This window comes from Vanessa cardui, chromosome 5, assembly GCF_905220365.1.
Source record: "Vanessa cardui chromosome 5, ilVanCard2.1, whole genome shotgun sequence".
NCBI classification, from domain to species: Eukaryota; Metazoa; Arthropoda; class Insecta; order Lepidoptera; family Nymphalidae; genus Vanessa; species Vanessa cardui.
In genome coordinates, this window is record NC_061127.1 from 3,674,974 (window position 1) to 3,747,062 (window position 72,089).

The 72,089-nt window shown below is 35.4% G+C and overlaps 4 protein-coding genes across 7 annotated transcripts; 2 read left to right on the forward strand and 2 right to left on the reverse strand.

Annotated features, from left to right (window-relative positions):
• The first annotated feature begins 1,183 nt into the window (after positions 1 to 1,183).
• LOC124544551 (nuclear protein localization protein 4 homolog) lies at positions 1,184 to 17,089 on the forward strand. The gene is made up of 10 exons (XM_047123143.1): positions 1,184 to 1,323; positions 1,634 to 1,903; positions 2,013 to 2,167; positions 2,289 to 2,461; positions 3,811 to 4,026; positions 4,970 to 5,162; positions 5,384 to 5,517; positions 5,606 to 5,766; positions 14,570 to 15,099; positions 15,567 to 17,089. Exons 1-10 carry the CDS (start codon positions 1,303 to 1,305, stop codon positions 15,577 to 15,579), a joined length of 1,866 nt encoding a protein of 621 aa, XP_046979099.1. The 5' UTR covers positions 1,184 to 1,302; the 3' UTR covers positions 15,580 to 17,089.
• On the reverse strand, positions 9,061 to 12,175 carry LOC124544552 (peptidyl-prolyl cis-trans isomerase E). Its single transcript, XM_047123144.1, has one exon. It carries the CDS (start codon positions 11,974 to 11,976, stop codon positions 10,480 to 10,482), a length of 1,497 nt encoding a protein of 498 aa, XP_046979100.1. The 5' UTR covers positions 11,977 to 12,175; the 3' UTR covers positions 9,061 to 10,479.
• A 1,198-nt stretch (positions 17,090 to 18,287) lies between the features above and the next one.
• LOC124529593 (WD repeat domain phosphoinositide-interacting protein 2) lies at positions 18,288 to 31,341 on the reverse strand. 4 transcript variants are annotated; one of them, XM_047103374.1, is made up of 8 exons: positions 31,020 to 31,341; positions 29,422 to 29,583; positions 24,560 to 24,650; positions 24,282 to 24,476; positions 23,703 to 24,199; positions 23,487 to 23,638; positions 22,752 to 22,811; positions 18,288 to 19,414 (listed from the first exon to the last, which is right to left on the reverse strand). In XM_047103374.1, exons 1-8 carry the CDS (start codon positions 31,094 to 31,096, stop codon positions 19,254 to 19,256), a joined length of 1,395 nt encoding a protein of 464 aa, XP_046959330.1. In that variant the 5' UTR covers positions 31,097 to 31,341; the 3' UTR covers positions 18,288 to 19,253. The 4 variants fall into 4 exon arrangements, 3 of the variants coding, with proteins under 3 accessions (XP_046959330.1, XP_046959331.1, XP_046959332.1); XR_006966433.1 differs by lacking the exon at positions 22,752 to 22,811 and adding an exon at positions 21,856 to 21,936 and having other exon boundaries at positions 19,280 to 19,414; positions 31,020 to 31,338; XM_047103375.1 differs by lacking the exon at positions 22,752 to 22,811 and having other exon boundaries at positions 31,020 to 31,340.
• Positions 31,342 to 31,954: 613 nt separating this feature from the next.
• Positions 31,955 to 36,224, forward strand: LOC124529737 (coiled-coil domain-containing protein 137). The gene is made up of 6 exons (XM_047103634.1): positions 31,955 to 32,154; positions 32,293 to 32,426; positions 32,795 to 32,937; positions 33,555 to 33,731; positions 34,678 to 34,782; positions 35,712 to 36,224. Exons 1-6 carry the CDS (start codon positions 32,078 to 32,080, stop codon positions 35,922 to 35,924), a joined length of 849 nt encoding a protein of 282 aa, XP_046959590.1. The 5' UTR covers positions 31,955 to 32,077; the 3' UTR covers positions 35,925 to 36,224.
• Positions 36,225 to 72,089: the final 35,865 nt, after the last annotated feature.

Consider the following 72,089-nt stretch of genomic DNA (forward strand, 5'->3'; position numbering starts at 1 on the left):
CTTTTACATTTTCTTCAACTACAAGGGTATGTTTTGAATTTAAGTATTAATGTAAAAACAGCAATACAACAGTTATGAGACAGAAACAACAAGAAACAGAAATACAAATAAAAATATTCGTTAATCTTTCATTCGTGTGTCTTATTTTTAAAGCCTTTTTGGGGAAAAAATTCAGAGAACATTGATTATTATATTTCTCGAATTTTTAAATTTGGACGACTAATTATTGTTTTTATAACGTTGACTAATCGTAAATAACCAGTGTTAAGTTGTTTTAATTAGAAGCATAAATTTATTTTTAATTTGTTCCCTTTTAGGCCCAGCACACACGGCGCAACGCATTTGCAACGAAACTGCGACTTCTAGTTACTTTTGAGTTTCAGCCATAGACTCCTTTGAGAGACCGCACCCGACGCAACCTGTATGAAACTGGTTGGAAACGCGTTTCAAACCAGTTGCATTGAAACCGGCGTGCAGGAAACTCGTGTTTGCGTTTCTTCAGATTTCGCGCCTTTTTCATCAACAAAATGGCATACGATAACAATCCATGAATTTTCTATCAGTGCAATAGCAATAAAAAAAATAGCAATGCTTTGGCAGTCACAAACATACGACCGCTGATATAAATATCAATGGAGGGATGTATCCACATAGTTCTTCTTTTACGCCTTCTCCTTTGTCGAAGATATAAATACATAACCACAACTTCTTCATCACTTGAACTAGACATTTTGCAGACTTCTATTTTCTCAGAAAACCGAACTGATTGTGAGCCGTGAGGTTGCTGCGTGTGTGGAAATCGATTGAAACGAGTTTCAAACTAATAATTTCAGAAGGGTTTCGTTGCAGTTACGTTGCAGTTGCGTTGCGCCGCGTGTGCTGGGCCTTAAAGCTAAAAAAAACGAGAGGACACAAATAATATAATATAATAGAACACTTAGTAAAATTTACTTAAATTGTCACCTCCTTATGGGAATACGTTGAATCAATCCAGCTTAAAAATAAAGATTATTGGATTAAAAAACAACTTTTTTTATTTTAAACAGGCCAGTAACAACCTTAAAGTTTTTCTTTAAAATTTTTACTTTAAAGGCTATTTTTTCCAACCAGCCATAGATTATTTTGCTAATGTCAAATGGGAAGATTATTTTTTGTTTAAGCTGTAGATATAATGTCACTAGCTTCGGTGTTGATTCATAAAGTTTTAGAACGAAAGTTGTTATTATGTCATGTCATTGTCAGTCTTTAAAATTGTCATGTCAGTGTAGTGCTGTGTAGTTACTTTATTATTTTATTAAAAAAATGTCAGGATCTAAGAAAATGGTAAATATAAAGTATCCTTAAAGATTAATTGACTAAAAACTCAATAAACATATAGCAGTATAATTCGATTAGGACCTATATAGGTCTTTGAAACCTTCAAATAATTTGGTGTTACATGTCAACTTTTTGAATTTTTCTCTACGTACCTACGAGAACTCAATGTTTTTTTTTGTTTCTTATAAAAATATAAACATACCGTGAAGCCTGAATTGTCTGAATGTTAAATGTTTAATAATTACGATGACTCTGCATATTTGTAAGCAAGGTTTATTGACACTTAAGTCACATCTGTGTTCGTTGTCTTGTTTAGACGCTGCGGGTGCAGTCGTCCGAGGGAACGACGCGTGTAGAGGCCCTGGATACCGACGTTACGTCGCGACTGTTTGAACGTGTTTATGAAACCTTACGCCTCAATACTTTCGGATTTGCGTTGTATAAAGATCGCGCGAAGAAAGAAGAAATTACGTCGAGCAAGTCACGTCAGTTACGAGACTATGGCTTACAACACGGAGACATGCTTTACTTGAGTTCTGTTAATGGCACAGTACTCTTTGATCAACCTTCTACAAGCAGTGCAGAAGTAAGTGTCTATGACCTGACAAGTAACCATTATCATTATCTATGTATATTTATGTATACTTCAAATAAACTTTAGTAATTGACAATTAATTTTTTATTTATTTTATTAGGTAAAAATTAAGCCACAAGAACAATCCGAGGCTGGTCCATCATCAGTAGAACCTTCAAGTTCGGCCACAAAGTCTAATCTCCCCGTGGAGGATGAAGTAGACTTGGAGCTGTATCGACTTCCAGGAACTATTCAGCGACAAAGAGATGAAAAATTGTAAGAGACATTCATGAATAATTTTTTGTTTAAAGAATAGTGTTTTGTTTTTTGCAAATATTTTATTTTACTATGTCAAGTTCAATAGTAATGTTAATGATGTTTTTTTTCTCATTTGCAGATGCCGTCACAATTCAAAGGGTTGCTGTGTTCACTGTTCTCCTCTGGAACCGTGGGATGAGGGCTACCTCAAAGAACATAACATAAAGCACATGTCATTCCACTCGTACCTTCGTAAGATGACGTCTGGCAAGTTCATAACGCTAGATGAACTCTCATGCAAAATAAAACCAGGTACCATATTATTTTAAGTCTTACTTATTTCCCTTTGTTATAACTAGACATTTGATTATATGCACTATCAAAATGCCAACATATGCATGCAAATATGCCCTAAAAATGGCGAAATATGCACAATCAAAAATCATTTCTAATTAGATTTTGACATTTATTTACAGTATAATTTATAAGACCTATCAAACCCAGAAAAATATAACTTATTAAATATATTTTTTGTAAAAAAAAACAATAATATATTTTTCCAGATTTTCTATAGCAAACTTGTGACGTTTTCCACTTAATATTCAATTCATACGCTGAAACCTTTTGACGTAAACTGACGTTATCGGAAAAAACTGGCGCTTGAAATTTGGAGCTATCCCTGCTGATACCTCTTAAAGAATAGTTTGTCCGGTGACGTTGATAAAGGCGTCAATTTTCTTTATCCCGTCAAAACCGACAAGTTTATTATTTTACATGCCTAACATGTCTAACTACTGAAATACGCACTGTTTATGAAAAATTACCCAAATATGCAATAACGCTATAAAAATAGTATTATGCATTTGCATATGCAAATAAGCAAATGCATATAATCGATGTCTAGTTATAACATAATCTAATTATTATTAATTCCTAATCGTCACTTATGGCTACTACTACACTTTTGGGATTGGTCTTCAGCTCCTACACATAAAATGTAACACTAAAGTATGTCCTCCTTCAAGTTGGCTTCACATCAAATTCCAACCAATTTAGTTCAGTGGTTTGGTTATAAAAGAACAGAGAGTCTGTATAAACCTAGCACGTAACAGCAAAAAAAATTTAACCAACTTTTATGTATATATTTACTTGGTGGTAGGGCTTTGTACAAGCCCGTCTGGGTAGGTACCACCCACTCACCAGTTATTCTACCGCCAAATAACAGTACTCAGTATTGTTGTGTTCCGGTTTGAAGGGTGAGTGAGCCAGTGTAACTATAGGCACAAGGGACATAATATTTTAGTTTCCAAGGTTGGTGGCACATTGACGATGTAAGGGATAGTTAATATTTTTTACAGCATCATTGTCTATGGGTGATGGTGACCCTTATGCTCGTCCGCCAACCAATACCATAAAAAAAAATATAGTGTTGTCTTAAATTTTCGCGATTATTACACATTTAAATAAAACTAGTTATACCGGATTTGAATCGCGTTCGTGGTCAGGGTCTACCCGTGACCACGAACGCTGTAAAGTGCTCGAAACGTCGGGATGCCAAAAATAATTAATATACGCGATTCAAATCCGGTATAACTAGTTTTATTTAAAAAAAATATATTTTTGACTCTGTACGCCTGTATATGTAATTTGTATGTGTGCAGGCTGCAAGGAGCATCCTCCGTGGCCGCGCGGTATTTGCTCGTCGTGTCAGCCGGGCGCCGTGACGCTCAACCGCCAGCCCTACCGACACGTCGACAATGTGCTCCTCGAGCACGCCGCACCCGTGGACCGTTTCCTGGCCTACTGGCGCGCCACGGGCCACCAGCGCATCGGTCTGCTCTACGGACAGTATGAGCGACATCCGGATGTGCCACTCGGTGAGACATAATTTTATAAACCATTTTTGTCCAACTAAACAAATCATCAAAATATATTTCTTACCACATTTAAATGTCTGCAATTAAATGCACAAATTTAATAGTACAAGCAAAATGTAATTTTATTTTTGATCAATGCCCCACATAGTGCCCATTAGAAATGTTATTATTTTGCTTTAATTTTATAATTATTTGTCCCTCCCTTTTCATATTATTTTTTTTAAATATATTTCTTAATCAATTTTAGTGATAGGTTGATTGCTGATACTAATTCTGTCTGACAAATGATTATTGTTTATATAATGAGAAGGATTTTTAAAGAATTACTTTACCTATTTTCAATGTATCAGGGATCGTTCCTTCATCCAAATATTTGTTGACACAGTTAGTATGTTTATCTAATATTAAAAACTTTACGCTTTATAAATATTTCGAGTAACTGACATAATAATTCCTTTTTTCAAATAATCGAAAATAGTACTTTCGTGTGAGTTAACATAACAGCAGATGGATAGAAAATATTCTTTGTTTACAAAACCTATGTATGCCCGTGGTCATGACTTTTGGTTGAACAGTATAGAAATTGATATGCTTCATCAATAACTAGTGACGAATACCTACAATGTAAACAGTAATAGGTACACATGCACGTTTCCTCACGATGTTTTCCTTCACCGCTGAGTACGAGATGAATTATAAAGACAAATTAAGCACATGAATCAGCGGTGCTTGCCTGGGTTTGAACCCGCAATCATCGGTTAAGATGCACGCGTTCTAACCATTGGGCCATCTCGATATTACTCGATTTCATTTTACATTACAATAATTTGCATAATTCTGTACGTGTTACGATTAATTTTATTAAAACCAGAAGAAGCAGAGCACAAAAATTATGCGAAAAGAAAATATGAGTCGTAATACTAATACGATTTGAGTCCCGCAGGCATCCGCGCGCGCGTGGCGGCCGTGTACGAGCCGGCGCAGGAGTGCTCGCGCGACGCCGTGCGGCTGTGCGCGGACGAGCGCGGCGCGCTGGCGGCGGCGCTGGCGGCGCGCCTGCGCCTGCGCCCCGTCGGCTGGCTCTTCACCGACCTGCTGCCGCTCGACCTCGCCGCCGCCACCGTCAAGTCGCTACGGTTAGTTTTACATCACTCACTCATCACTGCACTGAACGCACTTCGTAAAATTTCACACCATAATTGACTCTGTGCTGAACGCACTTCGTAAGATTTCACACCATAATTGACTCTGTACTGAACGCACTTCGTAAGATTTTACTCAATAATTGACTCTGTACTGAACGCACTTCGTAAGATTTCACACCATAATTGATTTCGGCGTACCTTTGTCTTTGCAGCGGCGTGGATACACACTTTCTCTCGGCGCAGGAGTGCATCATGGCGGGTCACTTCCAGAACGAGCACCCTAACGCGTGCCGTCACGCCTCGTCGGGATACTTCGGTTCCAAGTTCGTCACCGTCTGCGTTACCGGTGAGCATTTAATTTTACCTTCGTACAGTTAATTAAAAATGATTATGGCCAAGACGTTTCGATATAAAATGATTCCCATTCTTTACAGGTGATAGCAACAACCAGATCCACCTGGAAGGCTACCAGGTGTCCGGGCAGTGCCAGGCGTTGGTGCGAGACGGGATCCTGCTGCCCACGCGTGACGCGCCCGACCTCGGCTACATCCGGGACTGTTCGCCGCAGCAGTACGTGCCCGACGTGTACTACAAGGTGAGTACCCTCGACAGCTGGGCTGGTGTAAGGCGGTGCTGTGGCGGTGGGAATGCGGCGCTAATGTCCCTCAAGGGTAATAGGGAACTAATGCTGACACAATGTATGTACTGTGCGGTCAAATAGTTACATTATATGGATTAATGTAGTGATTCAGTTGGAAGATTTAATCTAAATTATTTACAGAAAATCTCGCGTAAAAAATATATTTTTATACCATTCTTATTTTTCATACTTTTCCATATGATTTATATAACGATAATTTTACAATAATAAAAAAATAAAATTAAGAGAACTCTGTAGATGAATAGCTGAAGCTTAAAATCAACTTTTGCATTGCGTAATTGATATTTCCTCAATAATGAAAAAAAAAGGATGAAACTATTAGACTCAGAATAATAATCTAAATTCCAAAATTTCTGGAAAAGGGATAATATCTTTGACCACATATGCAGAACTCCTATAAGATCAGCTCTACTTGACTTACTGAAATAAACACTATCACTGTTGAAAAACTATTCTAAATTATTCAAAAGAATATGCTCTTTAAATTAGTAGATATAGAAAAGTTGACACATGTCTATAAAATAAGGAATCATAAATATTTTCGTGTCTATGATATGGCTATGGTAGCGTTCCCTTGAACAACTCTGTATATTGTATTGAATGGAATTTCCGGAAAAACTAACAAGTTAGATTGTTGTTTTCAATTGTCAGAGGAAGGCAGAACAAAGATAACTGATCGCCGTTATTCATAGACATTGTCACACATAGCCTGTTCCAAAAACAACAGAAGTAGATCTTCAAAGATCTTCAACGATCTTCAACTGATACAACACCATTAGACAAGAACTAACCTATTGAGAATAATCAGATTGAGCGTTATCTATTCATACATATTATTGTTATAAAAATAATTCTGACAATATTACACTAGAAAGTATGTACGAAATGAGATCGTTTGAAATTAAAAAGTCATTTTAGAGATTTTTGCAATTGTGACGATGTCGTTCTGGATGATCGATATGTATAATAAAATTAGAGTGTCTGTTTGTAATATTAAAATGGCCTTTTTTTACTCAATGCATATGTATTTATATACGGTACATATGCCAAAATAACATTTTTTATAATTTTTGTCGGTCTGTCTGTCTGTTTGTTCCGGCTAATCTCTGGAACGGCTGGACCGATTTTAAAGGGACTTTCACTGGCAGATAACTTATATAATAAGGAGTAACTTAGGCTATAATAATATTATTTTCTTTTTAAATTCAAACGTGTACAAGGTCTCGGGCACAGCTGATTAAAATATATGATTTAATTAGTTTTAACAATATGCCGTTAATATGTAGAATCTCAATCGACCACGACATCTAAAATGTGAAGTGTTTTGTAATTATGAGTCGTTTACCATTCAATACCTCATGTTGCTGTATATTTTTCCTTTAGTCGGTAAAATAACGAGTATGATGGACCTTTCCATAATAACTTGCACAAGAACAAAACTACTACTGAAAGAATAATCTATATTAATGTTATAAAAGTGAAAGTAATTTGTTTGTCTGCCTGTCGCTCAGTTACATTTAAACCAATCAACCGAATTTGATGAAATTTGGTTTGAAGTAAACTCCAAGGAAGGACATAGACTGTTTTTTTGCATAACACATAACAACCAACATCCTAAACGCAGGCGATGCTGTGGGCGACTACTAGTTTTTATAAAAGCCACAAAAGACAGTATAGTACAATACAACTTACATGTAGCATCGGCAAATTCAATAAAACCGATTACTGCCGATTTATACAACCAATAAGATCCTATCGCGCCATTCGACGCTATTCGTCGCTAATCTATAGAGATTCTCGTGAAATCGACGTGTTAAATTGACGAATATATTAGGTCATATAATTATTACGTTTGTGTAAAGATCATATTCACATAGAAATAAATATTGATAATATTTGGGATAGCGTACTTAATTCGGATGTGATCGGTTTTACGAATATTGCCGATGCTACATCTCAGTTGTGTCGTACTATAATTTAAACTATATGGTATGTTATATATTGCCATATTAGTAAACTCCTTTTGGAAGTGTACTAGTTTAAGTAAGACGTCACCTGCCTTACAACCGAAGATAACATATGTTTCCCTTACTTTTCTCTCTAAGTTATCGGGATACTTGAAAGTATATCATAAACTTCCATTTGCCATCACAGGTTATAAGAGTATGATTGTAGAGTGCGCTAGTGTACATTTTATGTAATATTTGCGAAAAGCACATTAAAGTATACTTTGCACTAGTCCAAGAACATTTTATGGTAAAATATGACGGTATTAAGTATTTAAAAATATGTTAGCAGCAAGAGTTAATTGATCGAACAGTTACTACAAAATCCGTGGAAATTAACTTCGTCTGACACTTCGTTATTTTATTAAATAGAAACTGAGGGTTGAATATAATATGTTAATTTATGGTGACTAATTAATATGAACAGGTCAACAGACATAGGCTATTCGAGCTCCCTTTTTCTACATTGCTATAATAGAAATATTACATTGTTGTTGTCCTGCATTTTAGGAAAGTTGATGCTTGAGGAGTGATTTTTAAAAATAACACTCTAGTCGAAATGTAAAAGTGTTCATTAATGTGTGTGGGTTTACAATTTCAAGCTAATTGGTGGTGGTAGGTTTTGTACAAGAACATCTGGCTAGATCTAGTCGTTAGATATTTTACCGCTTTTTTTATTAAACTGACATTCAGTATTGTTGTTTTTCCCTGTGTTAAGGATCAGTGAGCTCGTGTAATTACAGACGCAAGGGACATAACGTATTAGTTTCTAAGATTGGTGGCTCATTGGTGATTTAAGGAACGGTTAGTGTTACATACTTACAGCATCTTATTTGTTTACATTTGATCAGATCGAATGATCTAAACGCTATAGTTTTATCATATCCTATTGAGCGACTTCACCAGTTTGGGAAGCCTGTTTTATCAACAGATTAGGCAATAGTCGTTAGGAATATGTCCGAGAAAACTTTGCCCATTCGATATTATTTGTCTGTAATATGCTATTTCCTAATATTTTAATATGTGATTATAATTAAATGTTATCAGTGAGTTAAATAATTATGTCTTTATTGAAGTAATGTAGGCACAATAATCAAAAATTCAAGGATTATTTCAAATATTCGTTATACATGAAAGTTGTCAAAGTGTGTGTGTGTCGATGTGTGTAATGTGGAAATATTGAAAGGATTTAAAAATGGAATGGTCAGTAAAACACTCGCAATGCTGCTCCATATATTTATTTATATATATATGTATATATTATATATCACGACTTCGCAATGGACAGTTCACATGCCACTCTCAATTTTTAACAAACTAGACGACACTTTCGTCACCTTCATTCACATCATAAACTATATCGAGAAATAAAACGTCTTCTACTATTTATTTAAACATATAATCTTAATATAGTCAACACGAATTACAATTTACAACACGTCAATAGAATACGAAGAGATGTCCAACGACCTACGAATGTCGCCGGTTCTCGTATAAACATCGATAATATAGAAAAATAAACTTAACAAATAGGCGAGTCTTTACGACGAACAGGCTATGGATCACAAAGATCAATCAGTATACCCATGATCACCCCCCCCCACTTACCCCCTACCCCCGTAATTTCCCGACCTGCTGCCGCTACGCGAAAGAACGACACGACGACGATAAACAGTAAATACGATTTACCCAATAATAAGCAGGCACTCACCGGCAGGAGGCTCCGCGCCTCCTCATTCTGCCTCACTTACGGTATCATCACAGTCTTTATGCTTCCGGAGATTTAATTCGTGCTAGATCTATCATTAAATAGTAACGCTCCGAAGAATATCGCATTTCGAGAGGTAACGATAGCTTGTAAATATATTTATCTATATGCTTACACTAACGTCGATACAAGAACGAACAATCTGCGCTCAATATACGTTACGCACAGACGACCGCGAGCGATGGCGCGACTCGCTCAAAATAATTCTCTATCAATAATATTCATCTATAACATTTAACATTTATATTGACACACATATACGATCGAAAATTTATATTTAAACTCTTAAAGATTACAACGTGATGAGGTGCGACCAGAGGTAATTGAACTCTGATTGACGCCAGACGAACGCGTCTTGCGCCCCACACGCACCCTTATACTTATAACAAAAATATATTTATTTAAATCGGATATATATCTAGACTAGGCCAACTAGCCGCTAACGAGATGAGTCGTTGAAGCCCTGGCGCTCGGTGCGCTGCGCTTTGAAACTCTAGGACGAAACGAAACGAGCGGCCGACGTCGGACGCCGGCCGCCGGACCCCTGTTGCCGGCATTACTTGCCTTCGCGATACGAGACGCGAAAGCCAAAATACAGCTCGACGCGATCACGACAACGCCACTCATTACCCCAACACCGACTTCACGCAAAATACGCAAATAAAACTAGTATAGAAGCTCAAGCCGACGAACTTCACGTAAATACTTCAAAACGTTCTATACTTACAAAAATAGCTCACAGTTTGAGTAAAATTTAAAGACAAAACTATAAGGGTTGGTCCAACGATTAGAAAATGTAAATAAGGTACAAGGTGGTGAGAGATCGGAGTTATAATAAGACGCGACTGATATGCTCGAAAACAAACGCGCAATTTAATTGAGCTTGCCGCAACTAGCGATGATGATAGAGCTGTGCGGCTTGCCGGCACTGTCGCCCGTGCGGCTCAAACGGTCGACCACATCTAGGCCCTCCACTACGAATGCGAAAATGGCTGTGAAGCCTCGTATCTCACGCAGCATGATGCGGAACTGTGACCCGACCATTCCTAAGTTGTCATGGCGTTTCTGTGAACGGCGCATGCCTACAGCGCCCCGCACCGCTACCATCTTAGTATCATCCGGCATGAAGAAACTTTCCTCGAATACGGAGCGACCGCCGCGGCCGTTGTTCAGCTCGAAATCACCCGTTATTATGCTCTCGTTTTCCCAGCACTGAAAAACGGAGCAACCGCGGTATCCTAAGCCCAGCTCACCCGTCGTGAGAATTGAGAAATTACGAGACATCCGCGGCGCAACGTCTTCGCGCACTTCTACCACAACGCGACCGAAAGGCGAACCGTTTACTTCTATATTGAAATAAAATAGGGGGAATACGATAGGATTGCGTAGTATAGGAGATCCCACGGCGGCATTCGACACTGTCGTTCCACTCGTCGCCCCCGGAGAGGCGTCCACTGCATCCGATAAGACGTCCGGAGCGGCGTCTAGTTCGAGCGTCGCCGCCACGCTGTCTGTCGCGCCGTCCAAGAGCCGAGCCCGTCGCGCTAGACAGTGTCGAGTGTACAGCTGCGCTGTGCAGTAGTTGGCCAGAAACAGAATGGGATCACGACACTCTACCATTGTTGAAGCAGTGAATTCGCCTGCTCCTAGTCCGGCGAGCGCGCGACGCATCAGCTCGAAGTCGAGCGGAACACTCGCGTTGCGGATGAGATCGTCAAGCCGGCATTGCAGAAGCGCCTCGGCGTGGCGGGCGCGTAGGCGATCTCGTTCTGTAGACGCTGTAGCGAGCGAACCGAAAGCGTAGTCTATCTCGATGAGAGCACGCTCGGTTGCTGACAGAAGGCCGCCCGGCGCGGCGAGCTCTGCTTCAAGGCGCACTTTGAGCGCCGTCGCAGCATCAAGGGCGCGTAACAGGAACTCACGTTGGCGCACGGCGAGACGCTGTAGATCGGCTAACAGAAGTCGAGCGTCGCGTTGCAACTGAATGCGTGCTTCCCGCGGAGGGCGCAGCGAATGCGCGTGGTGTGTGTGGTCACAGGCTCGGCAAGCGCGCACGCCGCACGCCGCGCACCAGAGAGCAGGCAGCGCGTGAGTAGCGCAAGGCGGCTCCGGTGCCAGCTTCCGTGCCAGAGCGAGCACCGCCGCGTATGTCGGTAAGGCTTCAGCGCGTCCTTCGGGGAGCTCGGTGCGCTTCCAGCAGTGTACGCAGCGCACCTCGCGGCTGCCGCCTAGCACGCCGCGGGTGCATGCCAAACAGAAGTGATGTTTGCACGCGAGGATCTTTGGCGCTCTCTCGGCGTCGTCGAAGGCGCACTTGCAGCAGGAGCACAGCGCCAGCTCTTCGATGTCTTCGAGCGCGAGGCACGCCATCGTCCAGTTCGATGCGGCGTTGTTTTAAATATTTGGATCACATTTTATGAAATTCGCTTGCCAAAACCCCGGGTTCGTTTTAAAACTATGAATAATTATAACTAAAATAATACTATTAATGTGGAGTGCCACATCATTTTACGTTTTGTGTACAAACGCCATGTTGTTTTTCGCTTCTGCGCCGAGCTTCACGTCGCTCGATCAACAGATTACGGTGAGTCGCAATGACGTTGTAAGGACGTTATTTATTTTCAGTATTTTATTAAATTTTCCAAAAGGTTTACATGTATAAGACAAATAGAACATTCTTCCATTATATATATTTTTTATACTACATTACATTTCTTATTTTATCGTATTCATTGAAATAGTAATAAAATGTAGCTAAATGAAACAACTGTTTCTGTTCGTTTATAGATTTGAGGCAAATTAAAAATTAGGTATAATAGTTGAAGTATATCAATATTGTTCAATATTTTTCGTTAATTTAAAGTCATATTAAGTTTTTATAACACCCATAAACGACGTCGCTACAATGTTGTAGCGTACGACAACGTCAATTCGCGAATACTTCACACAGCTGAGCGTGACATTCTTTGATAAAGGCGGGCGGGTCACAGAGCGCCGCCGCGCGCTGGCCGCCCGCGTTATCACAGCCGGCTTATCGGCAACGCGCAACGCACAATATGACACGGTGAGACACAGTGTCGCACACGGTGTCCGGCCCCGGGTATCGATCGCGCAGGTCGAGCGAGCCCTCTGCCCACCGATGCACAGCTACGTAACGCCACTTACGTAACGAGCCGCCTGGGATAGGTACCGGCCGACATATGATTACTACGCTTGCGTGCTATTGAATCTAGATGAATTTATAATACAGATTGTTCGTCACGACCTTGTCACTTGCGACCGTAACTCAGGATTGAATTTTGTACACATCCTTCGTAATTAAAAAGCTTATTACGGCGTCATGCGAATTTATATTTTTTTGATTAAAAGTTTATTATGAAAAATCAATGTTTTGTAAAGCTACAGTTTTATTTTGAAACATTAAACAAATGACTGATAAATAAGTACATATCATTTAGATCAATGTTTATCGCGTGAAATGTAAATATTTTAAAACTGCTATCACGCTAGCTGTTATCATAGATGTCTGATGTGTATTATCACGATATCAGAAAATTTACATACTAAATTGTATTATAGATGCAAACTTACATACTAACCACTTGATCCGACTTCGTAAAGAATAAATAGAGTTTAACTGGATTATATTTTTTAAGTCACCATATCCGGTTTGATTGGTGATTGCGCCACAGGCAGAAGGGCATAACATCTTAGTTGCCAAAGTTGATGGGACATTCGCAATGTAGGGATTGGTTAATATTTCTTACACCGTCATTGTCTATCCTGTCGTGGTATCCAATTAACATGAGACAAACTATTTGTCCGCTTCCTTGTATAATAAAAAAAAAAGAAATGAAACAAAAATAAGATACAACAACAACAACAGCCTGTAAATTCCCACTGCTGGGCTAAAGGCCTCCTCTCCCTTTGAGGAGAAGGTTTGGAACATATTCCACCACGCTGTTCCAATGCGGGTTGGTGGAAAACACATGTGGCAGAATTTCTATGAAATTTGTCACATGCAGGTTTCCTCACGATGTTTTCTTTCACCACTGAGCACGAGATGAATTATAAAGAAAAATTAAGTACATGAATCAGCGGTGCTTGCCTGGGTTTGAACCCGCAATCATCGGTTAAGATGCACGCGTTCTGACCCCTGGGCCATCTCGACTCCATACGATAAAATACGATAAGTATGTACTAATATTTCATTTCACCGATTGGCTTTGTGTTTATTGAATAAATGGTAATACCTAAGAAACTACCGGTTTAAATTGCGAAATGCTAACGACAATTTTTAATGACGAAAAATACTTGAAGTTCTTGAAGTATTTGTAATGATTAAGATTAATACCGTATGCCTCATTGGTCTAGTAGCTAGCCTATGTGACTGTTAATTCGGAGATCGTGAGTTCACACGCCGCCTCGGGCTATAAGTAAATCAGTAGGGTTTTTTGTGGTGACAGCTCTTAGTAGCTGTTGTAAGTTGCCGCTTTGAATCTCTCGTGTCTTGGAAAGCAAGCAGATCCTTCTCCTGAAATCTTTCCAGTCGTATCGGATTCGAGAATTTGAGGGTTTGGGAATAGTCTCCAATATTGTATGTCAATCGAATAGGATAATAATTTATTTACTAGCTTATCTTTTGAAATACGTATGTATTTTAATCGTGTTCGTTGTATCTGTTCTAACATATAAATAAAAACTTGTCCTTAAACATGTCGTTTATAAGACAGATTATAGCTTAGTTTTAAGGCGCATGACGCAAATAATCTCGGAGGTCAATTATTATTTGGCATTTTCGACATTTATCAAAGAAGAATGATTATAAAGTATTATTTCATTTATTTATTCCTGTTTTTTTTTTCAATTTTCATTATATATTTGTTTTAACATTTTCTCTTGCAAAAGATACCTACTATTTTAAAAATATTATATTTATAAGTATTTATTTTTCGGTCATCAGGAGCGAGACGCGTACGGCAACGAGGTGGGCGTGTCGGCGAAGCGGCTGCCGGTGGCGTACCTACTGGTGGACGTGCCGTGCGGCGTCGCGCCCACCACGCAGCAGCCCACCTTCAGCCCGCGCGCCACGTTCCCGCCCGCCAACCGCCCGCTGCAGCGGCACGTGCAGTCGCTGCGCGCGCTGCACTGCCACCTGCAGGAGGCGCCCTCCTTCCTCGACGCAGTGTCCGACTTCCACGTGCTGCTGTACATGGCGAGCAACGAGGCGCTGCCGCTGACGCTGGAGCAGCTGCAGCCGCTGCTGGACGCGGTGCTGGCGCGCGACGCGGCCGCGGCCGAGGCGTGGCGCGGCGCGCCGCACGCCGCCACGCTGCTGCGCCTCGCGCGCGCCGCCGACGAGTCGGAGGCGGCGGGCGAGGCGCGCGCGGGCGCGGAGGCGGGCGGCGCGGACGCGGCCGTGTGGACGTGCCCGCTGTGCACGTTCCACAACGCGGCGCCCATGGACGCCTGCGAGATGTGCGCCATGCCGAGGCGAGTGTGACGCGATTCACGAGGCTTTATTGATTTCATTAGATTTATTTTTACCTCAGTCAAAAGTCTCCTTGTAATCCATCGTTTATCCATTAGAATTAAGTGCGAACCTTTGTCGGGTAATGTAATGAGTTGTACTTACGAGATCAAATTTATTTATTTTTAATTGTCAATACTGTCGTACCTAACTGTCTAACGTTACCTCCTGCTACTCCGACTGCGCCCAGCTATACACAACATTGACACATGTACGTCAACATTATATAATACATTCAATCTTTGCAAAACTATAAAAAAGGACCTCGCTTGACATTGTTTCGTATACAACTCAACCTAACGAACCATTAAAAAGATCAAAGCAGTAGGTTACTACTGTGTCTCGATGATATTGCTGATCTAAATAGTCAGAAGTATCTACGATTAATCAATTACTTTTGTGTATTTAATTTATTTTTGTATGTTTTCAGAAACGCGATGTAAATAGAAGAATATCAGCGGGGGGGTTCACTTTTATACTAAAGACAGCGCGCGGCGCCGGGAACTAGAAGTTGTTAGTCGCTAGTGTCGATTTGTTCTATTATTTACTTTAAGACATTGGAAATAAATGCTATTTTATTGTACCCTATTCTATTTGTATTCACTGAAGAACGTACTGCGTAGTTATATTTCAATATTTACAATTATGAGCTGTATGTACATTGTGTTTGTTAATTTTGCTCTTATTATTATCTAAATTATTTATTCGTCAATATTTTTTTTATATTCTTGTAAGAAAAGTCTGTGATAGCGCTCCGGAGCTCCGTTATATCAAAGAAGTTTAAAAGACGTGAAAGAACAATCATAAAAGTGTTGGCGTGTTCTTCCGTTTAGTCCTAAACTCTGATTGGTCAAAGTTTTGGTACATTTGTTTTCTATGGTCTATCAAATTATTTGAGATTCGATCTAGATTCTACACTAAATTGTATTGAATAAAAAAATGTATCACAAAGCCTACATTTTTTAATACTTACTTATAAAAACAATAAATGAGATTTACTAGATTCGACCTTGAAAATAAAATGTTGCGCGTATTTTAATTAATCATCAGCGCATTGATATCCACGTTTGTACCAAAACCCAGATCAATCTTAGATGTGGGCCAAACGGAAGTTTATCCAATTCACGTAACTATTAGAACTAGCGCGCACTGGTAACTTTTGTCACGGTGACTGTTTCGTCACTCTTGTCAAATCCGTGAATATGTACAGATGCAGACACAAATGTCACGTCGTAATGTGCGCGCACCTCCATACATATTCATGGACTCGATAAGAGTGACGAAACAGTCACCGTGACAAAAGTTACCAGTGCGCGCTAGTTCTTAGTTTTATACAATTTCTACTTAAAATGTTTAAAGCGATCTCGTTAAATGGAGTTGCTAATCTCGAAACGCGCCCAGTGTATATTGATACAAGGCTCGGCTGAGCATTTGCAAATGAACGTAAAAATGATTAAATTCCAGGAAATTCCAAGGAATGGACACTAGCTGTAGTTTATTGCAAAGCAATTGCTTAAAAAAATACAATCAAAATCAACTCGCATAGAAGTAAATTGTATTTTAACGTCTTGTTATTTTGCCGCTCTTAAATGTTAAGGCGTTCGAAAATGGCTCATGAAAAAAAAAATATTTTCAACTTTTACTATTTCAATCAATTTAAAAGAGTTCGTAACCCGAGCTGGCTCTGGTTTATAATGAAGTTGTTTGTCAGATATGTATTTAATGTATTGAGCGATTGAGATTATTATAATATCAAATGCTGCTAGCTTCAGAGCGGCAAAGTTACAGTAATCTTTTCATCAAAAATGCAGATGTCAAATTGGACGTGTTTCAACGAAAAGGATCCGAACTCCAAAGATCCATAGCCTATATTGAAATAATTACTTCTTAACTTTGAAATGAAAGTATGTCTGTATTCATTGATTTTAATTTAATTACACTTTTTATTTCTGATTTTATTGTTTTACTTTTTTTTATAATTTGACCTTTTCAATATAAAATATAATATAGAGTTGTATTCGATTCATATTTTAATGTGGATTTACAAATCGTTTTGTATTTATTCGTTTCATATCGTTTGATTAGTCAGATTCAGATCACAGGAGTGTCACCAGTTGCTTTATCAATACCTATAAATACTAATACCGAGAATACCGATGCTTAAATTTGTTCGAATATATCCATTTTGTTAAATTGCTTCCAATTACATTTTAAAAGTAAAGGAAATGGTAATAGCTTATTCACTGATTTTCGGAAATATTTCAACCTAAAATACTTGTACATTTATCTGGTAAAGCTTTGTACAAATTATTTTATAAAATATTAAGGCTTTTCGTGTGACTAATGAATGTTCTTAAAACGCTTCTGTCAGATATCACTGTAAATAACATTTTTTCTTTTTCGGTGTTGCAAGTGTAATTAATTTATATCATAATGTGATCATTATTCGATATCACTTTTTACATACATTAAATGATCCAGGATTTGCATGTGTGAAGATGAGTTATATTATTTGCGATATTATCATGAGAAAATATTGTTCGAATTTCAAATTATGTTTATTTATTATATTAATATAATTGTCTTCATATTGGGTGTCGCAGTAAGTTTTATACAAAGAGCAGATAAATACAGTGTGCGCTGTACACGAAGCTGTTTCTTTCTCCAACAAATCCTCCCTATAGATTAATGAAAACAGTGATGATGACGTCATTCGTCCGATTTTGGACATAGCTACCATTTACAACATAAAATAGTCAATTGCAGAGGTATGTAAAAGTTTGTGGAAACACTACTACCCTCTCCTAATCCAACACAATCAGACAGATTTTGAGCGCTGCAGGACTTACGGCTTTATATGATTTGCGAGACACTACAGAGAAAATACTGCCAACTAATAACTACAAAAGATTACAGCTTGTAATCACTTATCACGGAGTAAGACCATATTTTTCCTTCATAAATTTACTTTTAGTAGAACTAAAGGTGTACAGTTGTTGTTTATTAAAGGTAGGTATGACCTATATAGATATACCTACAAGGAGTTTATAATTACGAAAATATGAAAGAATGATTAGTTTCCTTGTCTTATGCTTCTAAAATTACTAACTATATATTATACTATGAACAGATAATAATAAAAAGCAAAGGATTGGGTTTTGTAAAAATATTTATTACTAATCAATATTTACAATTTTGTTTTAAAACATCAGATGAGACAATAAATAGCGGCACGGTTCGAAGACAGCGACAATAAAAATATAATTATCAATATACATATATTATAAATCATAGTGTAGTGTTGTACTTCACTGTGGTCACAGACTACCGACGCACTCGCGCCACACCTACCATCGTCCACTTCGCGTGGTCGGCGAAGGATTTCAGATTAATAAAACGTCAATTATGTCATATTCTGATATGTAAAGCAGCGTGAGCAATGATTTTTTTACTAAAATTATACGTGTCTTGTACTTGCCGCAATTTTTTTATCTACAAACTTTATTTTATTTTTTTATGCAGCGGACTTCATACAGTTTTAAATCGATAAAATTAGACATACATTCGAAACAATCACAGCATAAACAGCCATCGGGGGCTATCACATCGCAAAGTCTAAATTTAAAATAATATAGGTTTATATTACAGGTGCCTCGTATAGTATACACGTAATGCTATGTACAGTTGGCCGCACGCACTTGCACAGCGCGACGCAGAATACCTCGATATGGCTCGTTGTCTTCGTCCACATCGAGTAATCATATCAGGTGGTCTTACAAATTCTCGTCATTCGCCATATATTCAAATTTTCTTACACAATCTTAAAATGTAAATATTTTTTTTTACTTATAACAAAGTTATTATTTTTTTTTTATTTTCGTCGAAAAGTAAGAATCAACTGACGATTTTTATCACATCCGACGGCTTTACTTTAAGTCAACGAGGCTACATTATCTCGTGCGGATAAAAACAACGATCCAATGGAGAACTCCGAAGTTTTAACAAAATCGGAGCGGACAAGGGGGAGAGAGGTCATCGATGCGTGTCTATACGATTAAATTTTTCTAAAATTTTAAATACAATGTACACGTTCTGAGATTGCGATAGATCGTCCGCGCTACTGGTCGGCGGCGGGCGCGGGGGCGGCGGGCGCGGGGGCGGCGGGCGCGGCGGGCGACGCGCGCATCGGCGGGAAGTGTCTGTGGTCGCGCAGGTCGAAAGCGCCGCGCGGCGGAGAGCCGGCCAGAGCCGCGCCCAGCTCCTGCGCGCGCTCCGACTCTGCACACGCGCTCACTCTTAGCGGAGGCCGAGCCGACGTCGACCGGGACTCCGTGTGATCCGAGCGAGCTCTTCGCTGACGTCACCACGAAATTAAATGAGAAGAAGCGCGCGCGACTATATGTCAGAACTAATTAACTGATTCAATCAGTGTATATTACCTTCTTGTCTCTTAATTTCGAGGAAACGATTTGCAATACCCCTATAATAATCAGCGTCAGCTGACAAGGATCACACGAAGCAGACGACGTCGAGCTGGATGTATGTATGTACAGAGTGCGTTGACAAATTACCAACGATCACACCAACACCAGTGACACGGCATCGTCGCTAATCAACGATATTCGTATCATTATTCAATAAACATGCAAATAACAAGGAACATATTTTCTTCGCTTTGATTATGAAATAAACATCAAAAATGTTAATAATTATTTCAATTAAGATAACAAAAATTCGCTTTTGACAATCTATACTGTATTCACGCCGGAACCTTAAGGATCGAACATAGAAGAGCCTTCAAACGAAGGAGAAACAATAACAATTATAACAATAACAGTCATATACTGAAGAGATACTAAATAACTTTTCATTATTACAATAAATAGTTTTTTGAATTATGTTAAGATATAAAATGGATGTGCAGTTGAATGGTCTTATTAAGAAATAAATCCCTATTGCAAACAGTTATTCAAGGTGTTATAACGCTTCAGTTATAATTTTTAGAGCGTCAATATCATAAATTAGATACACAATTTGACTTCTAAATTCAAACACATGCGAAGTCTATATTAAATGTGTTCGATTCTTAAGTCTCCAAAAAGTATTGTTGTATTCCACTAATAATTAAATTAAAGAGTTCACTAGGCATAATCTTAGTTTCAGTAGAGTTCCGCAGTCAAACTCAAATACATATTGCATCATGACTTGACCTTCTTGTTTGTCACAGGGTTAAGTGCCAAGAATATATATTTTTTAAAAAAGAGTCAAAGTAGAACACATTTCGAGACAAAGTTTTTTATACGTGTATCGAAATAGTTCGACTACATTTGTTTTTAGAATCCTCATTCAGTAAGATGATCTAAGTTTAAAACATATTTCATTTAATACTTGATACCATAATACGAATGAGATCACACTTGCCACGCATCTATTTGCAGTTTACGTTCTATTGAACGGTATTCGAGTAAAATTTCAAAGACAATTAATTTTAAAATGACGTGGTCAACTAAAGACTCGTGTTATCGTAAATATGACTGCTATTAATTAAAAATAATGTATCCAGCCAACACTCTAGTGATAATGACAGAGTCGGATTTGATGGTCTGGAGGCCCCCGGGCCACAAAGCAGTGGGGGCCCTAGACAAATAAAAGCGTGAACAACCTAATAATTATAGTATCATGAAATAATTACTTTTTTTATTTCAATCAGTAAGCTATGATTTATTTACTTGTATCGGTAACTTTTAATATATTAAATAATAACATTATTATAATTTGACTATATCTCGGTATTTGTTAACTTGCTGAAAACTGTGGCCCCCACTAATGTGGAGGCCCCAGGGCAGTTGCCCCGGTTGCCCTCCTCTACATACGGCCCTGGATAATGATGATAATGAGATATACATGAACTCTTTAAAAAAAGTTACTACAGTTAAATCTATCAAAACGATTATACTATTTTCATATAATCATTTCTTTGCAGACATGTTTCGTGCCTTTGACTCTTATCTATTGTTTTGATTTGAGTTATTTTTAGATGCTTGCGTGTTTTTATATCTAGACAGCATCAGAATAAAAATTTTAGGAAAAAAATATGATATATATTTCGCAGAATAAGTCTCTAATCTTATGTTTGAGAAGAATCAACCAATAATATATTAACTTTAAATTAAGAAAAATATTTTGCGATAGTTTTTGTGACTACGGAACCTACGAAACTTTTGTACACGAACAATAATCGTGGCGGCACTTCACTTTGTGTAGCGTGTTCGCATTAATTATTATCTGTTAACGCCATTATGTAGAATTTATTACTTTATTAGATCGGTTAGTTACATATAAAATACGGCAAATAATCGCGTTGACAATTTTACGTCGATTATTGTAAACATGTAAATATTTTGACATATTCGAGGGATCTGTGCATACGCTAAACAAAATGCAGTGTCGCTTTACATTGAAGATAAATAATTCAGAAAGCAAAAGCAATTTAAAACATCGATAATATATGTGAAAGCTGTGACTATTCCAATTCAAATTGCACCAAAATTGAACATAATCGACACACTAAAATCGATTACGAATACTATTCGATTCGTTCGATTCGATTGTACAAACGAATTGGAAGAAAGTGACGTATATATGTACATGTGTAGGGACGGAACACGTTAGCGGTTAGCGAGCGACAGCGCGGGAGGATCGGTCGACGCAGCACTTACCTGTGGCCAGCCTGGCGTCAGTCTCGGTGTCGGCCGACGTGTCTATTGTGAATGAACTTTACTCATCGGAAATATTCGTACCTTGTAGAAATACATAATCTTGTTTAAAATTATCAATAGCAGGAATCACATAGTGACGTCGTGGCAGAAGAACGCAACTTCTAATAATCAATATTATATATAGTATTTGTGCCTTAGCAAGGAGCAAAGCTAATAGAGAAATTCAGAAATAGTTGACCGTGGATTTAGTTACTTGTGAACGTATTCGACTAAAGTATAACAAATCAACTTCTTTTGTTAATCGATAAGCTTTAATTAAATACACAGCACCACATCCAAGTTTAACAATAACGATAAGGCTCTACGATTAAGTAATTCTCTTCATATCGTTATTTGTATAGTAATTTATCGATACGTTCGGCATTAATCGTAAGCACGAGCATTTCCGACAGGTAGTTTATTCACTTATCGTTAGAATATTTCGTCGCAGCGCATCGATTCGTTTGCGACGCGATATAGACGGACCGACCGGTGAGCTCCGGCGGACCGATCCTCCTCGTGACGTACTTCGTCGGAAACGAGGCGCTCGTTCTTCGTATTAAAACGTATACTCACACATCTATGTTCGTCTACAACTCTCTACAGTTAACGAAATATAGTTCGGCAAGCGGTGAGACGCCGTGGCCCTCGCCGGCGCAGGACCGGCGAGCGCGGACGTCGGCAGTGGTCGAGCAAGCGGAGGAGGGGCCGGTAGCCCGATCGAAACGGAGCAGTTTCGGAGGAGAGAGGAGAAGCGCAAGCGCGGGGTCAAGGAACGGGGGTTAGAGGAAGCGAGCGAAGTAGACTTAACGGGAGGCAAACGGAGCGCAAGAGAGAGGGCGGCGGCGGCTAGCTACCTGTCATGGAGTCCGGCAGCCGGCCGCGCAGCGCGCCCGCGTAACTGCAGCCCGCCGCGGCTGCGGGAGTGTGGTGTCGTACATCACAATGTCAAATATACTTATATAATATAAAGGTATATGTATGGATCTCCTACTGTATGTACATACATTCAGATATTTCGCTGCGACGTATGAGATGAAGGCGGGAAAGATGTTCATATATATGCATATATATTATTGATGGTACGAATTGAATGAATACATTTTAGAAGATGAGGGTGAATGAGAAAGTGTTAGGTGTATGATAGAATATATTTAATAAAAATATAGAGGTCGTCCACCGAAGCCGCGAAAGGTCGGTGGCACGAGCCGGAGTGTGTCGTCGAGTTGAGGTAATAGTTGTTCGCAGAAGTTTGAGAGTGAAGGGACTCGGCGAAGGCCCACTTGGTACTCAACACATACAGGTGGTAGGTCCCTTGCGCGTTTGGTGAGCGGAGGATGTGAAGCGTGCGGGTGAGCGGAACTAGGAAGAGGGCCGGAGACGAGAGAGAGGCTGAATGTAGGGCGGTGGCGGTTGGTCGCGGCCACGAGACCGCGCCGCGCGCCGCGCCCGCTACTGGCACTGCTAGGTACTCATACAAGTAGCTCTCGCGTACTGACTAAACCGGTCGTAAATGCTAGCGATCAATACTTCGGTACTTTTAAATCCAATAAACGAATCGATCGACGTCACCGCAAACGCTCAGTACATACCTTCCTGCGAGTGTATCGGCGCGGGCGTGCCGGCGTCCAGCAGGCGGTGCGTGCGCAGCAGCGCGCACTCGCCGCCCTCCTGCGCGTCCAGCGAGTACACGTACACCACGCCGTCCGACGTGGCCACCACCAGCCGCGCCGTCCGCGCCACGCTGCAACAGCCGACCGTCTGACTGACCGTCCGCGCGCTCGAGGTCGCGCGCTCGGCGCACTTACATGGTGACGGCGGCGACGGCGCGGCGCGCGGGGCGCGGCAGGCGGGCGGCGGCGAAGGCGCGACCCTGCGTGAGCACGTCGGCCACCTGGGCGGGCAGGTAGCCCGCGCCGGCCGACACCGCCTGCGAAATCCAGTCGATCCAGCCGGCCTCGGCGGCGCCCGCGGGCCCGGCGCCGGCGCTGCCCTCCTCGCCGGCGCCCACTGCCGCGCCCGCCCCGACGGCGCCCGCCGCGCCCTCCTGCAACCGGAACACGTGGACCGTCTCCGTGTTGGACGTGGCCGCGAGGTAGGCCCCGCACGCGCTGAAGGCGAGGCACGCTATGGACACGCAGCGCTTCACTCCGCGCCGGAACTCGTAGAGTCGCGTGCGCTCGGGCACGGCGAACACGCGGATGACGGTGCCCCGCTCGGAGGCGGTGGCCAGGCGTCGCCCGCACATGGACCACGCGAGCGCCGCCAGTGGGCTGTCGTGCGCGCTGATTACGCACTTAGCGTTCTGGAAGGGTGATGGGAAGTTTATACGTCTGTTGCAGCTTGAGTGGGAAGTCCCCGGTGGAGACTTTAGTAGTGGGACGTACCAGATGCACGGCGTCGAAAATCTGCACCTCCCCAACGGCGCTGGAGCCGGGGTACGCCACGTAGCAGTGGTCGACGCAGGGGGAGAGCGCGCACAGTCCGCGCGGGTTCGGCGGCGTGTCGCGGATCGTGTGGAGAATTTTCATATCGCGAATGTTATGAATGTGAAGCGACTCTTCTAAACATACAATCAGCCTCTGTGAAAATAAAATACTTTCATATGTCCTCTGTTCGTACCATATTTTATATAAAATTATAATACAAAAAAAAATTATCTCACGGATCGGTTCAGCTTTACAGCGAGAATCGTATTACTGTAACTGTAATTGCATATTTCAGTTCCTTTTTTATAGTGGCACACGATTAGCTTCCTGAAACAACAATGAAACCGATATATAATCATATAAGAACTAGTTGTCATCCGAGGATTCGGTCGTGTTTTAGGCGTTGATCTTCAGATTATCAGGATCATTAGACTTGAAAATGGTTATGCCTCATCTATCTCTTTCGACTTAAGGTACAACCTCGATTAAGCGAATTAAATTTCAATAAATTTAGTTCGGTGTTTTGGCTATAAAAGAGCAACACACAAACAAACAGACCGAAAAGTTGCTAGTTTGAATCTATAGTATAGTTTAAGAATAATTTTAAACCAATATTGTTTTGTTTTTATGGAATAGGTTGGCGGACGAGCATATGGGCCACCTGATGGTAAGTGGTCACCCATAGACAATGACGCAGTAAGAATTTATATTAACTATTCCTTACATCGTCAATGTGTCACCAACCTTGGGAACTAAGATGTTATATCCCTTGTGCCTGTAGTTACACTGGCTCACTCACCCTTCAAACCGGAACACAACAATACTGAGTACTGTTATTTGGCGGTAGAATAACTGGTGAGTGGGTGGTACCTACCCAGACGGGCTTGCACAGAGCCCTACCACCAATATAATATAATTTAAAAAAGAAGTAAAAATGTTACCAGCAAGAAGACGCTAAAACTATTAAATAGTATAAACGTACACACGTGTACCGCATTATCGGATTTTTAAGTGTTAAAATTTTATGGACTAACATAATTTATTGTAACGTAAATTCGTTTAGGTAGCGTTGCTTAACAAGAATATTCATATATGAGAACTCATAGCTATTTAAAAAAAATGATTACATGTACCATGTCTTATCGATTATAATTGTTAAATTTTCAATTAAATAAGTATAATATTTTTTACTATTGCAAATATCTATGAATTAACTGTATATTTATAATATCTGTACATATATATGTATTTTATGTCCTCCAGTAAATTCCTTCTATATATAAAAGTAAAAAAAGTGGTAACAGTAAATTTCCCAATGCTGAGCTAAGACCTCCTCTCCCTTTGAGGAGAAGGCTTTGGAACATATTCCACTACACTGTTCCAGTGCGGGTTGGTGGAATGCACATGTGGCAGAATTTCTATGAAATTTGTCACATGCAGGTTTCCTCACAATGTTTTCCTTTACCGCCGAGTACAAGAAGAATTAGAAACCCAAATTAAGCACATGAATATTCAGTGGTTGCCTGGGTTTGAACCCGTAATCATCGGTTAAGATACACGCGTTCTAACTTCTGGCCAACTAGGCTCTCAATATATGATGTGTTGGGTTTAAACAAAACTCAACCAAGACAAGATACAGAGTTCATTCACCCATGTACTCTTAACATCAAAAAAAAAAAAAAAAATATTTTGTATCATTTTCTATAAAAGCAACGAAAAAATCGCGTTAATTAAAATATGTTTACAGTTGAAAACAATGGATAAATTGAATATAACAATTAAGAGCCGTCGCGTTTAGCGCGTCAGCGTATCGTCGCGTGACATTCGCGTCACACGCCGACGCGACGCGGCGACATCGGGTAAGGATAGCGCAAAAACATACGCAAATACAAGCGATTATCATATTTTTTATTGCGATTTCGTAACGAAATGTGTGCCACGCGCAGTGATATCAAAACAACCTCTTGTGTGATTAGAATAATTTGCATACACGCGTGCGCTACATCTACAGTTTTTTGAGCTGGTTAGCGAACGGTAGGGTTATCATAAACATCTTATATTAATATTTGTTAACTTGATAAGCGGAATTTGGGTAGCAATTGCTCGAGTAGTATATTATTTAGTATTCACCAAGATTCAGCGCGGACATACACCACTAAATTTATGGGTGTATTTTGATTTATAACTTAATTCGTGCCTCTCGAAAGGAAACGTGTGTTTGGAAACAGAATCTACTATACGAGTACGTGTGTCCTCCAATCCGTCTTGGAACAACGTACTCTAAACCTCATCAAGAGAGCACGCTTCTCAGCAATGGGACAATTTTGTAACGTTTACTTCATCTAGTTTATTCATCTATTAAAGTGAAAAACAGAAAACAACAACAAAAAGCGAATTTTATACAGAAAACTATCAAACGTTCATTTCGCTTCGATACTTATCGCTTCAACGCAATAACAACATATACGTAAATTTATCGAGTGAGTATTACTCGACTACGATGCGACGTCACGTTTTCCTTGTTGAAAGATATCTACGAGTTGAAAAGTAACTTTATTCTCTAAAAAAAAACATTTTTTAAAATACATTTTACTTCAATTTACACTCACGACATATGTCGAAATATACGTAGTTGAAGCAAGTATTCAACTATAGCGCGTGCCAACAGCTTAGGCCACGCGTATCACTTATAGTTAGCATTTCGTATTATTATGAAATAGTTTCTACGTAATACCAACAATATTTAAACATAGCGCGTGGGCGTCGCTATTAGAAATATATTGCTATACACAAGATGATCTTCTTTTAATGAATCTAGTCGTATACATCTATGGACCTATTGGCTTCCAAATATTACGATTTATGCTTGTAACAATTATTTAGGTTATTAGTGTAGAGTTTTATAGATGTTATATATTTATTTAAAACTATATTAATTAATATAAATTACTTGAACCTTGATGTTCTTTTTTATGTCTAAAATGGTTTTGTTTACCATAGACGGTTAAAATTAACGAAAAACAAAAGTGTTTCTAAACAGATATAAGTCTACTCGAATGAGATAGTTTTTGGGGTGATGTCTATCAAAAAGTTATATAGTATAAAATATATTCCTTTAAAATTTTTGGGGAAGATGGCACGTATCGCGCAGGTGTGTCCGCGCTCTACAATAACACGGCCAAGTTCACGACGAGCCCACGCGCCCTTCCACTACACATACATCGTAACCCCAATTCGAGAGATAAAAGGTAAACGATAAAGGTCTACTGCTACTACTTACTGCTCATTGTGTTTAAAACGTCATAAGGAGGCAATGACATTAAACAATTCGTTAGTAAATATAAAACCGAGCGCGGTAATTTTTTTTAAGTCAGATTAATGTTCTTTTAAGAAAACAAGGGTTATTTGTATGACATTGAAACTGAATTTGCTTAGAATGATAGAATTAGATGGCTTTGCGATTTGTTATTAGCACTAACTGGATGTACCCGCGACATTGTGCACATTTAAATTAAAAAAAAGTTATTTTTCATAGCCTAATATACTATTTATAAAGTCAGATTTTTGCCAGTCAAAGCACCTTCAAAATCGGTCCAGCCGTTCTAGAGATTAGGAGGAACAAACAGACAGACAAAATTAAAAAATATTACACATAAACGTGAATTTAGTAAAAAGCGGTTTTTATTATTACAAACAGACAGAACAATTTTATTACATGTATAAATACTTAGGGAGCCACTATGACGTCATTATGACATTTGAAATTATTCGAACAATTATTGTCAATACTACTATTGGCTAATCTCGACAACGAAGCAAAATATAATTTAATTCGTTTTTCTATATGCTCCATAATATTTTTCTTTACTGACTAATGATATTGATTAACGATGATTATCAATACAAGTAATCTTTACATGTATATAGACGGTATTTTATTTCCTGGTGTACCTATTCAAATGCTTTATAATATTACTGGAATTAGGTACTACTTATGTATGCATTTAAAATATCTGTCCACTAAATAAGAGAAAGTCTTCCGAGGTCTTATTTACGTTGTGGACTATTAGGTTGTTCGAATCTGGATAGGCATATATTATAATATTCTTCCGGTCGATTTATTCAATTCTTTTGGACACTTGCCGTTACGAATATAAGATTATTTAGAAATTGTAAAATAATTCTTTTATTGTGCATTGAGAGAGAGTGAAGACAACAAAAAATACAACTTATATTATATTTATTGAGTTTAATTTATCATTAAACAAAAAACAATTAATTAACTGAACGGGACTTCATATGTTTGTAGTAAATAGATTTATACTCAATAAATCTCACTATACGTCTCAAATTATTGATTTGTAACATCTATCCGAATAACGAATTCGAATGCCGCGACGGAAAACGACGTGATGATGACGATATCTTATGCCATTAAATCCCCCCTACAAACCGTTTTCCTCTACTTTTTGCGTGTGCGAGGCGCGTATAGTATATACTTAGTTGCTTTAAATTAATTTTTATTACATATATAATAATAAGATAATATATTTATTCTAATCTTCTTATTTTAAATCTTTAAAAAAATTTTATCAATTTTTTTTTTTCTATTCGAGTTGGCATATGACTCCACTCCACCTGATGGTGAATGGAAGTGGTATCCAAACACTTTAAATCCTCTTAAACTTTAGATAAAGTTGACTTCTCTTTAAACTTAGCTTGAAAAAACTATCATATACAATATTACATCTATAATTCAATTTATATAAAGACTTCTGCGAAGATATGTAAAGTCATTACTTATATTGTGTATACAAAATCCATTTTTATTGTAACAGGTGCAAAGTTATGACTGTATTATTTGCAAATTATAAAGTAGTTAAAATGAATAATAAATGCAACAATTATTTTAAAATAAATTACTAATTCATTTGTTTTTGTGTCTTAGATTATTTATATTGACAACAACGGTAACTGGAATAATTAGAGGCCAGACACAACATAGGATCACCTACCAAAGCTGCGTAACTTCCTACATACAAAACAAATAATATGAAAAAGTCTTTCCTCTGTATGAATATAGTAAGCTGTTACAAACCTGGGAGCTGAAACTGTAACAATGGCGACCAAGGAACTGCTGAAGAGTCGATCCACCAGGCAGGTGTCCTGGCCTGACCGGCTTGCATATATTTCTTCAATTCCATCATCAGGAGTCAGCGCAAACAAATGATAGCCACTACTACTGCCTGCTACTAGGGACCTACAAAATACACAATCACATCATTACTTATAATTTCATAATAATAAGACAAGTATATTTATCTACAGCCTTTTCCAATCAACAGAGTTGATAAACATATATTAAATTTAAATATTCCATATGATTTGCTAATAGATTATAAACTACAAAGAGTTCTTGATTAAATTATTGTTATCAAAAAACACTATTTCACTTAACCACTTATATCTACTATAATTTTACTGTCATAGTTCTGAAATAACCTGGCATTTAAATTTTTTAATTGAATAGCATTGATTATTAAGAAGTCAAACAATTATATTATATGTGAATATTATCAATGTTGTTATATTTGTTTCTATTTCTCCTGTAGTTAGAATAGACTATTAATCTTTGGAATGCAGGCATGGTAATTTATAAGGCACTACCTCATTTTCAATGAAACATACTATCCATGCCTTGATGTCCATTTATAACTAATATTATTTCCTTTAATTAGACCATGTTGTGGAAAATGTTTTAACCCAAAAAAAAAAAATTATTAATGTTTTCTTGGGTTGATTAAATAAAGAAAAAAAAAATGAGTATAAGAAACATTGTGAAATACTTGGGTTACTATCACTATGATTATTTGTATGTTGTGCTTTGGAATATTCCTGCACAAGATAAATTAAAAAGCATTATAGATATATTGTGGTTGCTTTTCATGTAATTGCTTCTGAGTGTCACTTACAGAAAAGCCTAACCTAGAAAGAAGTATAGTAAAAGTTATAATATTTATAAATATTATTATAAATAAACATTTATTCTAATATTCTTTACTTTTATAGGACTGAAATAATACAATATCAATCCAATCAATCATTTAGTGTTAATAATAAAAATTAAATAATAATAAATGTAACATATTTTTATTATAAAATTAACATTAAGAAATTATAATAAATATTGCCTAATAACAGAATAAAAATAATGGACATTAATTGACTAAACAAGATAATAGCTTTGTTATTTAGTGTGAAGATATTATCATTTTTTAAAAGTAATTTTTAACATCATGTTAAATAACAAAATTTTAAAATTATAAGATCTATTTAATGTGTTAATTAAAATTACACTACATAAAATATTTCAACTTAATAGCTCTAACTGAGAGCCGTTGGTCGTGAGTTTTTTGTTTGTATACAACATCTGATTTTTGCTCATTGTTACGAAAATATTGGCATTGACATATTGCATCATCGTACAATAACGCAAGCTGTGTTTGTTACCCAAGGCGCAATTGTACGCCCATGTTTTAGTAATAGGCATCGGAAAGACTCTAGGATAGTAGTAGCCTTGACGTTCGATGTCACAGCTGGACTTGATCGCCTTTTAAAAGGGCGATATATTCCCTTACGTCTTTGGTCAGCTTTCTCTTTCATTTTTAAAACACCAATACAAAATAAATTACTTACGTGCAATCTTGATTAAACTGAACAAATATTCCTCCTGCATTTGTTCCCTCTGTACTGTGACCTCCTCCCAAACTCATTGGAACGTTCGAAATTACGAGTTTCTTTAAATATTGATTACTATTAACGACATACGCGCTCTACGACCTTTGTTACTGAGCACAAACAGTCACTCACTCCTTGTAAATAACAAAAACTAAGTATTCGTCACTAGTAGAATTTTTTGACACAAAGAACGACCTTGCTTGCTGCTAAAAACAAGCCCCCTCCTGCACAACTCAAATCATCCATTCGCTAATCGTAATCACTATCGTACGATGCACCCTTGACGTTTTGAAGTACCAAAGACAATACAATTTCAAAGGTATATTTAAATTAATTTAATATTTAAATATATTGGGTACACATATAATGCATCATTTATTACATTATTAATTATATTATACTTTTAATAATCATTAATATTCCTATATTTATTTATATTTTTACCGATTTGATTTATCTGTCAAATATGAAAGTGTAAAACTATTTTAAGGAGAGGCTAGATTTCACACGAGTTTCACTCAAAAATAGTCCAGTAGTAGTATATTCTCCATATGTATGAAGTAAAGGTTCCATAAATTACCAAAATTGATTATTATAATTTGAGAGAGGTTATCGTTTACGCGTTAATAAATTGGTATCAATAAATATGATATACCACCTAAGTATATACTTCGCCTTAAGTTTTAATATGATAATGATCATAATATTTTAAAATAGTCAAGATCGGCCTTTTTAAATGAAAAAATAAACAATTATTTTTATTTTTAGTTTATTTATAGTATATGAGCACAAAATTCTGAATAATTAAAACATAATATGATATGGTATATATGACACGATATCTTTTACTTTTACAATCTTTGATTTAACCTAAAATAAAATGACAGTGACATTGGCAGATAACTAAGTGTACTGTGTAGTGTGTACTTAACCAAAAAGGACTACACATTGTAAACAGCAAAGTTTGTGTACACAATATTATAACTTACGAACAAAAACTCGAATGATCAGTTAAAATGGGTCGTAAAATACCCGCTAAAAAACATCGTGGAGTAAAAGATCCTTTAGTGCAACAAGCAAGGCGCTTGCAAAGGTAATTTCATTTCCTTGCGTTTATTTATACACAATTCACATGTTCCTGTATTTTCTAAATAAAGGATCTAAATTGTGCTTTAAGTATAAGGATAACATTATTTCATAATTGTTTGTACTAACAAAATTTATGTTTTAGTCTTAAGGGTAAAATAAATGCTCCGCCGAAGGATCCAGATGAACAACCTATCCCAAAATCTGTAACGCAGCTCTTTGCCTTTCAAAATAAAGAACATAATAAAAAGAAGAAAAGCAAGAAAATTACATTGAAAGGTCTGTCAATTTTCAGTGAATCACTAATTATTTAGGAATTGTGTTTGTCAATATTTACTTATTTTAAAACAAGATTTTAATAAAATAAAAACATATATTTACCTAATAGTATCTTAATTAGTCCAAAATTGCTCATATACTTATTTTCACCATATGTGAACAAAGTTGTTTTTAATTTGGAATTACTTATGCTTATGGTCCAAACAGAACAAAAAGACAGAACAAAACGCTTTCAGAATTAAGCACCACTAATTAATCTTTTAGTTTTAATTATTAAAATCTATATTTAAAAAACAAATTCTAGGAACATTTTATTTTATTAAGTATGAATAAATAAAGATATTTAATTGTGTGTTAATTTTTTTCAGATGATGGGAGAGTCTCCAAAGCTGGTAAAAATCCCATAGCCCGTTTGAAGAAACTACCAGGAGAGTCTGGCCGTGACTTCTCCTTACGTATCAATAGCACTATGAGAGCCCTGCATGATCCCATGGAACAACTTGATTATCCAGTACGTACATTTATTATGTTTTAAGTAACTTAAGAGGAATTAAAAGTCTTTACTATTAAAATTGTTAATGAAAATGAATTAAAAATGTTGTAGTTCTTGTCTGTCTGTTTGTTACGTCGTAGTGACTAAATATGTGAGTTGCTTTAAATTATATTAAATAGTATTATCTCTACACTTGACATTCTGAAAATAAGAGTAAATAATCCAAAAGATTTAGCATAGATTCTTATTGTCATTATATGTTTTGGGCAAACAAATTCAGCAGATATACATATTACAGATATGTCATTTTGGTACTCGATGTATGCATAATATTTTAGCATTATGGTCAAATATTTTTGGTTATTATTTGAAATGAAGTATAATCACAGTGAATCATAAATAGCGTCAAAAAACAATTAGGTACGGTCATTATGTATTAGACTGCAAAATAAATATCAGATTGGTGATAGATTTTTATTTTGATTTCATTTATATTATATCCAAAAGTTTTGGTGATGGTTTTAGTTCCATAACATAGCTGAAACTGAGTTATTGTGTATACAGAACTGTTTATTTAAGTTTGAGCAGTATACATATTCAGATTAAAGTAAATAATATTTATGCATTTCTTTCAGCAAGATGTGGAAGCAGAGGATATGAAGGGAGAACGTATGGCGGCGCTACGTGAACGGCGACAACGTAAACACAAAGCTGCCATGAAGAAGGATCCCTCTCTGAAAGAAGAGCCAAAGCTGACCCGTACTCAGAAACTTACTTTAAAGAAACAAGCCAAGAAATTAAAAATTGCTGAGGTATCTATATGACAAATCTTAAAAACTAGTAAATAGTTTGATAGTCATATTATAAATTAATAAATTGTACTTTTCTACTGTTCATGTGTCAGATGAATGGGTTGATAGTTGTATTGCAGAATTATTGATACTCAAACTCTCGTTAACCTCGAAAACTGTTCAAGATATCGATAGTATTGACGAAAACGATTATATCGACAGTTTAGATTAAAAGTGATGCTTTTTGCAATACCGTTGCTAAAATCTTAACAATCGATAGACTATCGATATTGGACTATCGATATAGTCTATTGGAATAAATACTCTAGTAGCTCTCTACAAATGACATGGCTATAATTTGCAGTCAAATTTTGGTCTTTTCCTGATGTAGATAGAATTACCAGTTATGATACGACCTAAATTATATTCCGATTCTACTTTAACCGAAACGCAACTGGATCCTCCATTAGTAAAGAATAATAAATGGCTATAATTTCGTTAGGCTAAGTTTTGCGTATATTTCTTAGCAAAATTGTATATCCTGTCACAATTCAAAACGATAAAAGTATACTATGGGATAATAGTATACTTGATTGGTTTGGACCCCAGTGGTTAGAACGCTTGCATCTTAACCGATGATTGCGGGTTCAAACCCAGGCAAGCACCGCTGATTCATGTGCTTAATTTGTCTTTATAATTCATCTCGTGCTCGGTGGTGAAGGAAAACATCGTGAGGAAACCTGCATGTGACAAATTTCATAGAAATTCTGCCACATGTGTATTCCACCAAACCGCATTGGAACAGCGTGGTGGAATATGTCCCAAACCTCCTTAAAGGGAGAGGAGGCCTTTAGCCCAGCAGTGGGAATTTACAGGCTGTTGTTGTATGGGATAATATTACTTCAATACCGACTATAGTTGTAAGAAATGTCGGCATATATTAAGCAGCTGTGACTTCCGGTTGCAGGAGACGGCGCGTCCGGACGTGCAATACGAGCGCGTGCAGTTCGGCGAACTTGCGCACGCGCCGCCCGCGCTCAGCGCGCCGCGCCGCGCGCCGCCGCCCGACCGGGTCTGTAGTTTAGATTTATATTCATTATTTGAGGTGAGATGGCCCAGTGGTTAGAAAGCGTGCATCTTAACCGATGATTGCGGGTTCAAACCCAGGCTGGCACCATTGAATATTCATGTGTTACAATTCATCTCGTGCTCAGCGGTGTAGGAAAACATCATGGGGAACCCTGCATCGGTCTAATTTCATTTGAATTCAGCCACATTTGTATTCCATCAACCCACATGCTGATCCATAGCATGGTGGAATATGTGCCAAAACCTTTTTTGAGCCCATCTGTGGGATTTATTACAGGCCATTGTTGTTGTTGTTGTACGAAATATTAACCATTCCTAAATATTAACATAATATTAAACATTGCCAATGCAGCATCAACTTGGAAAACTAAGATGTTATGTTTTTGTGTCTGTAAGATACATAAGAACATTAACTAAGTATTGCTGATTGGCAGTAAGATATCTGTATCTATTGTGGTTCGATAGAACCACAATAGATACAGATATATAAGTAGATATATAAGTAAATAATATATTAAAATATTGCCCTGACTGAAGACAGATCACGACACATCTCATATGCTGGTCGAATGTTCTCCATGCTTTAATAGACTTGGAAGTATAATATCGTAAATTTTTAATTCAAGCTTGCAACTAAAAATTGATACCTTAATAGACTCAAAACGGACCTTGTACCAAGGCTTGAAACAAAGAGTTAACTCAGACACACAATACCACTGCGAGTTTAATTTTCTATTGCACACTTTGATACAAAGTAGTAATAATATACGTTATTCGATCATTATAACACTGTTGAATCAAGAGTTGGTGACTACATGTTTCTATTGACGCTGATCCCAAAATTATTCACACGATCAAAGTCAAGGGCGCTGTGGGTGTATCGTATAGGAATGTAAAGGGTATCTCCGTCAGGCGGGGCGGCGGGATCTGCTGCTGACGTCGATGCTGGCGGGCGCGGGGGGCACGGGGGGCGCGGGGGGTGCGGCGGGCGCGGCGGAGCTGGCGCGGCGCGAGCGCATGCGCGTGGACGTGGTGGCGGCCTACCGCGAGCTCAAGAAGCAGCGCCGCCTCGAGGACGCCGCCGGCCGCAAGGCGCGCCGCCCCGCCCGCCCCGCGCCCACGTGACACTGACTATTGTATGAGTAAATACTTCACAGCGACAAAGCTGATGTCACAGCAGTGCACAAAATTGTTGTCTGTTCAGGTAGAGTTGTCAAAATGCCACGGTGGCTCACAATATATTTTGTATTCAATATTTCATATATTTATATATACAGAATACTAAATATATCTATATAGCTTTGTCTCTATGAAGTTACTCGTGTGATGAGAACTGTCTAAGTGAAAAGATGATGTTATCGTATGTTATTGATGACACTGTACATAATATTGTAAGCTTTTTGAATAAATGGTTAAAGTATTGGACCCTTTCTTATTCTTTAAATTTAAAAAATCGCAGATCGCTATCTTCTGAGGAACACTTATTATAATCGTTTTAATCTGTTACAAATTAGTAAAATTATTATTTTTCTAATTCTTATTTTCCACTCCCCCTGTTTTCCATTGGGTACATATAAATAAATAAATAAATATTGAACAACATCACATACAAGATTATATTAGAGAATAAAAAACGTGGACTTAGTATTTTAGGCATATATAAAAATTAAAATGTACTTTAATGATACTGACTTATTCTGAAATTAAAATGGTGGAAAGTAATCACTGAGTTTCTAGTCGGTTCTTATCGGTAGATTATCTGAATATGTTTAAATTAACGGAACATGATTCAAAAGTGCTTTTATGAATCTACTTGAATAAAGAATATTTTTATTGTGGTATAAAAATATTCGTATATCCAAATTTTAATCTATAAACCATCAACAAATTTTAATCTGTGTTTCACAATGAAATGACTACTCAAATCAAGGTTTATATTAATTAAAAAAATAATGATTCTAAGCGCATTTCTCATTATCTTTATTAATAAATTGCACCCATCGACATATGTCGAATAGATATATATTAGAATAAACCTAACATAATCCGAAATAATATTAGTAATGCAACTCATGCAAAGCTGGCCGGGTCGCTATTTTTATATAAATATAATTGTATTTATGTATACATTGTTTTTAAAAGAACACTGGCAAAGCCCCAAATTCGTTAATAAATGACTAATATTTACCCCTTTATTTTCCTATTTACCCCTTTAAGCTAATCACTTGTGTTAGGAGTGATTCGACAATAGACAAAGGGTCAGGATCAATCCTGCGAATTTAACATCGCTTGGGGGCATGTGAATCATTGCGCTATTGACTCTACATATTATCAGATGAATCGATATTTTTTTAAATGAAAACTAAACCAAGTAACTGATGCTAGCGAAAGTTTTTGTTTTATTTACAATAAAGTTTTGTGTTTCTCCTTTAGTTGTTATGGTTTAGAAACGGCATAGGTAGTAATTACTTTTGCGCTTTGCTGGCGCGATAATTGTACCTTATTTTAAATTTTTCACTATCTAAATTCACACAAATGAATACGAGTATACGCTATTGACAAAAAAGACGAAAATTCCTCAATTTTAAGTGTCACAGTAAGATTACAAAATTCGGAAGATTACAATCTGTCTCGTTAGATTGTAAACTATCGAAATATGATTGCAATTTAACGTATTATTTTTCGCTATATTATAATCTATCGATGGGAAGCGGTAATATTGTGAACGGTGATATATATTAGGTTGGGGAAAAAGTCTTTTCGCATATAGTATGTATGAACTTGAAATAAAATCTCTTTGGCTATACCATTTGTATCTGGCTGGTTTTGGTATCATTAAAAAGTTTTAATTTTCAAGAAGGCACTTCCAAATTCAAATTAGGAATTTGTGTGATTTTCATTTGTTTTTGTTGTTGTTAAAATGAGTGAATCTAAAGAAGAAATTCGATACATTTTATAATTTTACTATATAAAAGGTAAAAATGCAACTCAAGCCGCGAAAAAAATTTGTGATGTTTATGGACCTAATGCAGTATCTGTGAGAGTAGCGCAAGTTTGGTTTAAGCGTTTTCAAGCCGGAAATTTTGATAACAAAGATGCATCTCGCTCTGGTCGCCCTGTTACGGACAAAATTGATGCCATTTTTGAAAAGTGGAGCAAGATCGGCATATTAGTAGTTACGATGTAGCTGAAGAACTGGCAATTGACCACAAAACGGTTTTGACTCATTTGAATAAAGCTGGGTACACAAAAAAGCTCGATATATGGGTGCCTCATGAACTCACTGAAAGAAACCTAATGAACCGTGTACTCATTTGTGATTCTTTATTACGACGTAATGAAATCGAACCATTTTTGAAGAAGCTGATAACTGTTGATGAAAAGTGGATCACATACGACAAGAACGTGCGAAAAAGATCGTGGTCAAAGGCCGGTCAAGCTTCACAGACTGTGGCAAAACCCGGATTAACTCGCAACAAGGTAAAGCTGTGTGTATGGTGGGATTGGAAGGGCATCATTTATTATGAGCTGTTACCGCCCGGCAGGACCATCGATTCAGAACTGTATTGCGAACAATTGATGAGATTGAAGCAAGAAATTGAGAGAAAACGGCCAGAATTGATCAACAGAAGGGGTGTGGTTTTTCACCATGACAACGCTAGACCTCACACATCTTTAGCCACTCAACAAAAATTACGAGAGTTTGGCTGGGAGGTATTAATGCATCCGCCGTATAGTCCTGACCTTGCACCTTCAGATTTTCATCTGTTTCGGTCTCTGCAGAATTCCTTAGGCAGTGTCAGGTTAACATCACGAGAGGACTGCCAAAACCACTTGTCGCAGTTTTTCGATCAGAAGCCCTAAAATTTTTACAGCAATGGGATCATGTCACTACTAACAAGATGGCAAAAAGTTATGGAACAAAATGGCACCTACATACTTTAGACAAATGTAAATAAACTATAAAAAAAAACTTTTTGAATTTTCATATAAAATACGAAGAAACTTTTTCCCCAACCTATTATGTCACCGTGAGATTACAAAATATATAGATAGCTATAAACCGGCAGACACCAAAAAGTTACAGTATAAAGAAAACATTCTTCTTATAATATAGGTACCTAAGAGAATACTATATTTTAAAATGAAAAGAGAAAGCAATCATGGTCTTATGTTCCTTTTAAACTCGTCTATATTGTTAGTAAAATGTCGACATTATTGTTTGCCAATAGAACTGTAACTATTTCCGGTCCTTTTTTAATTCGTCTTTTTGAGCACTCAATAAAGCTGAAGAGAGTCACGACTTCACTGCAATTTCCACGACTCTGTGTTCTCCTACATCTTGTATTAGTTTTGAGAACGGCTTAATGTGTGGGTTGCAGGGGCACCGAGGGATAGTACATCTTCACGAGTAGCCCCTGCATGGTGTTAGAAAGAGCTTGTAGTATTTGTGTCAGGGTGGTCTAATCCGAACTTTGTGATATTAGTCTCGATTGTGGACAGATTACTCCACTGTGTGTATGGTGTGTTGGGCTTGTGGGTGTAGCAGTCAAAAGCGGCCACTTGTAAGGCTTTTGCGAATTCGAGGATGGGTTTTCTTAGATCCTCCCTCACCCTTATGGAGTGTAGGCTGGTCTAGGCTGATTTGTATTTGTGATTCCAACGCCAGTCTATCTCAGCCAAATCTTAGGCACTTCAAGCTTAAAGCGGTGAAGGTACGCCACTAAACTTCCACGTCAGATCAGCAACTGGGTGTCGATGGGCGTTAGTACCGACATTCTTACTTTCTTTGATTCGATTTTTACGTCTGGTAAGGATATCCTCGATACTGATCTCGTTTCTGAGAAGTCATAGCTCATCTGCCACCTATTGATCTTCGCTTCTTGTACGATAACATTTATCATCATCAACAGTCTGTAAATTTTCCACTGTTGGGCTAAGGCCTCCTCTCCCTTTGAGGAGAAGGTTTGGAATATTCCATCGCGCTGCTCCAACGCTGGTTGGTAGATGGACATGAAATTAATCACATGCAGGTTTTCCCACGATGTTTTCCTTCACTGCCGAACACGGGATCAACACATATACAAATTAAACACATGAATAGTCAGTGGTGCTTGCCTGGGTTTGAAACCGTAATCATCGGTTAAGATGAACGAGTTTTAACCACTGGGCCACCTCAGCACGATAATGCTATCGGAGTCCAATCTTCATATAGTATCATCGGTCTTCTTCCAAAAAATGTTAATTTTATACTAATTAGCTTGTCCGTAAAATTTAATTTTTAATGAGAGCATCTGCCAACGTCGTAGCACTGCATTGCTAATTGTAGCGTAGTGACTACATTATTACACTAGAATTTATTAATAATATGTTATGACAAATATTCGTAATTGTAATATGAAGTCATGTTAATATTTACATATGAATATGAAAGTTATAAAGCACATACTAATTTGTTTCTCCTATCGATAGCATGTTGATACAATTTTAACTGATACAAGTACCAATAGCTTACCCTTGAACTTACATTTCAATCGATTTACAGTCGTTAACAAAGTCAACGCAGGTTAAAATTTATGTAATAATACCTATACGGTGTGAATTAGTTTATTTCAAATAAATATATATTAAAATTTATACCTACACCAAATATTTAGTATGTTTATATATACATTATTATAATTGGCACAAAATATATAATAAACTTTATTTCTTACTTTTTTTTCGTTGCATTTTTTCGCTGTTTACTTTTTTTTTAAATTAATTACCGTCTGACTCACGCAAAGAGATTTGAGGTGATTTTTGTTATATAGTATTTGAATTAAGTTAAACAATCTTATCGTTTTATTATACTGGTATTCTTCTACAAAAAAGATTTACCTAATAGATTTTCATTTATTATTCATAAAATAACTTAAATTATTTCCTTCTTTTGCCATAACTTTTTTGTTTGAAATGTTGCATACTAATTTAGTACATCGCTTGTTAATAGATGGCGCTAAACGTTAACAGATTGAACTATATTTTTTTCTAACTATAATAGTAACGCAGTTTTTTATTTTGTCGCCTTTGCTATTAAGAAGTATATGGGTGTAATAACTTTCAAATATGCCTACGCTCAAAAATTACTGGTTGGTAGGGATTTGTCGCGATCGTCGGCTCATTGGCGATGTGAAAAATGGTTACCATTTCTCACAGCGCCAATGTCTATTAGTGTTGGCGACCACTTATGATTAAGTGGCGCAAACGTCCAATTTTCTACCGATATCATAAAAAAATAGTTAAAGCATTCTTCTTAATTATGAAGCAATTCATTTCATTAGTGTTGTAAATACCCATATTGTGTATAATGATCATGGAACATGCATATTGATCAAGATATTTACGATTAATACGCTTATAAAACGTAATGAATATGAGTACTGGAATTCTATGTGGATTTTAAAATAGGATTAGGTGATTATTAACACCCTGGTAGATGTGACTTAAAATTTAAACATATTAGGGAATACTGAATATATTACACTATGCTTACTGTATGATATTACAAATAATTAAATATATTGGACAACATAACATACATTACTCTGATCCCTGTGTAAGTAGCTAAAGCACTTGTGTTATGGAAAACCAGAAGAAATGACGTTACCACAAACACCCAGACCCAAGACAACTTAGAAAACTAGTAACTAATAGGTGCGTGATAAATTAGTCACATAAAAACTCATTATGTGAATTGTATAGTTTTTCTAGAAATCAAATTAAATAGTCGTATGGACTTGAAATTTCATAAATTATTTGAATGTAGGGCTTTGTGGTGCCATTAACCGATCAGATATTCTACCGTCGAACAGAATTTAATCCTCAAAACAGTAAACAGATTGAGCCACTGTGTGTGTAGGCACAAGGGACATAACGCTTGCGAATTTGGGATGTGCAATATTGTGATTTCACTAATTTTATAAATAATCTGAGCATTATTTAGTGCAGTACTGTACTACGTAATTACTCAATTGATACGTTAAATACTATTAAATTGTTATTGGAGAATCCCACATATAAAAAAATCAAGAATTAATTTTACGAAGTGGTTTTTAAAATAATCTATGAATTCTTTTCTAACAATTACATCTAAATCAAATCAAATCAAATCAAATCAAATCAATTTTATTCAAGTAAACTTCACAATGAAGCGTTTTTGAATCGTCAATAATCAAATACTACCACCGTTTCGGAAAGCAGCTTCTAGCGAGAAGAAACGGCAAGAAACTCGCATAGTTGCTCTTTTCAAATAAACACATTTACAATGCCGTTATTGACAGTAATTAGCGTCCTATCATGGAACCCGAGCCTAACTCCAGGCGTTTCTTTCTAAAAAGTACTCTTTTAATGAATAGTATGATTTATTTATTAATTTAGTCTTAATAATATTTTTAAATTTTGAAAATGGTAAATTGATTATATTTTCCGGTATCTTATTATATATGCGTATACCATTGCCCAAAAACGTTCTATTTACCGTATGCAAACGGAAACTGGGGGTTACAAGTTTATTCTTATTTCTTGTATTAATAGTATGTACATCAGCATTGATAGAATAATTTTTAATATTCTTTTGTATAAAGATTATATTATCATAAATATATTGTGAAACAGCCGTTAATACACCTATTTCTTTAAATTTTTCGCGTAATGATGTCCTGGAGCTAATATTGTAAATAGATCGGATAGCTCTTTTCTGTAGAACAAAAACAACTTCAATCTCTGCTGCATTACCCCATAACAACATTCCATATGACATAATACTGTGAAAATTACTAAAATAAACTAGTCTAGCAGTACTTATGTCCGTAAGTTTTCTAATTATTTTTATTGCATAAATGGCACTACTTAGTTTTCTTGCCAGGGCATACAAATGGGTGCCCCACTGCAGTTTGGAGTCAAGGGTTATCCCTAAAAAGACCGTCGACTCAACAAACTCAAGCCTTTCATTTTTCAAAGTTATTGCAGCAGGATTTGATTTGACATTTGGCAAGGAAAACAAAACACATTTAGTCTTTTTAGCATTTAGTACTAAATTATTTATGTCAAACCAACCAAGAACCCGCGACAGAGCACTGCTTACAACGTCATAGTTGTTTATTTTTCTATCAAGTTTAAAAATGAGGGATGTATCATCTGCAAACAGTACAATATCGCAAGTATTTTTTACGAAATAAGGTAAATCATTTATATATATTAAGAACAAGAGAGGTCCCAAAATTGAACCCTGTGGTACACCCATTTGCGCCACAGCGCCATTTGATTTTGCACCATTAACCACAACCTTCAAAACTCTTTCACTAAGGTAGGAGGAAATTAATTTCAATGCAGGGCCCCTGATACCATAATATTTAAGCTTTTCTAGGAGAATATCATGCCTAACGCAATCGAAAGCTTTTGATAAATCACAAAAAACTCCAATAGCGTTTTGTGACTTTTCCCACGCATCATAAATGTGCTTAACAAATGCTACACCCGCATCAGCAGTCGAGCGACCCTTAGTAAAACCAAACTGTTGAGAATGCAATAGCTTATTCGAGTTAAAGTATAATAGCAATTGATTAAGCATGACTTTCTCAAAAATTTTACTTAATACTGGCAAAATAGAGATCGGTCTGTAATTGTTTGGATCATTTTTATCACCGGACTTAAATAATGGGATTACTTTACTTAATTTCAACATATCAGGAAAAATACCAGATTGTACGCATTTATTAAAGATTATAGCTAAATAAGGAGCCAAGTCAACAATTACATTGTTAATAATTGTGACTGATAAATCCCAAAGATCACAGGTTTTTTTCAGATTTAATGTTTTAAATATTTTTATTATTTCGTACGGAGTTATATTCTCAAAAGAAAATTCTAACTCATTCTGGGGAACATAACACTTGAGTAGGTCTAAAGCGTCATTAGGAGACGCATTAAGTCCTTTAGTAATATTCAGAGGAATATTAGAGAAATATTCTTCGAATTCATTGGCCACATCTAGATCTTTGCCTACAATTTTGCCTTTTATACTAAGGGATAACTGCCCTGCATCAAACTTCAACCTACCTGTTTCCGAACTTATAATATCCCAAGTAGTTTTCATTTTATTATTAGATTTTAAGATTTTATTTTTAATATGCAACGAACGAGCTGTTTGACAAACTTGTTTAAATAACTTGGAATATTTTTTAACAAAATTGATAAATTTACAATCACGATTATATTTCTTAAGTTCATATAGCTCATACAATTTATTTCGACTTATATAGATACCGGTAGTGGCCCAGTCTGAGAACTGCATTTCATTGTTTTGATAAAAGGTTTTTAACTGAAATATTTTATTGAATTCGTTATTAATTACTTGTAAAAGAGAATTATATAAAGAGTTGGGATCATTTGAGCTAAGATTCAATTTTGGAAGGCTACAGTGTAAAGCATTATTGAAGTTGATTAAACCTTTTACAGTAATTGGCCTACAAGTGATTTTTCGTTTCTTTTGATTTTTTTTTATACCTATTGACACCATTTGGCCAAAGTGATCTGATGTAAGGTTTGATAAGATTTTCTTATTAACGGCCTCACAATTACAAAACACGTTATCTATGCAGGTTGCGGAAGTCGCTGATATTCTTGTAGGTTCACAAAATATGTTATTTAGATTATAAGATTGAAATAAATTTATGAACCTAGTACTTATGGAAGATTGCACTAAAATGTCAATGTTAAAATCTCCACAAATAACTATATTCTTTCGCCCAGTACAGACTCGCTTAAGGGCGTCCTCCATCACACATTCAAAAAGGTTAAAATCCGATTGTGGAGGTCGGTATACGCACATAGCTATAGTATGCTCGAGTTCCACGCATGACAGTTCAACAGTGCGCTCTATTGAAAGATCCACAATGTCTTTTCGCTCTTTACAATGTATATTCTGTTTTGTGTATATTAATGATCCTCCATGTTTAGTTAATTTTCTAAAGAACGCACTTGACAATTTATAGTTATTAATACTAGGTGGTAGCTGATGTGACAAGATCCAGTGTTCGCTAATACAAAATATGTCAATATTATAGTACTTTAAAAATAATTCAATTTCGTTATCTTTGCTGGATAAGCTCTGTATATTCTGATGTACAATACTAATAATATATTTATAGTGCTTATCCGTTGTCTTATTGCTTAGTTTTTTAATTTATTATTGTTAGTAGCACAACTACTAATCAAGGGTATAATATTTTTTTTAATTGTAGTGTCTACAATTGGATCAAATATATTGTAAGCTAACAATGTAGCTATATGTCGTTTATATTTAAGTGGCAGGTACATTGTATCCTTTGTCAGCTTAAAGTTAAATATAAATTTATTTATGTCAAAATTAATAAATACGTCACTATGACGGCATGTCATGCTATGTAAAAATAGATTTAAATTATAGATGTATTTATTTTGTGCTTCCGTTAGTAAGTTAGAATATGGGAAAGCACATAGTAAATATTTACATCTATAATTTTTATTTATGTCAAGAAGGATATTTATTGATTTTAAGACATCTTTTTTCCTAACTGATAAACTGTCTCCATAGAAAATTATAATATTAGAATTTTCCTTATATTTAGTTTGTTTAATTTTGTTTATCATTTCTATGTATGGAATCCCTGGACTACAAATGTTAATTACTTTTTGCTTCAAATTCTTACTTAATAATAATCCCATGCCCTGGCCTACCTTGTCCGAGTACATATATGTATTATAAGTATTACAGACAGTGTCAGACATTGTATCCAGACTATTTGGACTATTAATATTGGTAGTGACACATTTCTGGGAAATGGTTTTGGTAATACTATTTTCTTTGACACTATGTGACTCATTGACCATAGGAGTCGGTATCTAGAATCGGTACGCTCATTGATCTTTAAGAGTTTTGGTATACATTTATGAAACTTAAATTATTTAATTATTTACACCATCATGTTCTTTAATTTTATACTAATTAAGCATATTAATGATAATAATTAGCGTAAAATATTGTATTATGCATGCGTTAATAACATAATGGGAAGATTGTTAATTTATCAAGTAATAATCTAAAATATTTTTAAAAAGTACATGTAATTTATTTATATAAAACAGTGAGAAATAATTAAAATGTCTATTACAAATATATATCTAAACATTTCACATACTATATATTATACCTTAGTTGTTTTCGTATAAAAGTTTCGATAAAGAATTATCAAAATCATTAACTTCCTTTATGTTTAATCATTTAATGTAAACATTATAATTGAGCGTAACCATAATAGTATTTAATTTTTATATAGCGATAGTCATGGCTTATTTTCATCTATGGTACATTAGCAGTAACTTCGTAAGTAAGACTACTACTTGTTTATAAAAACAAGTTCATGCAAACATTATTACTTAAAATCCTTAAATTTTGGATTTTGGATACTTTTACGACTAATACGAATTATGGTCTGATAATAATTAGTAGTATATATATAATATAACTTTTTCATTTGTAATTCGGGTTAGTGAGGGCGTTAATCTAACTGCTTCTTAAGCCAGCGGAGTGCGATAATGGCCTGACCCGAGTTCCCCAGACATAGGTCTCGAAAACTCATCATCCCTCGCGGCAAGCTCTTGTAGCTGGGACTGGTCATTCTAAGTAGTACGAGGCTATCTTAGGAGGCGACAACAGACAATAGTAGACAACAAGAATGTTTAAGCTATTGATCGTATAGCGTTCAGAGAATCTGAAGATAGCAGCTTACTTTTTTGAGATCATAATATTAAGGAGATATTGACGAAGCAATAAACTGCTATATAGGGAAATGGTAATCTCTCCGCGTAGACGAATAAGGCGTTGTCTAGTTGAATTGCCATAGTTTGGTCAGAGGAAAAGGGGAACACCTGAACTGGTACATATAATTGTACTGTAATACCTCATGCGTAGTTGCCTTGTTTTTTTTTTTTCAGATTAGTCATAATTCAGTCAGACAGACTTTTTAATTGTATTTCTCGTGCCTTAATAAATTTAGTGTTAGATTGGTTTTGTTTTATTTCTTTTTTCGTAGAAAAAGGAGCAAAAAATTTGTCTTAGACGAATAAATAACCAAATAAAAACTAAAATCTCTTTGTTACAATTTCATATGTATAAAAACGTACCTACAATTTAATTATTAAGTATTTTTATCATCGCTTCTATTTTAACCTGTTTATATTTTATTTTAATTTAATATTATCTTAATTTTTTATTTCCTTTTCTTGTCTCCTAATTTGAGGTGGCCATTTTATTTACATTTAGTAAGATGTATCAAATGTTGTGTTCATAGTTTTATTCGACGAGGTTGCCAGTAGGTATTTTTTATCTGACTGTTTTCAGTTAAAATAAAATTTATATAATGATTGTAAGCACATTACTTATTGGCATGAAAAGAATGGAAATAAAAATGATTTATTGAGCAAAAATATGGGTCGTGTTAAAAATACGACAAATTAATAACAATGGTTAGTTATTTGTTCTGATTTCAGAAGTGACGATTTCGGGAAACAAGAATATATGCCGGCATATTATTATATTTGAATAAAGTGCACTTGATTGTTCAGACATGTAATAAAGAAATTACACGTCACTGTGACAAAAGCGTTGTTGTGTGAAAAAATGCATTATCATTTTTTTTTATTTAATTCACACAAATTATATATATTTTTATTGTTTTGCATTCCAACCGAGTCTAATTAACGTTAAGAATTCAAATCGGTCATATTGTCGCTGAATAATTTCATGAAAATAAATGTTGACTGTAATCTAAAGATATAAAAAAATGTTAAAAGGGTTTTTCCACTCGAGAAAAGCATGACAAGTTGTGAACGTTTCACTGCGCATATTGCGAGGAGATGCATTCTGTATACCTACCTATAAGTAGGTACATTTTGTACGTACTTTGGTAAAACATATCTACATATATAAAATAAATGGGTAATTCGTCATTTAAAAAAAACCGCACATATACGGATGAATTATGAATCTGTCTGTAAAAGTAGTTTTTGGTATTGTCACTATTATATTTTTGTGTCGTTTAACTACTAATTATTTTATATTCTAATGATGACAGAGTTCTAAATAGACCCAAATCTATCATAGCCTCTGGTGAACTGTCAATTATTATAGTAGGTAACTACTAATAGTAAGAGTATTATAGGTACTAGTATGTTATCTCCAATTCGTGTGTTATTAAAGTTTTATTCACTTGCTAATTTCATTATAACCAATGTTATCATTCTTTCAAACTCAAGAAATGTTTTAACCATATACATATATGGCTTCGCCCAAACAAATTGTGACATTGCTGCGAGAAGGTATGGGTCAAACGAACGATTGCTAGAAATTTAAATTTAAACCAGTCTACTGTTTCGTTAAGCTACCGGGTTTGTAGAGATAGGTTCTTACAAAAGAATACTCGGTGATGGCAGATCTTGAACAACCCGTCGTGGAAACCGATTTATAGCTTCCACCTCCGAAAGAAAGCGTCAAGAACAGAGTTGAATGAAGTAGAGTAAACGGGAGTGCACGAACAATAACAAAGAAGTCTAAGGATGAGGCAGTCACGCCTTTTAGACAAATGGTCCAAAGCTAACGAACATGCCCATTTAAGATTTGTGCGTAAACATCACAATTAAAGTTAAGAGTAGTGATTCCGTATTTTTCGCCGATGAGTGAGAGGACGAGGAGGACGAGAGGAGAGTGAGAGGAGAGGAGATTTAAATGGTGTAGGCGGTCGCAGGTGAGTCCATCGTAGACGTGGGGTGGATAGGCCCAAAATTCCATTAAAGAGCGTGTATTGTATGAGGTGGCATTTCAATGATTGGACGATACTTCGTGTCCATCGACATGGTTCGTTAAAACAGCAGCAGATGTAGTTTGACATTACAACGCTATATAACAGATGTGTTAGAAACTCGCGTGGTAGAAGAATTTACTGTAATGCAATATAATGAACATTTTACACAAACTTAACAATGGCAGGACTAAGAACATCGCTTTCACAAGAACGGAACAATATTCCGCAGACTGTTTAATAAACCTAATCAGATCTATGCGGAACTGATCGGAATGTGTAATACATTCCCGTGGAGATAATACTTTACTGCTTCTACTTTTTATGTATTGAAAAAAAAATCCATATAATTTTGTTGCATTCCACGAATTAAATCGTTCTTTCCATTATACAAATATTTACTTAAGTCTTATGATCCTACACTGTTATGAAATTAATGAACCAGACTATAGGTTTTAAAATTGTATAAAAAGATACAATACTTGGTTAAAATGTTTATTTCAAAGGCGTCTGAATAATACTGCATGAATTTATGATTCTGTCACTGTGTATAATTTTATTTAGCGACTAATCGCGCTTTATAATAAAATGGATACAAGCTACAATCATTCTTGATGTGTACGCAGAAGAGTGAAATGCGTGCTTGATATTCAAATTCGTGTTAAAAGATTAAATCAACATTAGAGGCCTCTTTTTTGTGGTGTTTATTTATGCCGATTATTTCGCCAATGTCATATGCGATGCGATGGAAAGGAAATGATAGGGAACGTCGATATTACAGGCTCAATTTAATCTTTTAGCCATATCAGTAGATATTTGTAAAACAATAACCTAAAACAAAACAAAAATAACCAGTTAGACGAATTTAAACTGTTTTATAATAACATATATGAACTTTTTACAGCTTAAATTTAATTACTTCAATGCATTTGGGTCCATTAAATTTTACAAAGTGGACTAAACACAAACATTAACGAACATCTAACATTAATAAGGCGAGAAATTTTAGGAGAGAAAAGGTCGTAAAAGGCATAGTTTTAGTGACCTCATGAGTTAACATTAGTGCTCCTTAGGTACATTTTACCTTGGGTTAATGTCAGAGAACTTGGGCTAAGTGCAGGATGATGATATGATATATGATGATGATGATAGTGATGCTTAAAAATGTTGAAGCGGCTACATATATTTTGAAATAAGGTATTTATCAGTACTATTCTTAAAACTTGGATTTTTAATTAATCGTGTTATGAGATTTGAGGTTAGAACGCGTGCATCTTAACCGATGAATGCGGGTTCAAACCCAGGCAAGCACCGCTGATTCATGTGCTTAATTTGTCTTTATAATTCATCTCGTGCTCAGCGGTGAAGGAAAACATCGTGAGGAAACCTGCATGTGACAAATTTCATAGAAATTCTGCCACATGTGTATTCCACCAACCCGCATTGGAACAGCGTGGTGGAATATGTTCCAAACCTTCTCCTCAAAGGAAGAGGAGGCCTTTAGCCCAGCAGTGGGAATTTACAGGCTGTTGTTGTTGTTGTTGTGTTATGAGATTTATCAACTGTTGTCAGGAGTGTTATATTTAATCCATATCATAATTATATTCATCACTCTCTCGAAACAAATTAACGTATAACTTCTAATATTGCATACGTACTATTGAATCGTTAATTTTGCGAATACAAATGGCTCTAATAGCAAACCACCTCTGCCCATACGCATTGGCGCCGTAATTTTAAACATTCCTTATACCGCCAATGTGCCATAATTTACAAACCATAAGTAACAGTAAATACCAGCCTGTAAATTTCCCACTGCTGGGCTAAGGCCACCACGCTGTTTCAATACGGGTTTTTGGAAAAATAAATAGCATAATATGAACTAAGATATGTCCTTTGTGCTTGTAGTACACTGACACCTGGCACGCTTCATTAGAAGCGGTAAGACTTAATACTAATTCATTTTAATCTGTTTATTACATCTAACTAGGTCTTCTGTCGCGTCTTGCAGTTGTAAACGAACAAAACTAGATCACTTCCGCAATATTTATATGTGTTTAAAAAAAATTATGAGCATATAGTAAATATTAATATAAGTTTTATGAGAATAGTTGTAAAATAACTCTAAGAATAGATATTGTAATTTTAATTCAAACGTACAATACAAAAGATGTAAAGATAAATAAATACTGAAAGGTAATGTTTGCTATTGTTACGGATATAATGCGTTCGTAAACAGTGACAGCCGTAACGAGATAACAGAGGGGGAACTGATAAGCGTACAGCTTGACGAGTGTCAACTCACCGACTTACTATGCACGCTGCACTTCGTGTAATGTAGCCTTACATTATGATGCGATATAAAATTATATCATGCTGACAACAACTCAACTGATTTACTAAGCATTTTGTTATTTTTTTGTCTGTTTTATTTATTGCTTTTGGGGCGTTATTGCTGAGAAGGGTTAGTATAGAGATTCAGCCGAGAACATGACAGCTTAAGTGAAGCTCGAAGAGATGATAGTACTATGTAATGCGGCCTAGTTCAGTTTGTCTGGTATCCACATCGGTCTAGTCCAGATAGTCTTTCATAACTTCCACTTATCTTGGATGAAGCCTCAATGAGCTATACATATATATAAGGTAGAAAATGAGCTGGAGGCTCACGTGATGGAAAGTAACTACCACCGCCCATGGACATTTGCAACATCGGGGGGCTGGCAGGTGCCTGCCTTTAAGGCCCTTTATAATACAATCGGAACATCCGAAATCCGAAATTCCCAGAACTTTAGATATGCAGATGCTTTATTACCGAAAGAACTCTTTATTCACCTGTCTGATTTTTTATTTAGGAAAAATATATGTGCAAATAATACACTTTATTTTAGTTTGTGTATATAAATGTTCCCACGATCCCTAATTGTGTTAGGCAGTTTATTAAATACCTGCAATTCTTCAAGCATAACATTCTTTTGTACACAGATGATAGCACTTGGAATTTGAAGTTTATTATTGCTGAATTTACGCTTGTACCTATATGTATTCACTTTGAGTAGTATTATAAACCTGGATAAACATTTGTCTTTATTTGGACACATATAGGCTTCCTCACGATGCTTTCCTCCACCGTTGATAATAAAGATCATAAATAATTTTTTTTTTTTTTTATTGTAAAGCGCAATTGTAATTTTATAACATGACATTTGGAATTAACAAGATCGATTGGCCGAAAAAGTACCTAAATATATTCTAATTTAACTACAAGAGAACAAACGCCAGTAGGTATATACTGAACGACGATCTATAAGTAAATCGCAAGAACATTTAAGTTTTGTGTATCTTTATTCTTTCTTATTGGAATATATCATATAATAATTTCGTCTGAAGCCATATTGCTGGGGATTACTGTGTAATTTACAATGTTAATTAAGTTACCTTATGTGCTCGACTTTACTATTATACCATTTTTTATAATAATATTCTTTTCAGTCAAACAACTAGAGGTGTTTTTCAGTTCTTATAAAACTCTCACTTGTTATGATAGAACATTACACGAATCTCAGATATAGAACCCGAGTACTTTTGTTACTTTCGTTACGTAAAACTTGGCTGAGAATATGTTTTGGATAATGTTTTGATTTGGAATTATATATTACTGAAAGTGCGGCTTAACGCGCGCGAAATTTATAAAACTTTATTTATAGCACAAAAAACGATCACACAACATTTTACCCCTCAAGGGGTGAATTAAAAACAGTAGCCAAATACCATCTACTTCTTTCTAAGTAATACACATTTATTATATCAGATCGATATAGACAACGGACTATAAAGATGTTGAGCTTAAGCCAAAAGCAGTATAAAATAATTACTCCTTATTCTTCCCAAGGGTATCTGAACCAGTCCATGTTATGTATGTATTTTTATCTCTTATTACGAGAAATATGAATGACCTTTACATAACGAAATGGAAATGAAACTTGGATACCGATCCCGTATTGTACTTTTCGACCTATGCTTTATAAAGGACTCAGTGACCTGCGTTTCATTTATGATTTGGCTTCGCATCCAATTTTTTATTATATGTTTTTATATATATGTATTTATACATATATATGTATTTTGGATTATATGTTTAAAATGACGTAAATTCTCTAAACGACTGTTTCTAACTCAAAAATGGAACAACTAGTTCCATTTTTGAAACATATCCAGTAATAAATAATTGCTAATTCTGATTTAATTAATTACGTAACCACACTTATTGTATATCTGGTATATCTACCGCCAAGCAGGAATACTTTGTATTATTGTGTTCCAGTTTGAAGAATGAGTGAGCTAATGTCACTACAGGTATAACATCAGAGTTCCCATAGTTGTTGGTGTATAGGCTATGTATGGAATGGTTAATATTTATTATGTTTTGACCACTTATCATCAGACGCCCTATTCAAAATAAAATAAAATAAAAATTAAATATTAGACAACATAAAGCACTTGTGCTATGGAAAATCAGAAGTAACGACGGTACCACTAACACCCCGACCCAAGACAACATAGAACTAATGAACTTTTTCTACATCGACGGGCGGGAATCGAACCCTGAGGTCCCCTCAGAGTGGCGTACCAATGAAAACCGATGTACACACTGCTCGACCACGGAGGTCGTCATATTCGCCCATCCGTTTACCCACACTATCAAAAATAATAATAATAATGATATTTGCGAAGCTTGCAAAGTTCACGAACATTGTTATTACTTAATGCGTTTAGTATTCTGTTATCGAACTTTTCCAGGTAATATTCAATCATGTTGTGTTCATAACAAAGTATTTTTGCTGGGTCAACTTAAGCAATAATCGTAGTGATACATCACAACTAAGTTTCTTACCGGCTGTTCTCTGTAGAATCTACATTCCGGATCGGTGCTAGCCCTTCTTTTATTTTCATTAGCTTGATGATTAGTAGTACTTTTAACAGGAAGAGTAGAATAAAAAATATTTTTATTTTGATTATCATTTTTTAAAATTATGCTAACTATATACAGCCGAGTTTTATGTATGAAATCTCTAAGCGAGGTCAAAGTACGCTTTATACACAATTTGCAATTTAAATATTTCCTTAAGATATTATAGATTTTACTCTACTTATACAATATAATAAAAATTTTTAATAGGCACGATATTTACGTTATTTAACCAGCGACTGAACCCGCGAGAAATTTATAAAATGAAAACTTCTAACCTCGTTGTACCCCCTTAAACCCTTAAGGGGTACAACGAGGTTTAGAGTTTCATAAAATTCTTAACATATCCCTTCACCCTATAATAAAACTTATAAAACATCGTACGTTCGTTTAAAGTGTATAGGTGTTATAGTTTTTAATTAATCAACGAGTGAGAACGAGACGTGATGTCATTCTCAAAAAAGACTAGTTAAATACGGCATAATGTAGTGTATTCGCAAGCACACTTTTTCTATTCTGACGCTTTCATACACCGACTGGACTGCATATCTGATATAACAGGTAAGAGTAATTTACGTCCTTTTTGAAGTACGGAAGTAAAAAACTCAATAGGGAAAACCCAATGACTTTTTATAGAGCCCGATCCGTTATTTGAGACCAGAGCTAATGTTATAAAAACTATACGTTCAAATATTAAAGTATATTATTAAAATAATTAGTAGGCTAGACAGATAATAGAATAAGTTTTGTAGGTTTTCCGAATTCCTACAAAAACTACTAATTCGTTTAACCTTCACGTCGTCTTATCTAACGTTAATTTATTGTTCATTATTTTATAATGTTAAGTCATCTGAAACAAAAAAATATCGAATAATGATTAGAATATCGACAGATATAAAAACTTTTTGTTATATTTCTTTTTTATTTGTGCCTAAAATTTAATCGATTCGTCACTCTGTTAATATTTATAGAAAGTAATTTCAAACGACAAATTAAAAAGATAATCAACTTAATACTCTTTCTCTGATTACCTTATTTTCTCATAGTTTTAGCATATATAACACAGGCCTTATATTAAAGTTGTACCTAAGATATTTTAGGTTAGTGTCGCCGGTGACAGAATGTTTGATGCGATAACTATTTCTATCGTTCATTTATAAAACTTAAATACTATCTTTTTTTTGAGACGAGAATAGTAATCTTATTTTATTAAGACGACCAGTGCAATAAACCTTCTGCGTATATTCTTAACAAAGGAAGCGTTAGTTGTTTTTTAATTAAACATGTTTATCATTCGATAAACTCGAATTTCGTGTAATATTATTATTATAATAAACTATATTTTGACTTCCGTCACCGCCTCAATTAGCATTTGATAAATGTTCAGCCGAAACTCACTTCGAGTATTTTGCGTGTTTCAATATAAACACAACATTTAGCTCGTTCCAATGGAAGTAGGAAAAAAGTTAAACAACCCTAAAAATTACTCATTTCATGCGATTAACTAATAACTCAGCTGTAATGTGCACTACTATGAGTTCATGATTAATATATCTTTATTTCGAGATGGCCCAGTGATTAGAACGCGTGCATCTTGTCTTTATAATTCATCTCGTGCTCAGCGGTGAAGGAAAACATCGTGAGGAAACCTACATGTGACAAATTTCATAGAAATTCTGCCACATGTGTATTCCACCAACCCGCATTGGAACAGCGTGGTGGAATATGTTCCAAACCTTCTCCTCCAAGGGAGAGGAGGCCTTTAGCCCAACAGTAGGAATTTACAGGCTGTTGTTGTTGTTTGTTGTTGATATCTTTAATTATAATACAAGACTATTACATTTAACTACTTATTTCCGTTTTAATTTTTCTTTAAAAAAACAGTATCGTCGATCTTCAAAACGACATATTGAATGTCACAGATTAATCAAGCTGTCGACCAATTATATCGCGTTATTTTAGTGTCAAATGTTTAATTTGGCTTTTATCCTGTTATGGTTGGAATAGATTATAGGTATGAACCGGCGCGTGCTTCCACTCCACGTGAGCACGTGGGCGTCGGTTTACGAATTGAGCTGCAATGAGCAGGGCACGCGAGGTCGCCAATTCGTCATGGAAGTCGATTAAGGAAATCGACCTAGGATTTACGAACCGGTGACAACATTGGGGGTGATTAATGCACTTGGAATACGAAGGAGCGAGGCCAGCTGGTCCCGTGATTCGATCGTAACACTTACTTAACTTTTATGTTATTTATATTGCAAAAGTTTTCCGCAAACGGATTCGGCGTCTTTAAATAATTTCAAGTCTACGTATTGACCAAAGATTGTATGTGATATTTTAAATTGTATCTTCTGTAGAGAACCTTCCAAGAGTTTTTAGCATCAGTAATCACTTAATGTAGTGATGTATTTGAACTGGAGTTTTAAACCTGAAACTAATTCTATTAACCTATGTACACGCTTGTTGCTACTAAAATTTACTCATGTTTTATTTCTGGCGAACATAATATATAATCATGACGTAATGCATATTAAAATTGTAAACATTTCGTTTTAATCCATAATTGTTTTAACAGCCACGAGGATAATCTTAATTTTGGACGCTGATCCTGAGTTCAATGCCGGACGAGCACAAGTAACAATAATTTTCATGTGTTTCGTCTGTTTTTATAATCCTCATACTCAACAGTAAATAGTGACGTACCTTAAATTGTCGCATATTTTTGTCACATTAGTCCTTTAGTTTATAGTTTTATTGTGACAACTATTCTTCAGTCTTGTGAATACCAATTCTATTCTTTAATAAAGTCAATAATCTATTCATAATTGGCTACCTAAACAAATACATTAAAATGTTCCCATAGACAATTATTACTTATTAATAATCAAACTTTTATCTATGAAATGTACAATAGTAATATTTCAAACAACTATTAAATAATATGATGAGTTTGTCAAACGAATCGCGAGCGTTATTGTTCATATCATTATCATTACATATTATAAAACAAAGTCGCTTATCGCTGTCTGTTCCTATGTATGCTTAGATCTTTAAAATTACGCAACGGATTTTGATGCGGTTTTTTTTTAAATAGAGTGATACGAGATAACTGTTTTCGTATATAATACATGGACAATATAGTAAATAAACGGGAAATGTTTGGAAGTGTATTTAGTATCAGCATTGCACCCGTGCGAAGTCGGGGCGGTTAGTCTGTTTATAAGTTGTATCGGTTGCATTGCAATGCGGGTTGCGTTGACCTTTGCGAAAGTCTCAATATCACTTCCGAAATAGCCAATGCTATGTAACATATTTATAAAAAGGAAGTTGTATTCGATTTATCATTAGTTTATTTATTAAATGTGTCGACTGCGATAGATAAGGACCGGAAGGCAAATAAACCCAGCCAGTTATACTATATCAGCCGTGAACTTGAACATTTGGGACACATTAATTTTATGCTAAGTATAATATCGATGTTTAAAATACTTCCGTAGACATATTTATGTGGTATGTTGTATATACATGTGTGTTTTGAATGTGTAAATATAAAACATATGGTTTTTATATTATAATATCTAATATGTCAATATTTTACATTTAAATTATTTTGTTTAAATAAATTATGACGCACGAAGCTAGTATAAAATGTTTTAAAGTAATGTAAGAAAAACGATACTATACAGTTACGAGCATTTGGAGTTTATGGCATAAGTTCAGTAGTAATTGAATGAGAGAAAGCAGAGATGCTCTATTCAATGCAAGGATTAAGTGAAGAACCTGACTTCAAATCCAAACAAACACTGTTTGTATAACTTCTACTATTGTACTCGGTGGTTGAGAAATGTGTACTCACTAACCTGTTTTCTGTTTTCTTATAAACAATAGTTGAGTCATCTTCAGGATGGTCAACTTTTATACTGAATAACTTCACATATGAATATAATTTATCTTCCTCATCTATAATACAATAACAACAGCCTGTAAATTTCCCACTGCGGGGATAAGGCCTCCTCTCCCTGTTTTAAGAGAAGGTTTGGAACATATTCTACCACGCTGTTCCAATGCGTGTTGGTGGAAACATTTTATATATAGTATTTATTAGTTCCCTTGATTTGGGATGCGGATTTATGTTGTTTTCTCCCGATATAAATCTACTCATAAAATCGGTACTAGAGAAATATACAAGCTTCTACTTTTGCAATGTGCGTTACATCAAATCTTCCAAATTCAATTAGAAGAAATTCTTATTCTACGTAGATGGTGTTTTACATCTTGATTGAGATTCGATGCCAAGTAATTTTCATTTGACGTATGATTGTTTTTACACTCTGTGTTGTCTCTAGAAGAAAGCCTTCATTTAAATATTTTTACGTAAATCAAAAGCGTGTTTAAAAGGGGTAATTCCATGTGCATTGAGTAAAAAGGTGCAATTTTAATATTATAAACGGACACGTCAATTTTATTATATGTATAGATTATTAAGGTCTTAATTTGAATATTTTTATGTAAATATAAAAAACCCTTTAAAGAGGGTATTTCCCGTAAAGCGAAATGCATTGATATTCTGTAAGAAATAATTATCCTTACTCGTGGAATGTCGAAAGCCGCGTCACGCTGATACGGTATTTTTAAAATGTGTATTTGATAAATATTATAATTACTAACCCTACCCACGTTTATGCAAAATTTCCTGATAATCGGTTGAGTATGAGTCAAGTGGTATAAAAACGACATAAATAAAATAAAACTGTATTCATCATATTTATATTAGAATCAGGGTAGTCTGTAGAGTATTCGTGAGTATATTACAACAACAACAGCCTTTAAATTTTCCATTGCTGGGCTAAAGCCTCCTCTACCTTCTGAGGATAAGGTTTGAAACATATTCCACCATTTGGTTGGCGGAATACACGTGTGGTAGAATTTCGTTGATTAACCTATACAGGTTTTCTCACGATGATTTCCTTCAACGCTGAGCGCGAGATGAATTATAAACACAAATTAAGCACATGAAAAATCATTGGTGTTATTGCCTAGGTTTGAACCCGTTATAATCGGTTAAGATGCACGCGTTCTAACCACTGGGCCATATCGGCTCAGTAAGTCACGGTAGCAAGCGATACCTTATCTCTGTGGGTATTCCAATGTACTAGATACAAGTCCATGTAGGACACGAGATACCCCCTTCCGCAAAAGCCGAAGAGGATACCGCTGGTTTTTAGTGGGTGGCGACGAGTTCATGTGGTACCACCCCACGCGCGATGGAAACACGTAATTTGTTTTTCCAGCAAGGAAAAAAGTACTGAAATATTTCTTTCCAACATTTCACGAACGTATTCTGTATTTCGAATGTGTTCTAGATTACAGAATAGCTCGAACGGATTATGATTTATTAGCATAATCTTATAATTACTGATTTGTCAGTTTGATCTAATAAAAAAGTCTGACGGATTAATATCAACTTGTTTTAGATGTAATCGATGTCTACGAATGGTTTCTCTACTTTTAATTAAATATAAACTGTTTTTCTGTAGTATAAATGATTTCTCGTTAATGTTGAACTAAACAGGAAAATGTACTTTTAGTACGAATGCAAATTAATATTATCGTGTGATGGTCGTTTGCATAATACACTTCGTTTTTAAAACTGGATTTTTTTTTTATTTTGTATATTTAATAAAAGTTAGTGTAGTAAAATACCAGCCTGTAAACCACTGCTGAGATAAGGTCTCCTCTTCCATTAAGGAAAGGGTTTTTTTGGAACATATTCCACCACGCTGTTCCAATACGGGTTGGTGGAATGCACATGTGGCAGAATTTCGATGAAATTAGACACATGCAGGTTTCCTCACGATGTTTTCCTTCACCGCCAAGCACGAGATGAATTATTAACACAAATTAAGCACATATATAGTGGTGCTTGCCTGGGTTTAAACCCGCAATCATCGGTTTAGATACACGCGTTCTAACCATTGGGCCATCTCTGCTCCAAAAGTTAGTGTGTCAGCCAATAAATGTCCCAAAGTTGGGCAAAGGAGATGGAAATGATTCCACCACGCTACTTCAACGCTGGATACACATATTTTTAAAATGATTTTCTTATTTTACATTTACAATAATACAATTAAACAAGCACTATATTAATGTAAACAAAAATAATCTGTATAAGACTTTGCAGAGTGCTGTCCAAGATTAGAACCCGCAACCTTTACGTATGATTGATATTTACTAGCCACGGACCATAACGGTTCGTAAAAAATAAATATCTAAGTACTGAATCATTTATTGCGTTCCAGTAAGTGTAGGTAATAATGAGATCATTATGAAACGTTTCGGGCACAAAAAATGGTTGGGTGATGAAATTACAACTTACGATTGTTATGTTACTTTACAGAATTAGAAAAAAAAACTTTATTATGTAATAAATCGCTGTTTATTTTTAACCAAAAATTGTAATATAATAATAGTATTTAACATACAAAAATTTAATATTATAATTATAAAATTTTTGGTAACGAGATCTTCGTTGCCATACAGGGATTTGTTTCTAGATTATTGTCTTAGTCTTCAACGGGGATACTGGCTGTCAGTCCCATTCTCGTACGGGTTCAGTATAGGTCAACATTAACATATTTACTTCAATCAATTAACATAAAAACTTATTTAATTATACACTTATACCATCATTATGTATCACTTCGTGAAAAGTTGAGAACCGTGTTATAATGTGTTTGGTTATTTTTGAGTGTTCGTGTGCCCCAGGAGATCTTTTTTTTCATAGTATGCTGTTGCAACAATATTAGTGTTCTGCCTAACTGATTATACCTTACCTGAATCGTCTGGTTTCGGGAATCACCAGCATCTTTGATCGCCGCGTCATTTATGAATTGAAAGGCTTGTGTCAATCTTTACCAAGCCGTGCAAAATTCGGTAGATTTGTCTAAACGTAATGGCGTGCCAATTCCTTGTAATCTAATTGTAGATTGCAGTTATAGGAGAGGTCTTAGCGTCAACTTCATTCAGGTTAAGGCCAAAAATTTGTACAAGCGTTTAGAAAGAGTTTAATGACCTACACACGGATGAATTAAATAGAGTTAAGTAACCGGCTGTGTAGAAGAGCTACAGAGGGCTTGGAGTTTGTTTTATAACATTTATCGAGTGTGGATTAATTCAAGTATTTAACTTCAGAATTTTATCATGAGGTAAACTATTTTTAATATTTTTCCTTGAGCACGCGCTGTTTATAATAAATTATGCACATGGAACTTAAAAGTGCTTTGACCCCTTATCTTCGGTGGAGTTGAGGTCCAAGTATTCCATACATCGAAGCATCCCGATATTTTATTTATTCATGAATATATTGAATACTTTATACACTGAAAATATATACTTGCCTAAAAGTACACCGTTATTAACTCTGCTACAAATAGACGTAATAATAAACAATTCGTATAATTTGTCCTGTTTTTTTTTTATTTATCTCTAAAAGATCAGAATGTAATTGATTGATGTGATTCAGAAATGTAAAACACTGACAGTCAATATGTGAGTTATAATAACATACAGGTAAAGTATTACAAAGCTATATTAACGATGTATTTCATTATGTATAACAATATATCGAGAGTCAATAACGCAATGGTTTGGCTCTTGGTGTAAAAAGTATCTGGATCGATTATTACTCTTGGACAACCTAGCTTTCGCTAACCCCTAACGCAAGTTTTAAACACAAACTAAGAGGTAAATATTGAGGAACTGTTACCATTATTTAAAATAATGTTGACAGGACAAATTGCAGGTGGATTTCGAGGAAAAATATATTAAATCTATCAATCGACTACGCAAATAACAGATGATAGATAGCAAACAAAAAAATACATTATAAAACACGTCGAGACAAATAATCGAAATGCGATCCGTAAAGCCATATGACGTCAAAGTCTCGTCATATCATTATTATTTATTATAATATGCATCACTAGGGTAATGCATATTATAATGAACTAATATAGCTAATAGTTTAAATACTTTATATGCTTAATATTATTAATAATATGTGTACCCGTAAATTTTTTTACTTGGCTTTATAAATTACCAGATATATCTATTAGAATGGATGAGATTAGCGTTATAAAATATTTATCAAATAGGTATTACCGCTTATTTTTAATGGTTAAATATTATATTACATTATTTGAATATTTTATTAAATCAGTACAGGCATTGACTACGAAAAATATATTCAATATATACAACATTTTAATAGTAAAAATGTATTTATTCTAATTTTAAAAGTAAAGAATGTTTTCGAAATAACAAATGCAATTTAATGTAAAAACACACGTGTTGGATATATGATGTTCACGTGTTTTGAAATTTGATAAAAAAATAATTCGCAAGATACGTAACCTACCTAGAAACGTGTCATAGTAATATCAGTTCATAACAGCGGTGCTATTTTGTAATACAGCGACCACATTGTCGGACGAATATTCGCGTCAGGTATTCTCGATAAAAAATTGGTGTCGGTCATCAACGCTGTTCCTTGTTAGGAATGTGACAGTTAATGAAAAGTAATAAAATTGTCTATGTCTAAATCTTGTTGTCTTAATACCTGTTGACTTCCAAGCAGGATACATTAATTTAAATAATTGTATTTAATTAACATGACGTTGTATTTTTTAAATGTTAAAAAAGAGTAACTACTGAGTTTCTTGCCGGTTCTTCTCGGTAGAATCTACTTTCCTAACCGGTGGTAGCTTCACTTAATTGTAAAATGACGATTCAAAAGTGCTTATAAAAGCCTACTTGAATAAAGTTTATTTTGATTAGATTTGATTAGTATAAATAATATATTTCAGTTGAATGTCTTGTCGGTCTATCTCGGGATCTGGGTCCAACCCCTGAAGAAAAGTTATTGGGGTCTTCTATATAATTCTTTAGTAACAGCTTCGTGTCTGGAAATTAGAAGTGTACAGTCAGAGTAAGAAAACCTTCCTCAGTTTTCAAATTCATTCCTTTATCAAGTCTTAAACTCTTAGTACCTTTTGAATCTAAACATCAAATCATTGCGACGCAATATGTCATTGTCGAAGCAGAGTAAAGCAGATTATCGCTCATACTGGGCACACGAAAATAGATCTTAAGGTGACTTTTCTTACCCTAACTGTACATTACCGTGTTTCGGAAAGCATTAAAACTGGTAATCGCGAGGAACTATTTACTCTCGCGTCGATTTACGAGAGTGCATACATTTGTGCACTTTATATTATACATCCCACATCCTTTATATTAATCCGTTGCCAATATCAGTCAGGACGACATTATCATCATTTCATAGTACACCAGAATGATATCTAAAAGCATATGTCGTCTAGCATATCTTTCCATATTAGCCTCCAACCTTTGCATATGTTCCTCGATAATTAAGTATGTCACGAAAGCGTATTAATGTAAGCCAAATTACCGACATCACCCAGACAGCTATTATATAGTATAATAGGTTGGGGAAAAAGTTTCTTCGTATTTTATATGAAAATTCAAAAAGTTTTTTTTATAGTTTATTTACATTTGACTAAAGTATGTAGGTGCCATTTTGTTCCATAACTTTTTGCCATCTTGTTGGTAGTGACATGATCCCATTGCTGTAAAAATTTTGGGGCTTCTGATCGAAAAACTGCGACAAGTGGTTTTGGCAGTCCTCTCGTGATGTTAACCTGACACTGCCTAAGGAATTCTGCAGATACCGAAACAGATGAAAATCTGAAGGTGCAAGGTCAGGACTATACGGCGGATGCATTAATACCTCCCAGCCAAACTCTCGTATTTTTTGTTGAGTGGCTAAAGATGTGTGAGGTCTAGCGTTGTCATGGTGAAAAACCACACCCGTTCTGTTGATCAATTCTGGCCGCTTTCTCTCAATTTCTTGCTTCAATCTCATCAATTGTTCGCAATACAGTTCTGAATCGATGGTCCTGCCGGACGGTAACAGCTCATAATGAATGATGCCCTTCCAATCCCACCATACACACAGCATTACCTTGTTGCGAGTTAATCCGGGTTTCGCCACAGTCTGTGAAGCTTGACCGGCCTTTGACCACGATCTTTTTCGCACGTTCTTGTCGTATGTGATCCACTTTTCATCACCAGTTATCAGCTTCTTCAAAAATGGTTCGGTTTCATTACGTCGTAATAAAGAATCACAAATGAGTACACGGTTCATTAGGTTTCTTTCAGTGAGTTCATGAGGCACCCATATATCGAGCTTTTTTGTGTACCCAGCTTTATTCAAATGAGTCAAAACCGTTTTGTGGTCAATTGCCAGTTCTTCAGCTACATCGTAACTACTAATATGCCGATCTTGCTCCACTTTTTCAAAAATGGCATCAATTTTGTCCGTAACAGGGCGACCAGAGCGAGATGCATCTTTGATATCAAAATTTCCGGCTTGAAAACGCTTAAACCAAACTTGCGCTACTCTCACAGATACTGCATTAGGTCCATAAACATCACAATTTTTTTTCGCGGCTTGAGTTGCATTTTTACCTTTTTTATAGTAAAATTTTAAAATGTATCGAATTTCTTCTTTAGATTCACTCATTTTAACAACAACAAAAACAAATGAAAATCACACAAATTCCTAACTTGAATTTGGAAGTGCCTTCTTTAAAATTAAAACTTTTTAATGATACCAAAACCAGCCAGATACAAATGGTATAGCCAAAGAGATTTTATTACAAGTTCATACATACTATATGCGAAAAGACTTTTTCCCCAACCTAATATATAAAACATTTGTCGAATTCCGTTAGTGTAACCGCAGGGAACTCACTTCGAATCACACTCGTGTGATGTAGGAAACCGACGATACGCTATTCTTTTGCGTGTAGGTACACTATGAATATTATTATCATAGTCAATGTCACATACCACTTTCTGACATTTCACGACCGTGTTCTGTTATGAGTTTCGAGTTCTTACAGATTACTACGAATGATTAAGGAAAACTGTGAGGTTTATGAACATATACAACGATACAATTTATGTAGCCTTGATGTGGTATTTTCGCAATATGCTCCATGTTTACATTGCATTGGAAAACTATTCATTACCTTGTCTGCGGTCGACAGTTATGCTTTTTAATTTGTTGCCAATCGTTTGAAGTTTATATTAATTGGGGCGTCTCTATATTAATATTTTATATGTAAATAAATGCTAATTTTAGTTTTTTTTATGTGTGTTCATGCCTCGATCATGCGTTAGAACTGTACTGTACATGTGTTGTTTTTCAGTGAAGGTTTCTGATAAAGAAACCTTCACCAAGTCTATCGATGTATAATTCTGTCGTGCGTCGAATAGACGTTTCAACATGTTATTAAATTGTGAAAATAATTTTCATTATTGACATCATCATCACGTAAATATGTCTCTGCGAAACAATCTTCTCTTGAGGATAAGGTTTGGAGTTGTTCACTACGCTGGCTTTACGTAGGTTGGTTAAGGTACAGCGATAGAATTACATCAATAACATACAGGTTCCCTCACAAAGATCTCCTTCACATAACAAAATGAATTATTAAACTCCGATTAAGCACATGAAAAGTCAGAGGAGCTTGCCCAGAAATTGCAGTCTTTGGTCAATGCTCAGGTGCTCAAAGTACCGAGTCATTTCGAATTTAAAAATAATTAAAAAATATTAGGTTGAAAAAGAGCTGAGATGGCCCAGTGGTTAGAACGCGTGCATCTTAACCGATGATTGCGGGTTCAAACCCAGGCAAGCACCGCTGATTCATGTGCTTAATTTGTCTTTATAATTCATCTCGTGCTCAGCGGTGAAGGAAAACATCGTGAGGAAACCTGCATGTGACATATTTCATAGAAATTCTGCCACATGTGTATTCCACCAACCCGCATTGGAACAGCGTGGTGGAATATGTTCCAAACCTTCTCCTCAAAGGGAGAGGAGGCCTTTAGACCAGCGGTGGGAATTTACAAGCTGTTATTGTTGTTGTATTGTTGTTAGGTTCAAAAATATCAATCTATATTTAGTGCTACGTAGGTATATTGCATAAAAATAATAGGATCGATCATATCAATATTTAAGACTGCAAATAAAACGTTTGCAGATAAGAAACTGCGTGTTTTTTTTTACTACAATGAAAGGAAGTGACGTCACAAAGTATCAGAATCTGTAAGAGGCCGGATTATGAATACAAAAACGGATAGTCGATATCATCAATAAGACTGACGTTTTGGAGCTAAGCTCTGATATGTACCAAAATAAACATTTTTTTGTGATATTTTTATTATTGTCAAAAGTAAAATAATCTTATTCCAAATCCATTCTCCGTCCATCATCAATCAAATTCTCTGAACAAAAAACATACATAAGTATTTATATGTTTTAATTGCGAATAAAAGTTGTAAAAAACTCTTTAATCTGCCTGAGAATCATTCGTTGAATATTCGTCTTAAGATATTAATTTTTGTTAAAGAACAAGTAACTGTAACGCTTCTATAACGAATAATGTTTTTTATTATCAATTTCGTATTACCCCTTGACGTTTGATTGGTCACAAAAAAAAGCAATACCAATATTACAGGTTTTTATGACGCTGTTTTAGAGAAAAAATATTTTTTGTTGATTTATATTGTATTTTTTTTTAATACACGAACTCGTTTTGCTCGTGTTGTTTACTAATATGACGTCACAGAAATAACGAGATTTGTTTTTTTTATTATATTTAAAATTGTTTAATAAAAAATATTAATTTATAACACTTAGACTATAGAGTAGTTTCATCGTCATGTAATATACTTATTTATATTTTATTTGTTAAATCATACATTCTTAGGTAGAATGTCATGTAGAAAAACCCCGCCATTCGTGCTTAGCTTTTCGTGAACAATTTAGCAAAATGGCTAGCGTTATTACGCGACATGCAATGACTTTGACTTAATCATAATAATTAAAATAATATAATTAATTAATGATGGTTTATGTCATTAACTTAAAATATAAAATATTTTTAAATTGATCATCTCTATATAGACAGTTTGATCATAGAACGCGGGGATTTTGACTGATGGTCAAATCGAATGGTTTTGAATTCGAGCAAGCTTTATAGTCCAATTTTTATGCCTTTTGACTCCACGCTAAAGGGAACCATCGATAGTAATAGTTCACCTCCATTTACCCAACAGCAGGTGAAGCAGTCTACCTTGCAGTAATATGGAGCTTGCTATAATACCATAAGTCTGCCCATCACTGGCTTTCATTCTATTAGGGAGATAACTCTACTAATAAGGGCAACAATACATTCCCGATTCTATGTCTCACTAAACATAACCTTAGCTAAGTCGCAACTGAGAGGAAATTTTAATGATTTATAACAGTTACGATAATTGACTGATTATATTCTGATCTAATTTTGACTGAATCGCAATTAAGGCTAAATGGCTACGATTATTTTACAATTCTATTGCGTGAAAATGACAATTTACTCGTCAACTATGTTGGTTCATAAATGCAAATCGTTTGATTAAAAAACCTTTATAAATATGGAGGTAATACTTATTGACTTTCAGGCAGGATCTGTTATATAAATTTTACTGTATTAAACTAAGTTCACTTCGTATTTCAAATGTTGGAAAAGAGTAACTACTGAGGTTAATGCTTAATTTTTTTCATAATTAATCCTCATATTAATTTTATACAATAAACTCCACAAAAGTGCTTGCAAAAACCCACATGTATATCCAGTTGTATGCGCTTAAAGCGCTCGAGTCTTCAAAATGTAAAATCTATCAATTCGGCGGATTAATTCTTCGGCTATATTCGGCAATAACCCGACGGATTAAACTTCCATTACTTGATTACTTAATTTCCCCAATGGAAATGGATTCGTTATATTTACTTGCTTTTGTTTTATGACTTGTTTTTTTTTTAAATAAAAATGTAGTTCTCAAAAACTGATTGAAGTATAAACAATTTTAGCTTTAAGTCTAGCATTAAAATCATCATTTGTTTTGATACTGAAACGTAATAATAAACATCACAGCATCATAACCACTATGACGATTATACAGTCATTACAATGAACCGTTATACCATACCTACTGACTTTCAAATAATGACAAGTTACATGTGGGTTAATAAACTTACATGTAAATAAATGTGCTTCAATGAACGTTGTTTTAAATATAATGGAACTAATCTATGAAAAAATATTTTGACATGTATTTTATTCATGTACAGAAATTTAAATTCCAACATTTTACCTTTCAATTTTTATTCATGAATCATTTCTTTTTCCTGTGGAAAATTCCGAAATGGGATTTCCCGTACGATATTGTTGCATAGGTTGATTTATAGAAAAAATACTAATAATGCGGTTTTTACTGATTCAGATTTAATTAAAAAAATATGATAATAAATATTGAAATATAAATGATCTTTAGGTCCCTGCGGTTTTACCTGACTATTTGTCTTAAATTAATATCTTAAACAGTATTAGGGAAAATAAAAATGTCCGCTAAGTTTAACTTGTTATAACTTTTCTTAGAATCAACCAGTTTTTATCGTATACAGACGAAATAAAAATAATATGGTTTTATGTTTTTTTTCGAGTTAAAGGTCTTAATTAATTGAAATCTGCCAATAATTTCATGTAAATAATTTTGAAATGGTAGTACGGAGAGAATTTCATCACTGCACTTGAAAATACAGCCGACACATGTCTCGATAAGATATCGATATCGCGACATCTGTCTTTCGTAGACTTGAGTCAAAACAATGCGTGAGATAATAATCCCTCTGACACCTTCCTCTTACGATGTGTGACGATTATTTTTCTTCGGAAATATTTCGAATTGAAAATTATACGCACTTTGAAACAATAAAAATAAATTTAAAATCTATTTCCGTGTCATATGCAAATACAAAAATATCGGGTTTTGATATTATCTTACTCTGAGGAACACGTTAGTTTAGGTTCAAAAATGAATCGAGACAATAATTGGGTTTCTTTGTCGAGAGATTCAATGTTCTATACTCGCTTCAGAATGGACGCTGTGATCTAAATCACTATGAGAGACGTAATTGACTTATTCTACGTGTAATTAGTGAGAGTGTGCTGTTAGCGTAATACAATTTATCTCCGTTAAGCCGATCGATCATCGAAACTATGTAAGGAATCGTGTTATGTGATTACGATGGTCGTATGTTCCATTGTCAACGCTTATTGTCTTTTGTTCGCAATGTCAAGTAATCGTTGAACATGAGTCTGAAACTTCAATTAGACAGTTTGTTTTCTATTGATTGTTTTGTAAATATCAAGAATTTGTTTTTGTGATTTAATACGACGACCTCCGTGATCGAGTAGTGTGTACACTGGTTTTCATGGGTACGCTATTCCGAGGCACCGGATTCGCTTCTCGTACGAGTCAATGTAGAATAAGTTCATTAGTTTTCTATGTTGTCTTAGTTCTGAGTGTTTGTGGTATCGTCGTTACTTCTAATTTTCCATAGCACAAGTGCTTCAGCTACTTACATTGGGATCAGAATAATGTATGTGATGTTGTCCAATATTTATATTATCGTGTTCCGAGACATACAGTTATTACTTAAGTACATGATACGATATTTGTAGCCGCGTTTGGCATCGTTAGATAAATCCAGTTATTTTACTGATAAATACTGAAACTTTATTTTGATATGAATGATTAATATGCAAATGTGATAACGTTAACAAATTATGCAGCAATTTCGGTTTCCATGACAACAATATAATATACTAAGCTTAGTACAGTTCCAATGAACGTTCATAGAAAATTATATATAGACTAGTGGGTCTCTCGCGATACTTTGCGTTTATTGATTATTATTGTCGATAACAATTTACGTTTTTAATTTATTTTCCTTATCCAGAAAACTTTTTAAAATATTATATCATAAATTTCTTTATATATATGCATATATATGGCTAGAGCTCTTCAAAATAGGACCATAACCAATTTTCTATATGCAGCTGTCTTCCTATAATCACTGAGACAAAATCTAGGCCTACGCTAACATATAATATGGCATCTATAAACGATATAATTCACAAAAGATTGCTTGAAATACTGTATTATGGTGTAGTAAAGTGAAAGAGTTTAAATTAATGAGTCCGTTTTTCTCGAATCGTTGTGCGAAAATTGCATTGAAAGTGTATAAGTAGCCAGATACGTATGATGCTAGCATCGATCACGCAAAAAACGTGATGTCAAGATGTGGTAACCATCGTCATCGCTAAAGGTATTACGTATATTTATGTATTTGTAATTTACATAGCATCTTTGAAAAAATATATCATGTTCTTAGACTCGTTTCTAGTCATCAATGCTGTCAATAAAATTAGTGTTTTTCAATTAGAACGACTCTCAATTAGATATGCTTAATTTTTACCAGCATGAAACTTGAAACACGATAGGCTGCCTTTCTTAACTGCGCTTACCGATATATTCTATTAAAACCACAAAAGGATTAAAGCCAAATAACATTATTGGTCGAAAACTTGAATAACCTCTAATACTTATTCATTATGGATTTTCGAAAAATGACGTTTTGAACATTGAAGAAAATGCTATTGGAACTTTGAAAGAAAAATAACTAGGATATTAGTAGTTAATTGGAATAGTGTTGTACTATGAATAAATATATATCAAGAGCGGTTTGTCGTGTACAATATAGTTGAGCTATGATCGAATTGTACGAAATACGTAAATCTAATGATTGTATATCTTTATTCCTTCTTTGATTGAAATAGACTACGCTGGAGCGCTTAAAGTGCAAGAGTGTGTGTACATAATACATAGTGGAATTTTCTGTACACACAGACGAATATAGGATTTATATTATTATTAAAACCACCTTTAATAATAATATCTTTTGAAATTAATTGAAGGTTAACAAGTACATTCTCAACTCCGACCCTGTTTATAGTACGATACGACCGGAAAAAGTTGAGGATTTGTGTATCTTCCGAGACATGAAAGAGTGACCCTGCCAACAGTCTTAGGCATTTTGATGGAAAGTCTACAATTTTAATCGGCCAAAGTTCAAACGCGATACTCTAACCCTCATTTTCTCGATCAGAAGTGTTATTCTGTCATAACTCATTTCATATCTCATTCGGGACATGTTTTCAACCATCTAACAATGTAACGGTTTTTTGATACGCGTATCCTTGAATATAATAATTGTTTTGACATTTCAAATTGCGTTTGAATTTAGAATTTGTTCTTACAGAATATCTCTAATAACAAAAAAAAAACAAACGAATAACGGTTTTTTAGTTTATGAATAAAAAACGTCATCCGTTCAATGTTTGTTATGGTTAGCGCTGGTCAAATATACTTAACGTTATAAATATGCAAAAATAATTGCGGATATCATTAGCACGAGGGATCGCTCACGTGCTGTAATGGCGTTAATTGCGACTTGACAGTAATTATATTATCGCTGTGTTTACATGAGCGTGCCATGGATTAGCACGTTTTAAGTAAATTATAGTGCTTGAGTAATAATGACCCTTGTACGTGGCTCCTCTTGGTCTTGCACACGACGTTGATGATAACATATCAAACTACCACCTGTTACTTGGATTTACCAAACAGAACATCTCATATTTTTCCCCCTGATTCATTATTTTTATTAGTACACTAGCGACCCGACCCGGCTTCGCGCTGGTGCAATACTCATACTAAATATTCCGCAGTATTATTTAATTTACATCACATTAGTAACTTCTTAAATTATCAATTTTTCTTTACTATATTGCTCATGTATTATGTACAAAAACTTTCCTCTCGAATCACCCTATCTATTAAAAAAAAACCGCATCAATTTTAAAAATCTAAGCATACACAGGGACAGACAGTGGTAAGCGACTTTGTTTTATACAATGTAATGATGATGAGTGTCTATTAAATATGATTTACATTCGCGGTTTAATTTCAATGACTTAAGTGTTGTCAATATGATTACCCATTAGGGTATTCATCGGGAAAAACGTTACGATAACAATCAAGATATTTCTATTAATGACAAGTATGGGATTCCCGGAGATTCCCTAGAGTGGTCAAAATAATGCTGTCAACTTTTACTTTTGAAAACAAAATGAAAAAAAAAATTATAGTCGTTCTATAAAGTAATCACAATTGTTTCCACAGATCACATCGTAATAAATGTTGTAAAAAATTGAGTGTTTTTATTCGCGTGGAACCGGTCCACAACGAGCGCCTGCCAGCTGACAGTTCAAAGGATAATAATAGGAAACCTTGAATAAAAATAAAAATATAAATCATTTTAATAAGGTTAAAATAAAGTTTAGTCAGTCTTTCAAACTTATGTTTTTTATAGTAAATTATATTTAGTGCAAAACATAAAGAATTTTACTA

Excerpts from the sequence above, each read along its gene's own strand:
- LOC124544551 (XM_047123143.1), top strand. The coding sequence starts at position 1,303 with ATGTCAGGATCTAAGAAAATG. Across the intron at positions 1,904-2,012 it reads CTTCTACAAGCAGTGCAGAA|GTAAAAATTAAGCCACAAGA; the intron begins GTAAGTGTCTAT and ends TTATTTTATTAG. Across the intron at positions 5,767-14,569 it reads TGCCCGACGTGTACTACAAG|GAGCGAGACGCGTACGGCAA; the intron begins GTGAGTACCCTC and ends TTCGGTCATCAG.
- LOC124544552 (XM_047123144.1), bottom strand. The coding sequence starts at position 11,976 with ATGGCGTGCCTCGCGCTCGAAGACATCGAAGAGCTGGCGCTGTGCTCC.
- LOC124529593 (XM_047103374.1), bottom strand. The coding sequence starts at position 31,096 with ATGAGTTTGGGAGGAGGTCACAGTACAGAGGGAACAAATGCAGGAGGA. Across the intron at positions 24,477-24,559 it reads CTGTAAAGCTGAACCGATCC|AGGCTGATTGTATGTTTAGA; the intron begins GTGAGATAATTT and ends TTATTTTCACAG. Across the intron at positions 24,200-24,281 it reads TTTTCGACGCCGTGCATCTG|AACGCTAAGTGCGTAATCAG; the intron begins GTACGTCCCACT and ends TCACCCTTCCAG.
- LOC124529737 (XM_047103634.1), top strand. The coding sequence starts at position 32,078 with ATGGGTCGTAAAATACCCGCTAAAAAACATCGTGGAGTAAAAGATCCT. Across the intron at positions 32,427-32,794 it reads CAAGAAAATTACATTGAAAG|ATGATGGGAGAGTCTCCAAA; the intron begins GTCTGTCAATTT and ends AATTTTTTTCAG. Across the intron at positions 32,938-33,554 it reads TGGAACAACTTGATTATCCA|CAAGATGTGGAAGCAGAGGA; the intron begins GTACGTACATTT and ends CATTTCTTTCAG.